General features: G+C 51.1%; 3 protein-coding genes across 7 annotated transcripts; 2 read left to right on the top strand and 1 right to left on the bottom strand.

Annotated features, from left to right (window-relative positions):
- Positions 1-1,603: 1,603 nt before the first annotated feature.
- On the bottom strand, positions 1,604-7,282 carry COMMD7 (COMM domain containing 7). Its single transcript, XM_057366006.1, has 9 exons — positions 7,138-7,282; positions 5,850-5,903; positions 5,662-5,764; positions 4,043-4,099; positions 3,925-3,962; positions 3,276-3,366; positions 3,103-3,152; positions 2,560-2,608; positions 1,604-2,019 (listed from the first exon to the last, which is right to left on the bottom strand). The coding sequence occupies exons 1-9, from the start codon at positions 7,219-7,221 to the stop codon at positions 1,943-1,945; spliced, it is 603 nt and encodes a 200-aa protein (XP_057221989.1). The 5' UTR covers positions 7,222-7,282; the 3' UTR covers positions 1,604-1,942.
- A 3,546-nt stretch (positions 7,283-10,828) lies between these two features.
- Positions 10,829-30,561, top strand: DNMT3B (DNA methyltransferase 3 beta). Of its 5 annotated transcripts, none has more exons than XM_057366001.1 (21): positions 10,829-11,461; positions 14,641-14,722; positions 15,100-15,363; positions 18,955-19,081; positions 19,785-19,888; positions 20,959-21,042; positions 21,524-21,715; positions 22,808-22,966; positions 23,717-23,824; positions 24,485-24,626; positions 24,945-25,073; positions 25,504-25,548; positions 25,881-25,960; positions 26,217-26,329; positions 26,702-26,885; positions 27,094-27,178; positions 27,620-27,858; positions 28,038-28,128; positions 28,343-28,491; positions 29,126-29,211; positions 30,294-30,561. In XM_057366001.1, the coding sequence occupies exons 3-21, from the start codon at positions 15,259-15,261 to the stop codon at positions 30,433-30,435; spliced, it is 2,364 nt and encodes a 787-aa protein (XP_057221984.1). In that variant the 5' UTR covers positions 10,829-11,461; positions 14,641-14,722; positions 15,100-15,258; the 3' UTR covers positions 30,436-30,561. The 5 variants fall into 5 exon arrangements, with proteins under 5 accessions (XP_057221984.1, XP_057221987.1, XP_057221986.1 ...); XM_057366004.1 differs by lacking the exon at positions 10,829-11,461 and adding an exon at positions 13,855-13,918 and having other exon boundaries at positions 15,100-15,267; XM_057366003.1 differs by lacking the exon at positions 10,829-11,461 and adding an exon at positions 13,855-13,918 and having other exon boundaries at positions 27,713-27,858.
- A 3,813-nt stretch (positions 30,562-34,374) lies between these two features.
- MAPRE1 (microtubule associated protein RP/EB family member 1) lies at positions 34,375-42,146 on the top strand. Its single transcript, XM_057366005.1, has 7 exons — positions 34,375-34,457; positions 35,095-35,218; positions 37,808-37,953; positions 39,262-39,466; positions 39,832-39,941; positions 40,625-40,777; positions 41,152-42,146. Exons 2-7 carry the CDS (start codon positions 35,098-35,100, stop codon positions 41,206-41,208), a joined length of 792 nt encoding a protein of 263 aa, XP_057221988.1. The 5' UTR covers positions 34,375-34,457; positions 35,095-35,097; the 3' UTR covers positions 41,209-42,146.
- The last annotated feature ends 19,496 nt before the right edge of the window (positions 42,147-61,642 follow it).

The following is a 61,642-nucleotide window of genomic DNA, read 5'->3' as shown; positions in this document are numbered from 1 at the left end:
CAAGCGCGGGGGATGAAAGGGCGCTGGCGGGTCCCCGGGAGCGCCGGTGGCAGCAGCGAGGTCACGGCGCCGCCGATCCGAGCTGCCCGTGGGGAGCGCGGAGCTCCATGGAGGTGACCCCTGCACTCGGGGTCAGCGGGCTCGGCGTGCGTCAGCCCCGAGCGGCTTAATCCCAACCGGGCAGGGGGAGGAGCGCGGGGGGACGGCGGATTCCTGACCCACAACCGAGCCTGGCATCTTCTCCGCAGCGCCGGGGCCACCTCCCGACGTAACCGGATAGGGCTGAGTGGTGCCGCCCTGGCACTGGGAGGGTGAGGAGGAATAATAGAAACAGGCAGCAGAAAATGTAAAGCCAAAAAAAAAAATTGCTTTTGTCTTGGGAAAGCAGCAGCCCTTTGGACGGCTTTGTCCTCCCTGAAATAGCTTTTCGTGTTACCCAAAAGCAGTATTATATATATTCTAATATTCTGTAGAACATTATTTCAGACGATCTTTTGTTGGTTTTTTTGTTTGTTTTTTAGTTGTTGTTGGTTTGTTTTTTTTTTTTTTATAGTTGGGTTTTTTAAAAATTTTTACAGTAATCATGTGGCAAAGCTTGAAATGCTTGTGACTGATCCGATATGTGGGAAAATAAATAAATCTGTCCCCAGGCTTGCCAGCAGGATTCCCCATTTCCCAAATATATGGCTCAGCCTGTGCCTGCTCTCATYCCCAGTCATTCCTGCAGCACCACAGGAAATGCAATGCAGGGACACTCAGGGTTTGCTGCAGCTGGAAACCCACGGGTGAAGCTGTGAATYGCAGGGAGCTTTGTGACACTTTTCTCACAGAAATGGTCTGTTTGGGATAGGCTTAACTGGAAGCAGCTGCTGCTGCAAGGAGCCTCACAGGGTGCCATGGGACAGTGAACCCCTTCAGGTGGAGACAGAAAACAGTGTCTCTTAATGGAATATTCCCTGGTAATGTGGTTTGTTCCCTTCACTGGAACTGCCAAGTGTGCCAGGGACACGCCCTGGAAGAGGAGCTTCCCTTCATCCCTGTGCTGTGGGAGAGGCTTCAGCCAGCTCAGGCTGCTGGAAACAGGATGAACTCTGGTGWCTGTAACATCACCCACCGCCCCAAGTTGGCTCAGAGCACCCCTCTGCTTCCTGATGAAGAGCTCATCCTCACCCTCCCACAACTGAAGAGTCGAGCTAATGGCACTTCACGGGGTTTGGACATATGTCCACCGGGAAACGGGCTGCATCTGACTGTGCCATGTCACACAGGCTGCAGATTAAAGAGCAGCACATCCAAATGAGATTTATCTACTCACCCCCCGAGATGTCCTCCCCCTGTGCACAGAGGCAGCTGTTTGGTTGTTTAAGATTTAAAATCATCTACCACTGAGATASTCTTCCACAATGAGGCACAATTGGGAAGAAGCTAATCAACACACTTCTTAAAACCAGAGAAGGGAAAGGCTTGAAGGGAGCTTYAAGTGATTCCCCAGGTTAGATGCTCTCCTTGCTTTCCTCGTCCTCTCTGCTTAATTCTTCCAACTTTCAAAATGATTCTTCACTCRTGTTTCTCTTTTTCTCACAAAATCAAATTCTAATGCAGATAGAGAAGGATAGGAATGCGTTTATTTCTTTGCTATTTTAGTACAGGTATCCACATTACTTCTGACCACAGTTCCTCATAATGGTATAGTAAAAGAAAAAAAAAAAAACAAAAAAAAAAGATGAGTGGACTTGTAGGTGCTTTGAAAAAGCTGAAACTTAGCCCAAGTTTCAGGTTCTGAAGGATTGATGGGTCCTGCTGGGCCATGACACCACTGCTCGTTGCACAGCTTGTCTTCTCTTATCAGGGTGTGAAGAGTCAGCTGGGAAAGAGCAGATCTGCAGGCCCATGAGGAGGAATTAAACATCCCGGACAGATGTCGGCTCAGGTCTGTGCAGTTTCAGCTGAAGCTTTCCAGGCTGGTTTTGACCCGTTCCATTTCATGCAGAAAACTGTAGAACTGGGGCAAAGTTAACTCTGCAGAAAAAAAAAAAAAAAGAGAGACATCAAGTCTTACATTTCAGGCTACACTTCCAACATTGGCAAAGCTGTTCTGGTGCTAACACAGAGCAACTCATGTTCACCTAAGCTGGGCAGGATTAGCCACCATGACTCCCAGCAGCTGGTTCCTTACGCTAGCCAGGCTGCCAGGAGAGGGCTGGGCTGGGATCTCCCCCGGGATGGCATCTCCCAACAGCACTCCATGATTGGGAATCATTTACTTTGCTCCTCTCCCATGCAGCTCTGCACAGCTCCATGGCAGAGCTGTGTTTACTGAGGCACAGATGTGAAGATGCCCGAAAGTCAGTGTTCCTGAACAGTTCCATAGTGTCTGTGGCAGGGAGAAACTGTGGCAGGAGCAGCCACAGCGATGGGAAGGAAAAGGCAGGAGTAGTCACAGCGATGTTTTTGCAGTGACCCCCCCAGTTCTGCCCCCAGATTCCCCCACCTCCAGCACCCTGAGCCCCAAACTGCAGCTTTCYCATCCCATCTTCTTGTCCAGAACTGTTAACTCACCAACATACACGTTTTCCAGTTGGCTCCCTTTTTTAATCACCAGCTTCAGCTTGGGAAAAGGAAAAGCAGAGATATTTTAGTTCAGAGATCTGTATCTGAGCACTAGGAGAGAACAGCAGAGCAGAAATCTGCTGTGAGTTTCAGACTGCTGCACAGCACACACATCTTTGACAGGCTTTTCAAGAAGTGTCACCGTAGGAACAGATTCCCTGGACATTGGGAGGATCTCTGGAAGTCCTTGATCCCACCTCCCCTCCCTCCCCAAGATAGTTGACCTTTGCTAAACTGAGCTTTTTGAACTCAGCTTTTCAGAGTGGGCCACATTTCTGTGATACCTCATGTCCCCAGAGGAGAAACAAACAGCAGCGTGTCTGCTCTCTGCTGGCAGCAGCATTTGGAGACTKAAGATGCAGTCACAGAGCCCGTTCCTCCCAGACCCAGCTTCCCTCTCCTTCCCCTCACAGCCAGTACATCCCACATGCCTGGCTGGAGCTTGTTCCTCAACTGCACTACAACCYGAACTCTGTGATGTGGGAGATTTACCTGTAAGAAGATACTTCCCACTTTTTCCAGCTCACTGCTCCCAGCAGTCACTGTGAGTCAGAAAGAAGAGAAGGCAGATAATCTGTTAGTTAAGCAGTGAAATAAAGCGTTATTTAGCCAAGGGCTGCTGCTGGGTTTCCCAACCCCTCCAGTTGATGTTGTATCTCCATTACCTCCAAACTTCCACTCCATATCTATCAGCTGGTTAATCATCAGTGTCTGACCCACAGCCAGGCGTGTTAAGGTGGGGGAATTCACCTTCCACTGCAAGAGCAAAAGACACCAGCAATTAATTCTGAGAGGCCTCTGTTTGTACCTGAAACTTCTCAAAACTCAGAACAAAGGCAGAGGACAGGAGAAGCCCAGAGTAAAGAGAGAACTAATGTGGTCAGGAGGGCTTTCAGAGGTGTTTGAGTCCTGCTAGGATTTCCATCTGCCCTGTCAGTCCTGTAAATGAAACTCACAGGTTTTGTTTTAGCACTGGTTCAGTGTAACAATATCTGTGCAAAAAGCCATGTGTTCRTGTAACTGCATGACCTCGGGGCTCAGAGCATGGGAAGCACAAAAACATCACATGAAAGCCACACAGCAGTGCAGGAACTGTGACACTGATGGGGGAGAGGCCCTGGCAAAGCAGAGGTATCATCAGACAAACTGCTCCTTATTAGTTCTCTGAGGATCTTCAGTTCAAAATCCCAAGCTGGTTTTGAAGAAAATACCCAAAGTGCCGACACGTCTCAGGAGCACAGTGGGGTTCTACGAGTTCCCACTCACAGAACTGACATTTTGTTAGCTTAGAAACAAGCAAAAATATATGAATACCTGTTCTGCAAAGTAACTGGCTTTCTCTTCACTGAGGCCTGTGAGGGGAAACCATATGAGATTAYTATATGTGATAAATATTAATTATCTTTTATTTAGTGAAAGTCACGTGACCTACCTAGAGCAATAAAATCTGCTCTGACTTGTTCAGAAGACAAATTCCTCTTCAGGGCACCTGAATAAACACCACAAAGAAAAATCACTTTTTACTGAGTCAAACCAATCTTTACTGAGTCAAACCAATCTTTACTGAGTCAAATACAGGCAGGGACGGGACCTGGCGATGGATGGAAAGCCTCTGCTTCTGAGCTGTGTTTTGAAGCAAACCACAGCTCCTGTGAGATCGGAAACCCAGTTGTGCCTGCCGGTATCTCTGCARATGCCCGGTGCTTTAAAAGTCCGGGCTCTGGGAGTGCCTGGGAGAGGGCGAGATCCCATTGCAGGTATCCATGGGAACAGCGGCAGCGGTTATGTTTTGAAGCTGCTGCTTTCTCTCCTGTAGCCGCTTTGCTTGTTAAAGGAGGACTGTTAAGGCTGGCGGGCTGCTAATTTGACCTACCTGCTGTGTTTGGGATGATGGGTGTGAACGTGTGCATATAACACTTTCCCCCGCTGCGCCTTCCCCCTTTGTTCTGGGGCCCAGCTAGYGCAGGGACCTTTACAAGGATTCTGCTCTCTGAAGCCAAGAGCAGGAATCTCATAAATTCAAGGAGACTGCCAGCCCCACGTGGTTTTCTGGCCGTGTAGCACAGAGGCAAAGTTATCTGCTGTGATCTGTTCTGATACCGTCCGTGGCATCCCAGAGCTAAGGAAAAGTTACAAAGGGATTGAAGCCAGAGCACACACACAGGAACGACAAGATGAGGGCACCAAGGCCTGAATCATGATGGGAGAAAACACAAGTTCTGCATTAAATCCCCACAGTGGCAGGAAAGAAAAATCTCTCTACTCCTGGATAGGAGAAGTGGCTTGAAGTAGTAGAACAAGTTTAGAACAAATTCAGAAAACAGTTGTGCTCAGCATAAGGGCTGTGAAGGAAGCTATGGGGAAGCCAGGRCTGAAGGGTAATAGCAAGGGACTATTAATAACAAGAAGGATCAATGGGATGAATGTGCCGTGGAGTGTTTGATGCATTACCATGTCAAACGGCAGCCACAGCATCACAGTAATCCTGTAAAGTGATGGAGTCTGGGGTATTCCAGTGGAATCACCCCCGAACCTCTTCCTCACAGTTTATGAACAAGAAAGAGCTGAACACATTAAGTGCTTCTCTAGAACATCACTGCAAGGTCAAATGTCTCCTTCACAGGGCCTAGAATTGCACCAGACCCCAGGCCACTCCAAACGGGTGTGTTGTCTTTATCTGTCCCCAATAGCTTGTCCTTGGAGGAATCACAGCATTGGGTCACTTGGGTGGAAGTTCCTGCAGAGACTCGGTGCCAACAGGAGGCTGCCCTGGTCAGGCAACAGGGATTTACAGGTACTGCTTAAACCAAGCACTGTCACGGGGTTGTGCTGCATTAAATGCACAGATATTTAAGGGAGTTTACCTAAGCCTGTGAAATGTGCATACAAGCAGGATATAAAGAATACGAAGTCACCAAACCGGGGAACTTTTGATTCTTAAGTGCTAAGCGCTGGATTAGCTACCATTAACACTTATTGTGCAAACCAAGCCCTGCAGGAATGGCTGGGATGGTTTGGCCTCAGGGCAGGATATGCAAATACATCACTTACCGTTGGGTACCAGAAGAATACTTTTGACAATGTTTTTCAGGGGGCCCAAGCTGATTTTATTCATGGTGGCAAAGTCTGAGAGCTGAGTCAGAAACCTTTCTACCTGCTCGAGAGAAAGAGCAGTGACACAATCTTTTCACTATTTCTGACCAGAGCTGCACTCACACATTTCTCCAGTTCTGCCTTACCTCTTTGGGCTCTGTCAGAAAGCGGAAAAGCACTTCAGTCAGCGCTGAGAATTGCTGTGAAGAAACAGGACAATGTTAGAGTCGGGCATCAGTACCTCACCATCCCACCAGCACGATTAGGAGGTGACGTACACCCCTGATCCAGCACACTGATCCCAGAGCTGGACYCCCTGTGCTGGTGCCCTGTCCTCGGCATTATGTGAGGCCTGTGGATGGGATTTGCTCAGGATGCTTTTCAGAGCCKCTCAAGGGGTCTGTGCAGCTGGTAGCTGGCACAGCACAGGGCTTTTGTGACTTGTGGCTAATCGGAAGCTGCTGTTCTGTCTTGTGCAATCCAAAAACTGCGAGTGGTAGAAGTTGTGAACATCCAGTCTCATGTTTCACAAACCTCATGGGGTAACCAGACTAACTCAGGAAAGGAAGAGAACTGGTTAAGGGTCTAGTTGGTGCTTTCAGCGTTCTGGGTGTGCAGCTGGCAGGCAGGGATGGATGGAGAGACGGCCTGAGTGGCAGAGCACTAGCAGCACCCTCCTCTGCTGGCAGCAACACCAATGCTGGCTGTGMCCTTCTGGGTATGGCCACAGTGGCTCATCCTGCCCTGCCCTCGTCCTCAGCCGTGTAACAGAGATGTCACCAGGCTGTTACTGGKCTGATCTCCTCAGTCCTGGCAAGCTGGGCTGGAAAAGCCTCAGCATTTCCACTGACATCAGCCCAATCTCCACATCCGGTGTGCCGGGTGACCTGGAGGCAAATGTACCAATGGCTGGGACCATCAGCTTGAGGCAGGAAGCACAGGGTGTGAATTTGGGATGGGAATCACAACCCAAACGTTCTGTGGTGCCACCAGAAACCCCAAGGCTTGACAGGACCCCACGGCCCACCGGGCACCATCTGAGCCCTYCACCAACAACTCTGCCAGTGTCCCTGCCCACGGCAGGCGGGGGGCACTAGATGGTGTTTWAAGTCCCTTGCAGCCCAAACCGGTGGGGGATTCCATGATTCTATAAACATCCATCAAACACCCCCGCCGTGCGCGGGGCTCGCCCCGCGGATCGGGACTGCACCGCCGGGAACGGGGCCGCGCTGCCCGCCCGACCTCGGGCACCGGGCCCAGCAGGGACCCGGCCACGTGTGCCTGGACACCCGGTGGGATCAGAACCCTGGGGCTGCGCTACCGGACCGATCCAGCCCCCGCTGCCGGCCCGTCCCGCCCGGCACCGCCGCCCCGCGGGTTCCGTGTCCGGGGCTGTCCCCGCCGCCCGTCCCGCCCGTCCCGGTCGCGGCGCACCTGGGCGCTCAGCTGGTTCAGGTTGTGCATGTCGCCGCTCACCGCCTCCGGTACCGGGTCGCGGGTGAAGTTGAGCAGCCCCATGGCGGCGGCAGCGACAGCAGCGGCTCCGCCCGCCCGGGCCCGGCCCCGCCGCCGCCTCAGCCTGAGCATTGGCGGCCGCACTTTCCGCATCGCCGCGGTCCCGCACCGGACCGGCCCGGGGAGCACCGGGGGTGTCCCGCACCCCGAGCTGGGGGCGCCCGGGATGGAGAGCTGGCTGGCAGCCGAGTACCTTAGGATTTTTTTGATGTGAAGGGAAAAAAACCTAAAAAAACCCTCCAAAACCCCCCGAAAAATCCTAAAAAAAAAAAAAAATCGTTAAAAACATCGTTTATAAGGTGAATATTGGGGTTCTGGCTTTATTTTTTTGTTTGTTTGGGGTTTTTTTTGTTTGGGTGTTTTTTTTTGTTTTTTTTTTTGCTTTCTTTTTTTCCTCCCCTGGAAATTCCACTTGGGAACTGAAACTTTGGTGTGCTTTTTTTTCTCTCTGACTGCTGTTCCCAGCACTGCTCGTTGCCCAACTCAGGGTGATGGGTGGCCCGGGGATGAGCAGCCCACGTCCCAGGACTGGGCTCCATGGAATGGAYGGATATTGGGCAAGGAAGCAGCAGCCCTGGGATGAGCCAGCCCACAGACAGAAAGTGCCCAGATGTCCACGGGGTCAGGGTTCCATAGGGAGATTTTAGCTCAATTCTTGCCATTCTACATATGCAGGAGGTCTCCTTGACTCAAAGATGTGTTGTAGGAAGGCAGAGGAATTGCCTTCTCACGCCATGTTACACAATCTCGTTTCTGTTTGGTCTTGGGAAGAAGGCCTTGGTCCAAGAATATTGAAACTGGATTTATTCCTGCAGAGGACAATGGAACAAATCCCATCCTGAAAGACTCCCTTGCCTTAGATTGCTGTTTCACAGCTTCCCTTGAGCGGGAGCAGGATGTCTCCAGGATTMTATCAGTGTGAATGTGTCTGATCCATTTTATCAGGGAAGGTGTTCCCTGTCTGTCGGGCCAGAGGACAGTGTGTAAAAACCTTTGTGGAAGGAAAAACCTCGACAGCCCACAAGGCTTGTGGTTTAYTACTGACACTTGCAATTGCAAATGAGAATATAGGAAATTTTACAGTGCTTTCATTGTGAAACTATCCCAGTGAAACTATCCCAGCAGTGGTTTATAAACAAGGAGATAAGCAGCTAAGTACCACTAATGATGGGGAGTTAAGAGATATTTACTGGTAGTCTGGATGGAAATAGCATCCAACTTCCTTTTCTTTCCTCTCTACTGCCCAGACCAGCTGGGAAAGTTCGTGTTTCATCGACCCAAGGTGAGACTGCGCACCTCGATTTTTGGGTGAAAATGTTGCATGTGGAGGTGCCTGCAGGGTTTGACCATAAATATTTAGGACACCTTTAAACAAGGTGCAGAGTTTTCATATTGAACAATTTCTCTGTTTCTGTGGTGAGCCATCCAAGCCAGCATGTTTTAAACTATGGGAAATCCTTGTGTCTAGAAATGAGTTAATCTGAACTAAAACTCCTTCAGGGAGAAGGATGCAGGGGGTAGTACAGCACACTGTGTGTGTGGAACACAGAATTCCCCTCTGGCTTTAAAATGCTGCATACAGCCTTATGCAATTTTTCCTAAGTGTAAGTTAGTAATTGCAGTTAAAAAATCACACATTTTCACAGACACCAGATTTTTTTTTTTCTTTTTTTTTGTGTGTGTGGCCGAAAACCCAAAACCAGGCAACAGTCAGCTTTCTGCCTGGTTTGCAGCCGGGGTCAGGCATACAGGAGCAGTCTGTGGCGGATCTTTCCTTCCCTGTGTCTTCACAGTGTGATGCTTTATGAGCTAATTAAGAGCAGTCTGGGTGCACGCGTGTGTGCGTGTGCRAGCACGCCGGAGGTACGGCAGGATGGTGACGCCAACGCTGTTAAACAATTTCTCAGGCAGCAAACCAAATTCTTGARGGAAGTTGAGTGACGGGATCCAAGAAGAAGAGTCTCGGCTGAGGTACGTGATCACAACATCCTGTTCCAACAATCACCAGGAAATTCGGTGGTCCTTCCTCCTGGCAGGAGCTGAGGGCAGTGAGGCATGCGAGTGCCACAAACCCCACTATGGCACAGGAGGCTCTGCTCTGCCAGGACTTATTCAGTTCTCAAATCAAGAAGGATTTACTYGAATTAAAGAGAAGGTTGCGGGGTGCTGGCCGTAGTTATGAGGGTGCCTGGAGGGGGATGGTGCCCAGCATCCCGGGCAGARCCCCAGGGCTGCCCTAGGGGTGCAGGCAGCTATCAGCCCATGGGTGCTCCTGCCAGGCCATTCTCATGCAGAACGTGTCGCTGATGGACTCATCAGAGCTGAGGACAGGCCAAGGGCATCAGTTTGGAGTTGCAGGTATGTGCCCTTGTTCACAAATACCAAAGTAAAAGCAGCAGCKGAAAAGCAATGGGGACACACACCAGCACAGGAAAATAGTCTGAAAATGGCGGGCTCCAAATTGAGCAGAGATTCATGTACCCTACTTGAGATGCATTTTTCAGCTTCATTTCACATGTCAAACTTGAACTTTCCTCAGCACTAGGAGACTGTTACTTGGGAAAGGTCCTTATTATGAATTCCCAAGAGATCGAACCTGGGGTGTGCCCATCCTATTCTCTGATGCCATTATCTATGCCAARCTCTTTGCAGTTGCTCCCAGGTCAGCCATGCAGCTGAAGTGGGGAACATTACCTGCATTTTGGAAAACATAAGAGTGTGTGAAGGAGCTGGGGGGGCTTTCACCCAGCTAGTTTGAGCTCACCCACTGTCTGGGTGCTTTGCCCACTTGAAGTGTCTGCTGTGGGCTGGAAACACTCAAAGAACATCTCTGGACACAGCCTGAGGGATGCTGGGACTCCTCCTGCCTGCCCAGCAGAAATTTCAAAGGAGTTATTTCTGTCGCCCTGGATAAATGAGAACTTTGAGACCACGATTTCAGTTCTCCTGCAGCTCAATGCCCCTTGCTCTTCCCCATCACACTCCTGATCCTGTCCCAGGCAGACCCTGCTGCAGGAGTAACTGGCTGCCAGCCTTGCGTGCAAAGGTGGAGCGGGGCTGGGAGCTCCACTGCTGGGCTCTGGCACGCTCCTGACTTGCAACCACAGGCAAAACTCTCCCTCTCTCCGCCAGCTCCTCTGCCCCTGAGCAGGGACCATAATCCCTGASCCAGGCAGGCAGGAGCAGCTCTGGACCTGGCATGGAGGGAGGGGGCTCTGCTGGCAGCCACCCCCTGGGAGCAGCGTTCCTCTCRATAAAAGTATATGAGCTTAGGAGGGTGGTTTGGGGAGGCCTCGTCACTTCAGATTAGGCTGTAGCAGGCGTATCCTGTTTTCTAGGAAAAAGAGGATTTTGTGGCCAGCTTTGTTAGAGAGGCATTGAAGATTTTTCTTTGTGTGCCTTGGCGTTTGAAGTTTGCAGGCGGGTAGCTGCAGACTTTCTAGATGTTCTGGTTACACGGATGACACTTATTTTTAACCTTATTTTTATTAGAGGTTTGTATCATGTGGGCCTGGCCAGCCCACAGGAAGGGCTAGAAACTTCTTGTAGGAGGGATAACATTTCCTATCTCTGTATAAACAGCAATTCCCCCCAGATGGGAAMAGCCAGCCCAGCTGTAAGGCAGGCTGGGGCTGTATTCCCACATGTGGCAGCAGGATGAGGCTCTCCCACAGCGGGAACAGACCTTGCTTCCAGCAGCCAGAGCCCTGCTGCTGACTGCCACAGCTCTCCCCGCACTCAGAAGAGGTGCCAGGGGTAGGAGACCTGCTCTGGGGAGCCGTGGTGAGGAGTGACTGGCCACTGGGAGCTGCGATGGAGCAGCACTGGTGGAGTTGGTGGAGAGGCAGGCGGCCAGCACAGGGCTGGGGTGAGGGCCCAGACCATGAAGATACTCATGGAAGAGGAGGAGACATCCTGTGCTCCGATGGGGTCTTGCAGTGAAGAAGGCTGGGCAGTGAAGATGATATTACTGTGGGCTGKGAAAGAGCCACTGAGCTGTGTGTGCCTGGACGTGGAAACCGCAAAACCTGAACGCTTTGGGAGCATCGCTGCTGACTTCGGTGAAAGGAGAAGTTCCTCCTGCTCCCAGCCCCAGCTTGCAACTGTCCAAGGTGATTTAATGGTGCTGGTGCTCCTCCCGACCTGCAAGAAGACTAAACAAGTGCTCAGCCGTTACTGGGACATGAGAATGTGGGAGCCACAGGATCCGGAGGTGACAAGGTTGCACTGCTGACAGCTGTAGGTAATGATGTGTATTTGCTCAATCGCTTTATTTGCAGAGGATCTCCAGGTATGCTGCTGTGACATATGSTGGAGTAGGTCCCAGCTCAAACCCTTGAGTGCAAAGCAAGAGATGGGAAGTGGTGGCAGCTGGAGGCAGAGCTCTGGGCAGGGAGTGGCATTGTTTTGCCTGGCCAGGGTGACAGAGGAGAATTTTAGGAAGAAATTTAAAGTGGGAGAACTGGCTGGACAGAGAGGAGCTGAGCGTGGTGCCATGCCCTTCAGAGAAGGCACTGGCTGAGCAGCTTTCAGTGAAGAGGAAGCTTCAGGGCTGGGATTGGGATATGTGGAAGAGCTGGCATGGTTGCTGGGAAGCATGTGAAAAAGGAGGAGTTGCTCCCGATGTGAACAGATGTTTCCAGTCCCGACTGTGTGACAGTGACAGGGAATGCCTCCTTCAGCCGGTCAGTCACTGGCAAACTCATTCACTCCGTGAATTTGAGGTGCCAGCCAGAGCACAGCCAGATGGGGGAATGGTTCTTGCTGGAATGACTTTTTGTAGAAGCTGGGCAGCCCAGCCTTGCTGCTGATGGGAATTCCTCCATCATGGGGAGGGATKTGTCCATGGCATGGTGTGCACAGAACATGCCACCCACACCCAGGGGTGGTGAGGGATCCCTCACTTCTCCCTCCCTGCTTGGAGCTGCTCAGAGCCTGGTGCAGGGTACCTGGAATGTCTGGTGGGAGCCTGGATATAAAATCCTCTGTAGATACCTCATTTGCCATGGAATGACATACAAATTCTCTTGATTGTTAAGAAATAATAAACTCTCAGCATCTCTCTGTGGTGTGTGTAGCAGACACAGGAAAAGGATCAGGCTTTGGCTTGTCTGCCAGAGCTGCTTTGTCTGGTMCCAGACCTTTCCCACAAGCAGTTTGCACAGCCTTGCTCTACTGAATTAAATGATAACTGAGGAATAGAGAGGGAAAGAGGGCGTTTCGGCTGGCGGGAGATTGATGGCAGGTCAGCGAGGCCAACAGCAGCAGGAAGGTTTCCGTGGAAMGGGAGAAGAACTGGTGGATGCTGGAAGGGCTGATTCCACCCTCACAGTGCCCTGGAAACTCTCATGAGCACWGTTCTCAAAAGCATTTCCCTTTCCTAAATCTGGAAAAACAAACGGGAGTAAAATCTATTTGCTTGTTTTAAACTATTCACCCGAGCTGCGAATTGGCTTTATGTGTATGTGGTGCATGTTTGTTTGAATGGTGATGTCCAGTATCCCCAGGGGTTATCCACAGAGGATTTCTCAGCTCCTCTTATTCACTTGCAGTGCATTTTTTGCATTTGCTGCCAAATTTTTCATGCTTGTGTTCTGCAGCGTTGGAGGAGTGGTTTGGGGGAACCTGCCGTACAGGCCTGGGGCTGGTCCTGCAGATTTCAGACACTTTGGCTAACTAAGTTTTCCTCCTGACCCTGAAAKCTCATTTCTATCACACCAGGATAATCATATTGCTTTTCTTACTGTTACACACTTTTCTGCTGAATCTAGAAGTAATAACAAGCGAGCAGGGAAGATTATACCCCACGTGGACTCCGGATGCTTTGTCTGGGGCAGGAGAGGCGCGGGCTGTGTCCCTGGCCCCGGCGCAGCCCTGCAAGTGTCTCGCCTCTGGACGGGGAAAGGGAAAGAACAAACAAGAACTGAGTGTAAAACTTGTGAGGCTTTGTCTGCTCACGCTGCTCTGCGCGGGGTTGTGCTGCACGGTGCTGTGCAGGGCATGGTGCCCCTGGAAACCGACGGGCAGAGTGCCGGCTYGGTGGGCGAAGGCTCTGCCCGGCCTCGGGGTGCCTCGGAGGTCTTTTCTGCCTCGGGGACTCAGCTGCGCGGGGCTCCGAGGGCCGAGCCCCGGAGAAATGATGAACTCYCGGGGATGCTGGGCAGTGGAGGCGACACCGGGACACCGGCGGGTACCAGGGCGTGGGGAGCCCGGGGAGGGTGTGAGACATCAGRGGAGTGTGGAGCCTCCGGAGGGGGATGCTGAGCCCCGCGGAGTTGATGCAGGGCACCGGGGAGGGTAYGCAGGGAGCCGAGGCAAGGGGGATGTGGGGCACTAGGCGGTGGTCCCGGGCGATGTGGGGCAGTGAATGGGACACACCGGGGCACCGGGGGTGCGGAGTCGCGCCGGGGGGGATGCGGCGCCCCGGGGSATGCGGGCCCCGAGGGAATGCTGGACCCCCGGGGCTGCGCCACCGATGGACTTGGGGGGCCTGGCGGGTGCGGTGGCGATGCGGGCCCCGCGCTCCCCTCCCCCGCCATGGGGCGGTGAAGGAGGAGGAGGAGGAGGAGGGGCTGCCCAGCACGGGCAGGGTTAAAGCGCCATGTAACCGGAGCGCGGSGCTGTCGGGGGCCGGCCGGGGCGCGAGTGGTGGCGAGCGGCAGCGCGGCCCCGCTGGACGGCGCGTCCCGCCGCGACACAGGTGAGCGCTGGACCGGGGGGACCGGAGGGTCCGAGCCGGAGCCGTGGCACATCCTCGTGAGCGGCTTTGTTGTCCCCGGCGGTGGCGGGGGACAATGAGGCGGGAGGGGAAGGCGGCACCGGGCGCACCGGAGCGCGGCGGCGGGAGCGCCCCGGCCGGTCTGGCGGTCCCGGTGCCCGGTAAGCGGGGACTCGCGGCTCCGCCCCGCGGGCTCGGCAGGGGACAGGGGGTGGCGGGCCCCGCCGCCACTTGTTGCGGGCGCTTGGCTCTGGGGCGTGTTGGGGGGATCGCTKCTCCCGCAGCCTCCGGCACGGTCCCATAAGTCCCCCTGGTCCCTCCCACTCCTCCGSTCCCGTCGCAACTTTCGGAGTTTCCCGCGGAGGCGCCGCGAGCCCCGGGGGCGCGTCCCGGGACTGTCACGGCGGGGCCGGTGCGGGACCCCCCGCCACCCGCGGGGCCGGGCCGGGGCTGAGCCGGAGCTGCGGCGGGGGGCTCCGCTTGCTCACACGGCGAGAGATGGCTGCGGGGCGGGGGGCGGTTCGGGGGGCCGGGGTTCCCCTGCCCGGCTCGGCCATCCCAGGCAGCGCGGCCTCCAGGCCGGGGGCACCGTGGGGAGCTGCCGGGGGTACCGGGACGCGGTGGCGCTGCTGCCCGGGCCGGACACCTTTGTGTTCGGTTCTCGGTCGGGGATCTGACAGCGCATCTTCCYTCTCTGTTGGCAGGAAAAGAGGCTCTCGGTGACGCCTTGGGTGCGAAGCTTCCCCGGGGCCGGGCCGGGCYGGAGGGACGAGGTGGCCGGAGCAGGTATTGACCGGAGGGCTCTGCTGGCATCTGCCTCTTGCCGACCCCGGAGGGAGCCTCTGGGGGAAGGAASATCATCGGAAAAGGAGGAATGAACTTCGCAGTGGCCCCAGCCTGGGGCACAAGTCCCGGGAAGCCAGGAGAGGGGAGCGGCGGGGGGACCCCTGGGGCGAGTGGTGGTCCTGCACCGACCTTCCTCAGGGCAAGGAAGGGGTGGCTGGAGCGTGCTGCCCTTAAGCAGAACTCACCTTTCCTGCCTCAGTTTCCTAATTTTTAGTGAACTGAGGAGGAGTGAGCCTGAGTGAGCCCCCCTGCCTCTGGACTGGGGGGGGCTGGAGGGCAGCGAGGTGTCATTGTCCCCTTTATGTCCTCTTGTGCAGGGAGAAGATGAAGTGGTGACAACTCCGGACAGAAGACCCATCACCGCTGAGCAGGACTCACCTGTGCACCAGAGCCCCCAGAGCCTCCAGCCCTTCCCACAGCCCTCATCTCCTGCCCACAGGCAGCCCCTGCCCCACGCCGGGCGGRATCCCACCGGGATGAACATGGTAAAGAGCCCGGAGCAGCTGGAGCAGCGGTTGGCAGGGATGGTGGCTGTCCGGGAGAAGTCTCCAGCCTGGTCTGCACTGGGAGAGGAGGGGCTGGTTTGTGTTTTGTTTCTTTTCTTTGCTTTGCTGCGAGGCAGTGGAGAGAGCCGGGGTGGGCGCCGAGGGCTGCGGGGGGAGCGGAGCGAGCGGAGCGGGGCAGGAGGAAACCGGGGGAAATGGAGGGAAGTGCTGGAGCGGGAGAGCGGAGAGGCCAGGCACAGGAAGCGGGCAGGGGGAGCCTGCCCTTCGCCCCCTGCCCTTCCCAACGAGCACATCTGCAAAATCGGCGCCTTTCTTACGGAACTGCCAACCCAGCAACTCCTTTCTTCCCAGGATTAGAGGGAAATGTTCGGTTTGGGGAGACTTAAAGGCCATTAGCGTGCACCACAGCCCAGAGCTAGATCGGCCATTAGGGTTCTTTATTTCTTTTTGTTATTCAAACAGGGCTTGGGCGATGGCTCCATCCCAGCCGTGGGTAAAGCTTCCCTCCAGCCTTTTGATATGCATGCCCCTGTCTGGAGGCAAAGTCCGCAACCTCCCCACCTCCTGGGGACATGCACCTGATAACAGGGCGGCCTGTTTTCTCCCAGCAAGGAAAACTGAAATCAGCCTGGGACAGGGTGGAGGAGCAGCCCTGGGAGCAGGGGTASGGGTCTAGTCCAGAGCATGGCCCCGCCAGGTGAGCCCTGCCCACCCTGCCCTCTCTGCCAGGTGAGCCCAGCCATCCTGTCCACTCTGCCTGCACTACCCGCTCCAGGGTGGCTGGCAAGCTTGGCCAGGCAGGGACCAGAATTCTCTCTAAGCAGTTAATACTGTGGCATGGTCTTTAACCAGTTTGGCAAATCTTAAAGAAGCTGGTATTGCAAAATGAGGGCGGGCTGTGGAGTCAGCGGGTTCATTGTCTCCTCGGTGGGATTTGGCTGCAGGGCACGTCCTGGTCACTAGGCAGTGCTGGGGCTGCCACTGGTGCCGGGCTCTTGGGGAGCTTTCGGCAGTGGAGCTGGAGCTCTGCATTATTTTCTTCCTCGTGGGTTCTTGTCTGTGGCACAGGACTGTGGAGCAGCCGGTGTGTTTGCAGGGCGCTGGGCAATGCAAACACTGCAGGGCTGGTCTCCCGTGAGACAGCACATGTGAGGGCAGTGCTCTGTTTCTTATTATTTTCGTAATGCCCTGAGTGCACATGTTGGTGTGTTTCTGTGAGGGGAGGCGAGGACAAAGAGCAGAGCCTTGCTCCCGAGCAGGAGCAGGGATGTGGCTCCTGCAGGGGACCCTGAGGCTCGGTGGGCAGCAGGATGGGCTCGTGTGCCTTCAGCACTTGTGTCTTCAGCAGAAGAGGAGATGGGAATTGCAATCCTGCTGCATAGGTGTGGGGTTTTGAAAATGCCAGAGTTTTAACGAGCAGTTTGGGCCGTGGTGTGCTGTTCCCTTTCCCGTCAAAGGATGGTGACGGGATGTCCTCGAGTGATCCTGGGCGGCGCAGCTGGAGAAGGGCACGGAGCAAGCAGGGAGCTGACGTGCCTGTGCTCACGGACCTGCAGAGCTCTGACCTGTGGGCYTCTGCTCTGCCAGGGGCAGTTCCTTCCAAAGGGATAACCCTCTTTTCCCACTTTATAGCTGGAGCAGAGACAACGTGGGAGCTCCCTGAGCACGTGGCTAAGCTGAGCTCAGCACATTGGGTTCTTGGTCAYGGCTGTGTCCCTGGGGACACCTTGTCACTGTGTCACCTTACCCCTCACCTCCCCAGTGCTGGGCTGGCAGGACACCCTCAGACATGAGGCAGTCCTGGGGCTGAGAAAGGAAAAGCCATTTTGAGGTGCAATTTTGACCATCCTGGACTCGGGTTCCTGATGAAGGACCCAATGCAGATGTTCTCAGAGGGTCCCTGTGGAGTTTTAGGGGTGCAAATRTTTGGGAAGGCTGGGAGATGGCCTTGCCTGCTCCTGTTCATTTTGAATTTTACCTGCCTCGTGCTGCTCCATCTGTGTCCCCTCTGGGTTAGAACACCCTCAAACAGGGAGAGCAGCGTGTCTCACATCTCCCTGTAGGGATTCCCAAGGGAGGTGCACTTTTTGGGTGAGTGTTGCTGTTTTTGGTGGCAGCATTGCTGCCAGTCRTGACTGCTGCTGCTCTGCAGCACTGTGGGTTGGGGAAGGGGAGCAGTCCAAGAGCTGCTGCCCCTGACCAGGCTGTGCTGCACCGTGGTGGATTGCTGCATCCCGGAGCATCYGGGGCYCTGTGGGACCGTCCTGGGCCGGGGRCAGGCGGCGAGTCTGGGCAGCTCCCAGGAATTGTTTGCCGGGTCTGGGAGCAGATGTGCTGCAGCAGTGCGATTTCTGCACACACAGCTGCGGGGGGTTATGCAGTGTCTGGTGCCGTTCCTCTCCTCCCTTTGTCGAGGAGGAGGCAGGACGTGCACCGGGGAGGGGGTCTCTGCCTGTGGAGGTGGGCGCCAGACACCTGYTTTCCTTTGTGTTCGAGTGTTACCAGGTTTTTAACTCTGCCCTGTGCATCCAAAACACCAAACTCCAACTGGTCTTTGTTTGCCAGAGGTGCTGACAGATGATTTCAAAGCAGAAATCTCAATTGTTAGGGCAGCGGTTGGAGGCGATGCAGAGCGAGAATGACACAGAAGGGGAGGTGGGCTGGAGCTGGGGTCTCTCTGGGGCTGAGGGGGGTGTCAGTGGGCTGGAGCTGGGGTCTCTCTGGGGCTGAGGGCTGAGTCAGTGGGCTGGGGCTGAGGGGGGTGTTGCTTTGGCTTCCTAACAGGGCTGTAGGTGGGCAACTACGACGAGCCCTGCGAGCTCCTCGTCTCTTGGTGGCGTGCTGCTAAAATGACTGTGCTGCTGAAGGGGCAAGTTGCAGCACAGACCCGTAGCCCAGCAATGAGGCAGCGGCGTTCATGGCGTCCGGGTGCCTCTGRGAGAGCCAGGAACTTCCACTTCAGAAATCAGGATCCAGGGAGGGCAGCAGGGAAAGCAAGCCCCAGCTCTGCAGGGGGCTTCCAGGGCAGGCGTGCTGCTGTGCCTGGACACAACCCCCTGCTCTGCCCCTTCCCCCTGGGGTGAGGGAGCTGAGGCCGGGAGCGGGGGGCAGGAGGAGTTTTCTCCCTCCGGGAGAGTTTAACGCAGGCTCCAGGACTTTGCCCCCCATGGCGGGCTGCCTGCCTGCCCTACTGCTGCAGGAACAGCCCACCCACCTTGGGCGTGCTGGGCAGCGGGAACACGGGGAGGCTGGTGCCCCAGGGGTGGGCTGTCCCCTGGGATGGGCTGTCTCTGGATTTTACAGGGTGGCCGGGAAGCKCAGCTCTCCTCCAGACAGGCTCTGTCAGAGTGAGCTGGGGCTGGGCAGTTCTGAGCCCCGGAGCGCTCTGCGGTGTACAGATGTTGTAGAAAAACCTGGTGTTCTCCAGGGACAAGGGGGGTGYGTTTGGGGCCTCTGTTAGGTGGAACTGATCGTTCTTTAAGGCTATCACGTTTGAGGGGAGGTTATGTGGTTATGTCCAAGTGCCCTTTATCTCCCAGGACCCTTAAGTGCATCTCCAGTCAGGCCCCTCTGCTGAGGGCATAAAGTTGAGGCTGGGTCGAAAAGCTCACTCTGCTTTGCCYTCCCTTGCACGGCTGAATTTCCTTTCCGCTCTGGCTTCTACAGGCAACCATGAAAAAGGACAAGAGCCACAGGCAGGATGCAKCAGACTGTAGGGCAAAGCTGATCCTCATCAACGGGGACAAGGCACCGGGCGTTGTCCTGGCGGCGAATGGGAAGCCCAGCACTCCAGGTGAGGGTCACCACACTGTGCCCAGGGTGCTCCCAGGATGGGTGAGGATGCACAGGGTTGGGATTTTACAGCCTCTGCCCCAGGGCCTTGCTGGGGGATTTAGCACTGTGGCTGCAGTCAGGGTCCCTCTGTGACTCTGCGGGGTCCCTGTGGTGTGGCTGCACATCCAGACCGTGGTGTGGGTGTGGAAGTGGGTGCCACGCTGGGATGCTGGCTCTGCCCCTTGATAATTTAACCCCTACAGAGTGAGGAAAGTAGGGGACCCCCCACCTGCCTGAGGGATACCACTGATCTGAGGGGCTTCATCACTGCTCTTGGGATGCTCTTGTTTGGCTTCCCAAATTCCTTCTCTTGGTTTYGAAGGTCCTGCTTGAAATGACCTGGTGACAAGCCCTGAATAGCTGATGTGGCTTCCTTGTGCCTCTGAGCTTTCAGGAACGAAGGAGTAGATAAGAATGTCCCCAYGCTTGCTGCTAATCCCTTCCAGTTTTGGGGACAGCTGGGTGATCTGGGGCTGTGGTGCCACAGTGGGGAGCCCCAGGGACACCACTCATCTCTGCTTCCAGCCACATTTCTCTGAGATGGGGTTTTGRTGTCTCTGAATCGTGGGGTGTTGCTGGGAGCAGAGGGAGGCTGGGGCATGCAGGGGCATGGCCAGGAGGGCTTGCAGAGCCTGAGGCTGCTCTGTCTTGTCCCTGCACAGGTCCCGGAGGCCTGGGACTGCCATCCCGGAAGAAGGAAAACAGCAATGGAGACCTCTCCAAGGAGGACCTGGCCTGGCCACTGGATCTGACGCCGGTGCAGAAGGTAAGTGAACACCYAGGGTGTTTTTTGGGGGCTGTCTGTGGGGGGCATCCTGTACCAGGATCCTCATCTTGCACTCAGTGCCAGAGGAACAGTCCAGTGGTATATTCAATACTTACCAGTGTAATATTTTAACTTAAATTCCTGCTTCTCAAGATACCACAGCAGTAGGAGAGGGTGGTGTGGGATGCAGTGATGCYCATTACATGTTGCAGCAGCCTAATAATTATTATGCTGATATTTTCTTTGAAAGTCTTGGCTGTATTGATGGACTGAAGCATCTCGTGCCTCCCACTCTGGGGGTGGGCTGGACCCCAGTTTCACCCACCCTCTTTTGTTGACTAGGTTGACAAACCTCCAGCGTCTGAAAGCATTTTTGTCTTCTGGCTTTATTGTTTTGAGTTAGAAATAAAACCCAAGGTTGGAGATCTGCCTGAGATGAGGCAGATTCCAAAAGAAAGAGCCATAAATCCRGCGGGTGAAAATTCAGCGTTCCTGCTAAGTTTGGTTTGGGGGCTTTTCACTGCAAAATCTCAATTAATTTTTGAACCTCTGTTGTGCTGGGTGCAGGAAACATGKCTGGGCTGGACTGTAACTCTGCCCACCAGGGAGAGCGCCCTGAGTGCTGCTGCAGGGCTGGCTGTGGGAAGGGGCACACATGGCAGTCTAAAAGCATCCAGGGTGTGTGTGTGGGTGGGTCCATGCCTGGGATGGGTGCTCTGCTGGGGTCAGTGGTTCTCCTGACATCCCAKCCCTCCCAGCTGTGGCTCCTGCTCTCTCTCTCATGCTGGGTGCAGTGGGGCTCCTGAACCCTGCAGAGAGCCTGTGGAGCAGAAAGCTGCCCAAAGAGGCTCAGCCCATGGTGCCTCTGGCACCCTCATGGCTCCTCACCTTCCTCAGGTCACTGCCCCTGGTGCTCAGCCCCATGAGGCACAGACTGTCCRTGTCCCTGCGTGGGGAGGGCACCCATGCCATGGCACCCCTCTGTTGTGGTGGCAGCTGCAGCCCCRGGGCAGCGCTGGGTGGGAGAGCAGCCTCAGGCAGAAGCCCACGGTGTCCATGTCATGTTCCAGGCAGGGCGGACCCGGCACGAGATGAGGATCAAGGAACCACCACGGAGTGTGGAGACCCTCAGGGAGCTGCCCACTCCCGTGCGGGTGAGTGTCGGGCAGTGCCAGAGCTTCCCTGGGGCTCCAGAGACCTGCACTGCAGCTGTGCCCTGTTCAGGCATCTTCAGACGCGGTACAGCCTCCCTGTGCCTCAGTTTCCCCATGAAGGGAACATGTGTTTGCTGTTCCTGCTATGAACTGGGTGCGTTGAACACCCTGGGTGGATTTGGGATGGGGAAATGGCAGAGGGCAGTGGTGCACCCTTTGCTCTGGGTCTGGTGAGTCAAAGCAGAGCAGCTCTCCTGCAGGCACCCCCATTAAGGGCTCTCTCCTCCCTCATTTCCTGGCTCCCTCTCTCTGATCCTGCTTGGGGGGTGGGGGATGATGCAGGCAGGGCTGGGGGGTGATGCAGGGCTGGGGGATGATGCAGGGCTGGGGGGTGATGTGGGGCTGGGAGCTGATGCAGTGCAGGTCTCTGCTCCCCCTTCCCCTCTCCCTGCTGCACTCACGCTCCTCTCCACTCCTGCAGAGCTCCAGGCGTCGCTCAGCCGTGTCCACACCAGTGACCATCGACCTTACGGAGGAGGACGACTCCCAGGACTCGTCCCGGAGCAGCAGCACGCTCTCGGGCAGCAGCTCCCAGGAGGGGCAGAATGGCTCTGCTGAGCTGGGGGCTGAAGAGGCAGAGAGCAGAGACATGGGCATGGCGCTGGAATATCAGGTACAGAGGAGCTGAACTCTGCTTCTGCTCCTGGGGTCCTTCAAGCATGAACCTCTGGCTTGTCCCAGAACAACCTGGAAACCTCAGTGCAGTTCCTGCTGCCCACCCTCTGTGGTGCCTGGGCTGTCTCCATCCCACMAGATTTGGGGTGCTTTGGGGACCAGCCCTGCCAAGCTGCCACTGGTGGCACGCGTGGGCCCCCCCAGACACGCATGCGTGTGCTGTGTGCCGTGCCCTGCTGAGACAGGCACTTGCATGTGCAGAAAACATTTCTGTCGGGGATGCTGGAGAGAAACGAAGCTGCTGGGGCTGCAGAGCGGGATTTGGCGCCTGCAGGCTGCAGGGCAGGGCCCCAGACTTTCAGGAATTGGGCAATTGGATCTTGCTGCATAATTAAGTACCTAATTGCAGAACAAAGCTGGGAAGGAGGGCTCTGCAGGCAGAGGTGACTTTTCTCTGTGTGAGGTGYCTTGCTGTGCACAGCACCCAGCGGTGGCCTGCGTCGGGTCGCACCAAAATTCTTGGYTCTTCTTTTTCTTCTGTTTTTGCTCTGCCCCATTTCCTGCTCTCTTCGGTGGGAACAAGAGGAGGGTGAGTGGGAGTCCTCACTCCACAGAGGCTGAGCTGTGAGCCCTGTGAAGGGGCTGCCCTGTGCTAGGGAGGATTCTCGTCTGCTCAGGGCACCCAGGGAGCAGCCTTGGGGCACCCAGGGAGCAGCCTTGGTGCGAGAGACCCTGGGAGGGCAGGCAGGAGTGGACACGCACGGGGCTGGGCGCCAGGAGGGCTGTGCAGGATGGAGCACGCACCACACCGTGCGCCAGGCACGGGCTCAGCGTGGGGCTGGCACACACAGCCTCCCCTCCGAGCGTCTGCATGGATCAGGGCTGGCATCCAGCATTGCTGGGGAGGGCTTGGCCCCGTGTTTGAGGGATGGTGTGCAGCTCTTGTAGATCACTGCACAGAGATCCACAGGTGTGACACACGTGGTGACACACCGAGTCTGCCCCCTCTGCTCCAGGGCTCTCTTGTGCAACTGCCCAGGTGAAATGGGGAGTTTGTGCTTTTGCTTGATCTGTTTTCTTTTGCTTTCAGGATGGGAAGGATTTTGGAATTGGGGAGCTTGTCTGGGGGAAGATCAAAGGATTTTCCTGGTGGCCTGCGATCGTWGTCTCCCACAAAGCCACGGCCAAGCGCCAGGCGGTCTCGGGCATGCGTTGGGTGCAGTGGTTTGGAGATGGGAAGTTCTCTGAGGTAAGCCTGCTGCCTGTGCCCAGCCCCAAATCCCYTCCCCTGCACGCTTCTGTCTCACTCCTGGGGTTGTCTGTGGGGTGTGTGAGCTCCTGCAGCGTCCCCAACCTCCCCTCCTGGTGTTCAGCATAGCCAGGCCCCGGCCAGGTTCTCATGGCTCTGGGGTCTGTGACTGATTGCTGTAGGTTCATGACAGCATCCMGAAATGGGGACATCTGCCTGGCCACTTCACAGGGGTTTGTCCATGCCCCAGACTGCCCCCATCACCACCTGCCTGGTGAGGGATGTCCCCTCAGAGCYCCATCACCCTCACAGAATCAGAGTATCCTGAGTTAGAAGGGACCCATGGGGATAACCGAGTCACATTCCATCCCTGCGCAGGAAAACCCCGAAATCTCACCATGTGCCCAAGAGTGTTGTCCAAACACTCCTCATCTCTGGCAGGCTGATGCCACAGCCACTTTCCTGGGAAGCCTGTTCCATTGCCTGACCGTGAGCCTTTCCCCACCATCCAACCAGGATATCCCAGCCCTCCCATGCTGCAGGCAGGAGGGAGGAAGGGCCGTGCTGGTGTCACCCCAGCAGTGCCGGCAGAGGGTGCAACCCASCCGTCCTTGTCACACTGCTGCTCCTGGCAGGGCTGCCACTGGGCTTCCTCCTGTGGCCACAGTGCTGGGGCCAGGGACCACAGTTCCGGGGGATATGGCCGAGCAGGGTATTCCCATCTCATCTTAAGGCTCTCTTCTTTCCCAGGTTTCTGCAGACAAACTGGTGGGACTGATGGCCTTTAGGCAGCATTTCAATTCCTCCACGTTCAACAAGCTGGTCTCCTACCGTCGTGCCATTTACCACGCCCTGGAGGTAACCACCAGGGGTGGGTGGATGGGTGAGGTGCCAGCTGAACCAGATGGGCTTGGTGGCCAGGGGGATGTGGTGCAGGAAACCCCTTCTTTCTCAGCTGAGATAATTTTTGAGTTCAGGTGTGGGGCCAAACTCTGTTTAATCCTGAGGGTTTAGGGGCAAACGCTGCTGCTCGAGGTTTTCACTGCTCCTGAACCCCAGGCCAGGCTCCTTGCCAGGGCAGTGCCAGGTTGGCTAGAGATGTCCTGGGTCAGTGCCAGGTGCCTTTTGGGGTGGGGGCTGGTACTGAGCACCCATGAATCCAATCCCCATCCAAGGGATGCATCACWTGTTGGCATATGGGGCTGCAGACCCACAGGCACCTCTTGTGCCTTTTCTTGCTGTTGCTTGCCAGGAAGCAGAATCTGGACAAGAGCTGGGGCTGGGCTGTCCCTGCTCCTGACTCCATTGCGGGTGGTGGAGGACAGGTGGGGTCCTTGCAGGAATGGAGGCACCAGAGCGGGAATCTGTCAGCTGCTGCTGTGCTGGGGCAGCCAAGCCCTGCACATGTGGGTGTGTTGGGTGGGGAGGGGATCTGGGGCTGTGGCCCTGGCAGGCTGTGGCTGCTCCCCAGACAGAGACCACCCTGCCACCCTGTCCCCTGCTGTCCATCCTCACCAGGTTGCCCGGAGCCGGTCAGGGAAGACGTTTACAACTGGTCCCAGGGAGTCGCTGGAGGAGCAGCTGAAGCCCATGATYGACTGGGCAATCACTGGCTTCAAACCCCTGGGGCTCAAGGGACTGCGGCCCCCCAAAGGCTCAGGTGAGGTGGGGGCATCGGCTGGGTGGGGGCTGGTGGGGGCAGTGGCCACTGTGGGCTGGCCCAGGCTGAGCCTGCTCATYCTGTGCCACGGCCATGCCAGTCCAGTCCCAAGGTGGTCCCCRGGTTCCTCACTGGGTCCACCACAGCAACATTGCAAAAAGTTGCAGCAAAGCACCCTCCAACCCCATTGAAATCAGACCTGCCTGAGCCTTGTGCCATGTTGGGGGAGCTGGGTAGCCAGAAAGGCTTCTGACCTGGCAGGAGATGTCCCTGTGTGTCCTGGAATCTTGTCCTTAGGGCACTGCCTTTTCCTTGCAGAGAATGGGGTGCTGAGGAACGGGACAGAGGAGGTGGTGTCTCTKGAACAGTGTCCCCCCACCAAGAGGCTGAAGACCTACCCCTGCAACAGCAGCAAGGAGCAGCGTGTGGAAGAGGACCAGACCCGAGGTAACCAGCAGAGAGCTGGGGAGTGGCTTGGCCTGAGCTGTGCACCCTGAGAGCACTGGGAGACCATTCTGGGATGAGGCTTGGCTCTTCCCAGGGACCGTGAGCTTGGTGCCTGAAGGCAAAAGCTTTTGTGGTTCTGTAGTGCTCACTTGTGCCTTAAAAGACACCAGCAAACACAATACCAGACATGGGGYTRGSCCCCACTSRTGGCTCAGCTTGRACCATGCYATGTGCTCCTACACTGAGCTCTTAYTATCTCCATCARTGAAAGGATGTGGGTTTTGCTCCAAAATCTCTCAGCAAAGCTGGAGCAGTTCTAATGCAGGAAATAAAGCACCTCTAAGCAGAGTGCATTTAGAGTTTGTTACATAAAGAATGATAAATATGATAAATATTTTTTTCTATGCTTTTTCTTTTCTATTTTATAAAGAGCAAATGGTTTCCGAAGTTACAAACAACAGCGGGAAGCTGGAAGGTAATTGCTGGCCCTGTCTCTCTTGGGAAGAGGTTTGGGGTGGGGGGGATGCTGGCTGGCAAGGGTCATAGATCCCTTTTCAACTGCACCATGTAGGAAGGAGGAAGCTGCAGTGGCTGCAGGGTGCTGAGGGGACAGGGTGCTCTTGGATCCCCCACAGGCAGCCACAGCCTCATCTGGACGTGGTTCCAAGAGCAGGCCCCATTTGGATGCAGTTCTGAGGGCAGGCTTTATCCAGACACAGTTCCCAGGRGAGGCTGCAGMCTCTGTGGGTTGTGCTGGGGTGTAYGGGGTCCCTGCCCTGGGTGARYRCAGCTCTCTCTGTCCCACAGACAGCTGCTTGTCCTGCGGGAGGAGGAACCCGGCCACCTTCCACCCTCTGTTCAAGGGGGGCCTCTGCCAGACATGCAGGGTAAGTGCTGCCATGCTGGGGCTGAGCAGGGGCCTGGGAATGGGGGATGGGGCTGGGGTCCAGCCAGTGCTGCTGGGACAGGGGGTGGCTGTCTCTACGGGAGACTGTCCCTCGGCATGTTCTCACTCCCTGAGACACCAAAGATGTGCATCTCTGAGCTCTGTGTGTACTGGGAACAGCCCAAAACTGTGTTTCCCACCCACTGAGCATGGCTCCTGATCCTCTGTCCTCTTCCTCGTGGATGTCCTTTTGCTAGGATAGATTCCTGGAGTACTTCTACATGTATGACGAAGACGGGTACCAGTCCTACTGCACCGTCTGCTGTGCGGGCAAGGAGTTGCTGCTGTGCAGCAATGCCAGCTGCTGCAGGTGAGYCCTGTGTTTCTGCTCCTGGGGCTGAGGCCCTGGCATCATTCCCAGGGTGCTGCAGGAAGCAGGATCCTCCATGAGTCTGGGCAGGGGCTGTGGTTCCCCCCAGCTGGCTGCCATGCAGCATGTCCCAGCCACTCTGTCCCTGCTGAGCCAGGCATCACTGGAATAAGCCCTGTGGAGGTTGGCAGGACGTTTACCCATGCCTTGGTCACCAGCTTATGTTAGCAGCCCTAAAAAGCAGGGTGCTGCCTGTAAAAATGCCCAGTTACGTGGTGGGGGCTCTGCATGGGGGRGGAGACTGCAGGAGAAGCTGGAGTGACCCAGAGGGGTTGCTGGAGTGATAAGCACGAACTGTTGTGGTTTGGGCAGGTGCTTCTGTGTGGAGTGTCTGGATGTGCTGGTGGGGCGAGGGACGTCGGCCAGAGTCAAACAGCAGGAGCCCTGGAACTGCTACATGTGCCAGTCACAGCAGAGCCACGGCGCGCTGCAGCGCCGGCAGGACTGGAACAGCCGCCTGCAGGACTTCTTCGCCAGTGACAAGGGACAGGAATTCGTAAGGGCTGTGGGCAGGTGGCCCAGTGTGCTGGGATGTGGGGGGAGAGGGTCACTGAGGGCAGGGAAAGTGGCTTAGAATCCCTCTTTCCTCTGCCTTGGTCTTGTTCATCGACGGTCTCTGAGGGTGCTGGACTCCTGGCCCTGCAGATGCTCTCCTGAAGTGCAGCATTGCCAGGGCTGAGGCTTCATGGCTGTCTCCATTGCAGGCTGCACCCAAAATCTACCCCACAGTTCCTCCAGCGAAGAGGAGACCAATTCGAGTGCTCTCRTTGTTCGATGGGGTGACAACAGGTRAGGCAGGAGGGCAGCACTGCCTGGCAGCTCTTGGCACTGGGCAGTGGGGATGAATCGTTCCATGGCCTCAAACCTGTCTGTAAAAGCTTGGTGGGGAGGAGGGGGGTGAAGTGAAAGCAGCAATATCCCCATCAGAACGGGGATTAGGGCAGGGTCTCTCTTTCCTGCTGGACAGAGCTGTGGAGGAGGGGAGGGATGGAGCAGAGGGCATGGGAGTTTTGCTTACAGAGGTGTTCTGCTGTGCCCAGTGTGATCTTGGGTGGCTGGTTCCCCTGARAAGCCAGAGCAGTGGGGACACCAGTAACCTGTACTCTGAAATGCCTGAGGACAACTGGTTCACTCAGCTCTGGCTTTCTGGTGTCTGGAAGCAAACCTGCCAGAATGGATCAAAAGAAAATTTTGCTCACCCTAAAATGCTGTTTGACTACACCCACCTAGGACATCCAGGAGCAGCCACATCCAACGGTGCTGATGAAGGAGACTTGGAGGCTAAAGAGAGCAGTGCCACCTCAGACCTCTGTCCGTTGGCAGGGTACACRGTGCTGAAGGATTTGGGCATCCAAGTGGAGAAGTACATTGCCTCAGAGATCTGYGAGAGCCCCATCGCAGCGGGCAGCGTGCGGCCCGAGGGCAACATCACCTATGTTCGTGATGTCAGGAACATAACCAAGAGACATGTGAGCTCTGCTTCTCTGGGGGCCTGAGGGATGTGGCACCGTGGGGACATGGGTCCCACCCCTCCAGCTCTGGGACAGATTTATCCCTTGCCCCATCTGGGAAGAGGATCAGGATGCCACCTGGATGCCGCCCGCTTCCATGGCATCTCCTGATGGTCGGGTTTGTCTGTCCTCTGTAGATTGAGGAGTGGGGTCCTTTTGACCTGGTGATCGGTGGAAGCCCCTGTGACGACCTCTCTGTTGTCAATCCCACCAGGAAGGCACTGTTTGGTAAGGCTGCTTTGCCCTGCTCTGGGCTGTGTGTCCTGGGGTGTTCCCGGGGCATGTAGCCACCTGACAGCCCAGGGAAGTGGTTCAGCCCCAGKCTGTGTGGGTGATGGGCTATCTCTGTACCCATCTTAGTGGGGACGGCAGCCAGGCCCCCCACCCCACACCTCCTGTGCCCCAGCTGGTCCCAACCTGCTGCTCGGCTTTTTCCATGCAGAAGGAACTGGGAGGCTGTTCTTCGAGTTCTACCACCTGCTCAACTACGCCCGTCCCAAGGCGGGCGAGGAGCGGCCCTTCTTCTGGATGTTTGAGAATGTGGTGGCCATGAGGATCAACGACAAGAGGGACATTTCCCGGTTTCTGGAGGTAGGGATTGCTGACAGCTGTGGGAAAGGCGTTGGAGCAGGTGACACTTGCTGGGCTGTGCAGGGTGTGAGGGTCTGGCTATGGTTTCCTGTGGCCCTGGTGCTGGAAAACCCCCTGCCTGGTGCACATGCCAAGGAATCAAGTTTAGTCTTGGCTCTGGATCCTCCCCTCTGGCTTTCATCAGGTCAAACCCRAGCACTAGTCCTCTGGGGGAGGGGTTTTGCCAGCCTTGCAAAATGCATCTGTTCCCAGCAATGTCTGTTATTTCTAGGGAGGGGGTGTCAGGGACTGGGAAGGGATTTTAACTCTGTGGTGGCCAGGATGAGTTGTGGGTCATCAGGGACCACTGGTGTAAAATCACCACTGAARRCTGCCAGTCCTGATCCTGGCCCAGRGGAACCAGCACTGAGCACCTTGTGRTGGTTGTTAGMTGTTGGCTGTGGCCATGAYCTGGGAGCCCATGTGGCCAYGCAGGCCRTGCTCTGGTGTGAAACAGGGTTTGTGAGGGCTACATCATATTGAGGATTCACTGAAGGCTATAAGTCYCTGCAGTGCTGTGGGAGGGCTGTCCAAGCAGGAAAGAACCGAGCCAACATTTCCTCTAACTCCTATCTTGCCTCTGTTTGGCCCTCAGTGTAATCCAGTTATGGTCAACGCAATCAAGATATCAGCTGCCCACCGAGCTCGTTACTTCTGGGGCAACCTCCCAGGGATGGACAGGTAAACAATCAGTCTGCTGTCCTCTTGGATCTCTCACTGTAGTTTTGGTTTGTTTTGTAGTGCTCGTGTGGGTTATTTTGTCWCCCTGGCTCCAAGCCCAGCTCCAGGCAGTGTGGAGCCACAGCTTCCGCACGGGGCAGCTTCCCTGCGTTCATGCACACATGATAATTAATGCACTTACTAATGAGCAGGGATGAGACTGCAGGGAACAAGTGTAGCAGCATCCCCTGTCCCTGAAGTTTGTGGAGGGATGAGTGATGGGGCTTGCTCAGGATGGTGTGTGGTGGGTCTGGCTGGGGTGCACACATGGACGGGCTTTGGGGTAAGGCCMAGGCTGATGTGGGGTGCCCTATGGCAGCCCCGTGCCCTGCTCAGTGCCATGGTTGTGGGTTTCTGGAGTGGAACTGAGTGGCCACTGTGGCTGTGGTGCTGTGGGGGAAGCTCACACTACAGCCAGCAGCTGCTGTGGCAAGGCAGGAGTGCTCCCTGCTCCAAACTTCACACCCYGAATTCATGGCAAAACACAACAGAAGGATTGGGAGTAGATAAATCCAATTACAAAAGCCTGAAGTTTTTGCACAGTGGATGCTTYTGGCCACTAAACCCAAGACTGGGGTTAAATAGTTTTGCTTGTTTGTATTTAAATTGCCAGTATTTGTTGGAATTAACACCCAGCTAAAGGCATTTGAAAGTAAAATAACAATTCCAAGCCTTTGTCATGTGAAATGGCTCTTAGACTTTCATCTGATTGTGAGGGAAGTGCTCAGCCCATGACTCAGAGCTACCCAGAACTACTCAGTCCTATCTCCATGGAGTAGCCTGGGGCAATGCTTGCAGAGGGATCTTCCAGGAGCCTTGCCAGAAAAAGCCACGAGGTGGGGGGCACTGGGGGTGGTGGGCAGGCACATCCGGGGTGGTGATGATGCTGAGGCTCAGTGGGGCTCTGTTGTGCTGGAGAGCTGAATCCCCTTCCATAGGAGCCTCTGGATGCTCACTGTCTTTGGGTGGCCTGGGAGCGGTGCTGCCCAGGAAACAGGGCTCCCGCTGCCTCATTCACCCTCTCCTCCCTCTGCCCCACACAGGATCTTTGGCTTCCCCCTCTCCTACTCTGATGTCTCCAACATCAGCCGTGGGACTCGCCAGAAGCTGCTGGGGGGATCATGGAGTGCCCCTGTCATCCGGCACCTCTTCTCCCCGCTCAAGGATTACTTTGCCTGTGAATAGCAAGAGGAGCGTCCCTCGTCTCTCCGGTAAAGATGCACAGCGCCGCTGCTGTGGCGGGAGAGGGACGGGCACGGCCACCGGACTGTCACAGCCCCGTCCCTCCCCGGCCACGTGCCGCGGGACGGCGGCCCGCGCCGGGAGAGCCGAGCAATGTCTGTAACCAAAGAACCTGGCAGGGTAACTTCTTTAAAGGGACTAACAGTGATACGTAGGAAATGATGGACAAAGCTTTAATTACCCAGCACACGAAGCTCTATGCATCACTGATGAGATGGGGAGTCTCCTCCACAGCATTAATTATTCYGGTTTAGCCTGGAGCTGGGAAGTCACCACTTGCTGAGCAGCCAGTGTGTGGGCAGCTGCTGGGGAGCTGCAGGCAAACCTGAACTACAGTGAATTAATGCTTTTCCTAAACAAACAAAACCTCTTGAAGCAACTGCCAAAAACCCCCAAACCGTAGCAGCAGGTGTAAGGGACCCTGCTCAGGTTACACAGTGAACACAGGATCATACAAACCAAATCTTGTTTTTATTTTTTTTTATAAAACTTAATTTTGTTTTAATGTCTGTTGCTGCTTTAAGGCATTACATAAGAATGTGGAGATTCCTAGACCTGAATGTAGCTGAAACTGAACTGTGAGGTGATAGAATTACTTTTCTAGCTAGAACTAAAGAAATATTGTTTTATATGTTTGGTTGTAGTTTACAAATATTCACTACTTGCTTTTTAAAGCATCTAAAACGTTTCCTTATGTTTTAAAATCCTGCTGAGTGGTTTGAAAGCTTACACAGTAACTGAAGCAGGGAGGGTTCGGGCTCCAGTGTCTGTAAAGGAAAATGTTTTTGGAGCATYCATTTCCCAAATGAATGTGGTATGTCAGCAGGAAGGACAGCATGGTGGTCAATGGCACCCTCAAATCTGAGCCTCCCAAATGTCATTAGGATTTGAGCAGTGGTGGCAGGATGTTCTTTCCAGGGATAATCGCTCCTAATGCCCATGAGGTGCAGGGACCAGGAGTTCAGAACTGCTCCTGCCTGTGCCTGTCCCATCCTGAGCACCCGGGGAATGGGACAGTGAGGCAGGAAAGCACTGCCACTGCTGGGGGATTTTGGGGGTCTGCAGGCAGGGGCTGTACCTCTCCTCCCTGRCATCCCTGTGCACAGAGCTGGGATGCTGCTGGTGCTTGTGTGCCCAGCTCGGCCTGGCAGTGCCCTGGGGGCTCCTGGGGCTGTACCTGAAACCGGGAATTCCTGTGACTGCCACTGTGCTCACTTTTGATTGCCCTCCYCCCCAGCTTTGCCAGAGTGATTATCCCACTGTCCATGAAGTCCTGGGCACACTGAGCCTGTGGCCACTGGGAAGATGTGGGTGCCTGTGTCCACTTCCTCCAGGTTTTCTGTAGCCACTGGGCTTCTGTCCCAGCAGGCAACTCTGGGGATTCTGAATTCCAATGCACATTTCAATGCACTGAAACAACTCCTTCCTTGGTCCCTGTGTCCTCCCCTACCTCTGCTGATCACCTGTCACCCGGCTCTGGAAGAGCCCTTGGGCRCCTTTTCAAAATTATTTGAGCTTAAACCATGGGCTACCCCTCCACCCAATTAATGCCAGGCTGCCTTGCTGTCTTGCGAGGTGCTGTACAGTATCACTGGGAAGAGCTTCTCTCCCAGCTCCTTCTACCTCTCTGGCACCCCAGTCCCAGTGCTGGAGGACAGCAGCTTCCCATTTTCCACCCTTGTGTGCTGTTTTCTATCCCAGCTCCAAGGACCATCTTCTCTTGGTCTCCAATCCCATCCCAGGGAATGGACAGCAAGAGAAGCCCAGGTAGTTCAAAGCTTTTTTTTTCCTGTTTTGACCTGGAGGCTACTCTTTAGAGAGAACTCCTTGTGSGTTCATTCTTGGTGACTTGTTAAAGCCATATGTCTTAGTTAAGAAAATACTGGAGAAAGCCAGGCAGGCTTGTCCACATCACTGCTCCAATGCTTGACAAGTGCTCGGGGACATGAAGTGCCCTCTTGTCACCAGCCCTTTGACTGGAGAGATGGCAGAGTGGGTTCTGTGTGTGCTGGAGAAAGCCTTGGCATTGCCAGCACTGCACCAGCTGGTTTTGGACCCCTTGCCAATCTGTGATCCTTGTGTCTAGCTGGACCCCAGCCACAACACTAATTCCTCATCCCAGTTCCTTGCAATCCCTGTTTGGAGCCCAGCACGGGGCCTGAGGGTGAACAACCATCCAGTGCAGGGGCTCAGGGTGACAGCTGTCCCCTGGTCAGGTGGCTTTGATTTTTCCAAACTGGGCGAACAYGTGCCCTCCACTCCATGGCATCCCTGATCTTATACTCCAGATCTCACATCCTTTCCTATCTGATCAAAAGGAAAACAAATGGATGAGGGAAAAAAAGGACTTGGAGAAAGTAAACAAAGATAAAAGAGGAATGAGAATTGTCTTGGCATTAAGCTCACTTGATGAGAATTGTAGTAGACAAGTCTTCCTTGAAATGTTTTTCCCTGTAAGAGCTGCCTTTTATTATGAGTTTATAAATTGTTAAGGGAGGGGGTTCTCAGAAATTCCTTTTAAATACTTCTTAAAGGTTTCTACTCTCCCTGGTGCTATTTTTTTTAGGTTAAGGATTTTTAATGTTGAACATATTGCGGGTTTTTATACAATCTTTAAAAAATAAGAGAAATGTATCATTTTTAACACATTTCATATTTTTTGTATCTGGAGTGTGAAAATTCACAACTGTACCTTGTCCACATGATTTCACTGGTTTCCATGTGGGAAAAAAATATCGATGGTTTACCATTTATGATGTCTGATTAAAAATGAGTATTTCTGTATGGCTGGACAGTTTTATTGGGTCAATAAACTGAATTCACAGTGGGAGGAGGGGCATAGCCAGGAACCTGAGCTGCCCCTTCTCTGCTGCTGCTGAGGTGACACCAGTGACACCAAGGTGGCTGGTGTTGGTGTGCCAGGAGGGCTGGAGCCGTGCTGGGGGTTCGGGGTCAGGCTATGCCCGGGGGTTAAGGAACTCTGTGCCGTGCTGCGGATTCAGGGTCACGCTGTGCCAGCCTTCAGAGCCGGGTTGTGCCGGGGTTCAGAGCCGGGCTGTGCCGGGGTTCAGAGCCGGGCTGTGCAGGGTTCGGGGCCGGGCTGTGCCGGGTTCAGAGCCGGGCTGTGCCGGGGGTTCGGGGCCGGGCTGTGCCGGGGGTTCGGGGCCGGGCTGTGCCGGGTGTCGGGGCCGGTTTGTGCCGGGTCTCAAGGCCGGGCTGTGCCGGGGTTCGGGGTCGGGCTGTGCCGGGGTTCGGGGCCGGGCTGTGCCGGGTGTCGGGGCCGGGCTGTGCCGGGGTTCGGGGCCGGGCTGTACCGGGTGTCGGGGCCGGGCTGTGCCGGGGATCAGGGCCGGGCTGTGCCGGGGTTCGAGGGCGGTCTGTGCCGGGTTCGGGGCCGGGATGTGCCGGGGTTCGGGGCCGCTCTGTGCCGGGTGTCGGGCCGGTCTGTGCCGGGGTTCGGGGCCGGGTTGTGCCGGGTGTCGGGGCCGGGCTGTACCGGGTGTCGGGGCCGGGCTGTACCGGGTGTCGGGGCCGGGCTGTACCGGGTTCGGGGCTGCTCTGTGCCGGGGATCAGGGCCGGGTTGTGCCGGGGATCAGGGCCGGGCTGTACCGGGTCTCAAGGCCGGGCCGTCCCGTTGGCGGCTGTCGGAGCAGCCCCGTCGCACCCTCGGGCCCGATCCCGGCGCGATCCTGTGGGCACGCGGGACCCCCGGTGTGGGCGGGGCCAGCGGATCGGCCAATGGCAGGCGAGCCCTCGGGCGGAGTGGGCGTGGCATCTCCATAGCAACGCGGCGGGTCGCCCCGCCCCCTAGCGACACCTCCCCTCACGGTGCCGGCGCGCGGCGCTCCCCGCGCGTGCCGTGACGTGCGCGTGACGCAGGCGCGCAGCGAGCGCGTGACGCGGTCCCGGTCAGGGCGGGCGGGGCCGGTTTGAACGTGGGGCCGACGGGGCGAGCGCGGCGCAGGTACCGGGCCGGGGCCGCGGCGGGGCCGCCGGGCGGGAGCGGGGAGGGCCCGGGGCTCAGAGAGCTGCCCGGCGGGGCACCGCCGCCGTGAGGGGACCGGCGCGAGGCCTGCAGGGTCGGGCCGCGCCCCTCGGCGGGCGGGGGTGCGGCGGAGACCGGGRATGGCGGGGTGGAGGGTCCGGCGGGGCGTTGTGAGGAGCAGGAGTAGGGGGAGCGCGGGCTGTGCCCCGCCCGCGGCGCGGGAGGCCCTGCCCGGCGGCAGCTGCACCGGCGGCTCTGCTTTGTGCTGGCGGGGCTGGGCGGGGACCGGCCGCTCGGTATTGATCCCCGGGGAGATACCGTGGCCGGGCAGGAAGTGCTTCAGCCGTTCCCGGTGGCGCGGGGGAGAGGGATGAGTAACTTGCCGCAGCCGTGATTCCTTTCAGCGGTTCCCACGTGAACGCCTCGGTGATAATTTTTCGTCAAAAATCCCGGAGCCGAGCCCTTTGCAGTGGTGGTGCGGGAGGGTCCTCCCAGCTGTTGGCAGCCCGCAGTTCCATCGCGATTCGCTCGCTGATGGGTCGGGAAGGCTCAAAAGGAAGCGGCTCCACCACAGCCCAGCATCTGTGGCGCTCATACCTCTGATTCCATCTTTCAGAAAATGGCAGTGAATGTGTATTCTACTTCAGTGACCAGCGATAACTTGAGCCGACATGACATGCTGGCGTGGATCAATGAGTCTCTGCAGCTGACGCTGACCAAGATTGAACAGCTGTGCTCAGGTAAGGGGGTTCACCCCGAGGGCAGTTCCGAGTGGGATGTGCATCCTGGTTCTGTAGAGATGCAGCTKCACCCTCGGTGCTGCCCTGCTGTAGCCATGCTCCCGGCTTGGCTCCTGGTGTGAACAGATTCGTGGTCAGTGTTATGATCCAGTACTGAGTTATTATGGTCAGAGTGTTATTGAAGTGGTTCTTTATAATGTCAGTGTAATGAAAAGGCACGTTCTCGTGACTCACTACAGCATAGATGCTATAAGGAATGGGGGTTARTGTGAAAGAAAGACTGAGGAAGAAGGTGTTTTCCCATGAGGAATTAAGCATTTAGYCTGCATGGATAGAGTAAGTGTTACACATGTAACTAGTAAAACCAATTGTGATTTGTTTTGGAAGAGTACTGGAGTGTGAGGAAGGCACAGTAGTGACTCGTGGGGTCATCTGTGAGACTTTACACCTCCTCCTGGTGCATGTCTAGCCTGTGTCAGCCCAACTTACCTGGGCTTGAACTGGCTTCTGAATCTCATGTACAGTCGTAGGCAGAAAAGGGGAAGTGATTGTGKTACAGAAATGGAGTCAAGTGTCATCGTAGGGAGGAGTGTGTGGGAGGAGGAGGCTTGTAAGAACGAATAAAAGATAATAGTCTGTGGAACAAGAGCTGAAGAAAACCCAAGGCTAAAAATGCAGCCGAGGTACAAGATAATTTGGATAACTACAACAAGCACTCGGTGAAAAGTGGAAGTGTGGCTCATAYAGTGCCTTTGAGATAAGGTGTTGCTCATGGGAAGAAGAGATGTGGAAATTAGAGGTGGAGTAAAAGGAGGAATAAATTAAAAGTGAGTTCTGGACTGTCAGTGCAGACTGTGTTTGAGTCCATGGAAGAAACAATCCTCAAGTTTACAGAGAAGCAAGGGACTCACAATTATCATTTGACAGGTATTGTAATGGCTTTTGTCTAGTGAGATGATGGAGAAAAACTGTAAGGGTGAGGGAACTAAAGGTCTGTGACCACAGGAGGGAGGGAGGTGATAAGCACTGTCTGCTTCAGATAGGCAGGTTAAACCCTGTTGTGTGCAGAGCTGATTTGCATGGGATTGGTGTGAGTCTTGAATGCTGTGAGAGCTCTGTGTTAAAGTGAGGATAATTAGTACTGGTYTGCTGAATTCCAGCTCACCTGTTTTTGGGAAAAGATTGAGAACTGTTGATGTGGTATGTGCTGAGTAACTTCCCTTTTCTGTGTCTGCARTAATGCTTTGTGCCTCAGCAGGGATGAAGTGGCTTTTGCTGTCATAGTCCTGTGGAAGCAGGAGTTCCCAAGCTTGTTTTGCTGTCTTTGGCAAGGGCAGCAGTGACAGCAGCAGTTTGAGGTTGCATAAATGCACAATAGCTGACCTTTGACTTACGCTSTGATCCCTCTGTTTTTATCACGCTTATCTCTCTGACTGCCAATAATGAACAAACCCCTGTTTTCTGGCAAGTGCTTTGTGTTTGAATTGGGATTGCAGTTTTGCAGCAAATTAACTGAGACACTGTGGAGAACAAACAGCAAGAGCTGGTTTGTTGTTTTTTTATTCATTTGCACCAGTGGATGACATCAGTCTTCTGGTAGCAGGTGAAAGTGGGAGCCCCTGCAAAACATCTTGATTGAGAGTGAGCAGTTATAGGATGTGGTTGAGATGAATGGAGTAGTTTATGGCACTGCTGTTCCCWATTACTTTTTGGCCTTCAGATAGCTCCCAAAACCTGTTGAATGGTTTAGGTCAGGGTTCCTATTACTCCTTAATTCGTTCATGTTGGATTTGGGTATAATGCTCTGAATGTTGTGATTGTGTTTTCAGTGGCACACAATTGTGTGTCATCACTGCAGAGTGAGGATCTAGTTTAAAAATACTTATTTTTTTACTCTGTGTGTGCATTCTACAAATATCGAGGTGGTTGTCCTCTGTGGCTGAACTGAATCTCTTTTCCTCTTACTACAGCAAGTGCTGAATTGGAGGACATGAAGGATTTAAAATTAATAGAAAGAAATACCTAATTTTGGTTCCTTGATTAAGGCCTGCTTTAAATATAATCCATCTTAATTGGCCTCTTATCTTGGAGAGCACCTTGAATTGTGTATAGGTTCTGTTTGCAAGAGGTAAATTTATTACTATTTCAGTAACAGTTAAATATAATTGTTAGAATTATGCTTTTTCTGGTTTATTCTATTAGTATTGTTAAGAACAGATTACATGCCTGTTAGACACATGTAACATCTCAGATATGTACTAATATCTATGAAGAAAGGAAAGTGAAATTATCCATTAGATTTTTTTCCCCCTTGGAATTACGGAGGCAGGATTGTTCTTATTCATAAGAGTTCAAGTCATGAGYCCAGAAATTTGGTTCTCCAGCTCCTTTGAGCTTATTTACAGCCATGCTGCATAAAAAAGGAGACTGAAGGTTCCTGGTTTTTTGCCTTTGTTGGTTTTAAAGGGCTTGTGTGACTGAGGAGTGAGTCAGGTCAGTTTGCTGACCTGACTGGAAAGTAACTCACAAAGGTTAGTGAGCTGAGCTGRCTTAATTCATCCCAGGATTTTGTTTTTTTCCTTTTGGCAGGTGCTGCATACTGTCAGTTCATGGACATGCTCTTCCCAGGTTCTGTAGCACTCAAGAAAGTGAAGTTTCAAGCAAAATTGGAACATGAGTACATTCARAACTTCAAGGTTCTACAAGCAGGTTTTAAGCGAATGGGTGTCGACAAAGTAAGCTGTGCTGTAACTGACTCTAATGTTAACATAGATGGAATGAACTTTCAAATTTAGAACTGAGTAAATCTGGGAACAGAGTTTGCTTTTTGTTTATAAACCTCAAAACTTTTGGTTTCAGTTTTGTTTTGGGGTCCTCACTTCAGTTAGGACATGTTTTGCTTTACTTCATCCAAGGTCAGGTTTCTAGTTTTTAATGATGAGATGAATGTTTTCCTTTTAATTCTGTGCAACTTATGTGGCACAAACTAATACTGAAACTTCTATGAGATAAGGTTTGCTTGAGCTTCCTTTTTGGACCATCTTCGTATGAAGCATGTTCCCATAGCCTACTGCTATGATAGTCCTCAGGATTCCAAATTCCTCTTTCCAAGTGTATAGAATTATATAAWTTTTAAGGTTGGAAAATCCTTCTGAGAYCRTCAAGTCCAAATGTTCCCTCAGTACTGCCAAGCCCACCMCTAACCCATGTTCCCAAGTGCCACATCTACATGGCTTTTAAATAGCTCCACTTACTAAAAGATGTGATTTTTAGCTAGTGAAAAYGAGATTGTGAAAAAGCTTGTTCAGATGGAATGACAGTTCTGCTGATGGAAGGGGGATTTATCCAGGTGATAGTTACAGGCAGTGTGTTTGGTGGGATGCAGAACATAGTGTTGAAGCTTTTTCCTTCTTTAGGAAGACATCTCATTCCATGTCTGGCAGCTCCAACACAGAGTCAGTCTCTGCTTGGGGACAGTGSCTTGTGCAATCTGTCCACATAACCTGTCTGGACAGCCAGTCTGGCTTCCAAATGCCAAATGGTCATTTACAAAACAGTCGTTATGCAAAAAATTTCCCTACAAATAAAACTTCATTATTTGCTGCATCTTTTAAATAATCTTTAGTTGTACAGCTCATTTCAGAGAAGCTGTATCTGCTRTGTAGGTGATGTTTAGCTCTTGTAGCAGTTCTGGTGTTGGCAGGCTGTGGAGTTGGTCATCAGATTCATCAGAGCCAGCTTCACATGGACAGGAAGTTTTGTCTGCAAACTTGGTCTAGCAGAAACTTTGGTGCTGGATAATTTAAAATTATTTGGACCTTCACAGTGAAAGCATGATTTGTTTTTCATTCCAATAATTAGCAAAAATCCTGTTATTTGACATAGTTGTGGTCAAGGGGCATGTTCCCTAGACTGGACAAGAATTAAATTTCCATATCTTTGGAGTGCATTAACTTTAAAACTTTATGTAAAAACACAGAGAGGTTTTTTACCCTTAGTATCTGTCTGACTTTTTTTTTTTTTCTTTTTTTCCCCCGCTTCAGATAATTCCCGTGGACAAACTAGTGAAAGGAAAATTTCAGGACAACTTTGAATTTGTTCAGTGGTTCAAAAAATTTTTTGATGCAAACTATGACGGGAAGGAGTATGATCCTGTTGCTGCTCGACAAGGCCAAGACACAATAGCACCAAACCTCGTTACTCCAGTTGTGAACAAAACCAGGAAATCTCTTGGTACTGGCAGTGCAGGTAGAGAAAATAGTTCACAGATTATCTAGATCATGAAAAACTCTGGGGAAATGAAGACTGGGTTKCTATTTAAAATGAGTGTATGGGATTATAGTATTTTGCATCTTGTTTCAGAGATGCCAGGCTCAAACACTGAGGCTGCTATAGTACCCAGGTGTCTAAAGGCTATAGTAAGAACAGTCTTCTCTAAAAGAGAAAATGGCAAGAATTGGTGCCAAGTGTGCCAAAAAGAAAGGACATGTTACATGGAGTAAAGGAAGGAACATATCTTCAAACTCTTTCATGCCTAAGCATGTTTGGAGGGGGGACAGTACCTTTGTAGGAGGGAGAATGAATTTGAATTACTTGGTGAATTCATCTTGCAGCCCCGCAGAGGCCCATCGTTGCACAGAGGACCCCAGCAGGTCCCAAAGCTGGGCCTGGAATGGGCAAAAAGGGTGGAGGAGACGATGAATCGGCGGGATTGATCGAGCAGGTGTGTACAGGACARCCCTGGGACTGACCTCTGCTTGATAGAGTTATGTGCAGGTTTGTTTTTCCAGTAGCATGAAATGTCTGGGTCAGGCAGATGGAAGAAGATATTCTGAATCAGTCATTTAAAATCACTTAATTGGAATCCTTCATTATAATGCTCTTGCTCTCCTGATGGAATCAAAACCCCTCCTGTAGCACACGAGTGCCCAGACATTTCACCCCAGTGTGGGCTGTGTCACACATAGCRGAGTTTGTAAGTATTCCCACAGCTGTGTTGCAGCTCTCACAGCATTCCAATGGAGCTATGAGCAGCTGCTCCTTCACTGAAATCCAGAGTGCAGCACAACTGAACCTGCTGTCAGCAGGAGAGTTGTGAAAGAATGTGTGAGCAGAGCRGACTGCAGACAGTCAGTGCTTTACCTATTTTGTGGAATCAGCCATTTATCTTTCCAAATTTGTGGTTTGTGTGTGTTGGACTGGATGTTTCTTGTGGCAGTAGTATTAAAATTTGAGGAATGGCCCTCTTCCTCCTCTCAGAGTCACTCCTCCCCCTATTATCTTGGTTACTGCTGARGTGCTTTGCATATCAACACCCTTCTGAGAACTTTTGGAATGCCCCTTTTTGCATAGATCCTGCTGAATTCTATATCTGGTGGATAAATTATTATTGATSCCCCTTGGCAGATCAATGTATTGAAACTTACTGTTGAAGATCTGGAGAAGGAGAGAGACTTCTACTTTGGCAAACTGAGGAACATTGAATTGATCTGCCAGGAGAATGAAGGGGAGAATGATCCAGTGTTGCAGAGGATTGTGGAAATTCTTTATGCCACAGATGTAAGTAATCTGTTATAAACTGGGTTRCACATTTCCTCCCTGCCCTTGAAATTGGAAACTGGTTTGCTTTCCAGGGCTCCCTCTAGTTCTACTTTTTTTTCCCCCCCAAGAGGTTTATGGCCTAGCTTTTTCCTGTATTAAAGGAGCAGATAACTTAATTATAGTCAGACAGCAAACAAGGTAGACCTTTCATGAGAAGTATGTAACAAATAGATCAAAGATGAGGAAAATACTTCCGGTAATRCATCTTGACACTGTAAATAGAGACTTAAGGGTGTCTTACCTATAGTTAAAAAACAAAAGAGCCTACAGAGTAGCCAGAAACTGGTTTGACATCARATTTTCATTAAAGTACTTGTTTTCTTCCCCTTCAGGAAGGCTTTGTGATACCTGACGAAGGAGCGCCGCAGGAAGAGCAAGAAGAGTATTAACAGACCACATACTGTACCAGCAGAGCAGCAACATCAGAATTCTTTGCCCCAGATCATGTGCTTAACTGTAAAATACTCCACTTTATTCTTAGAGGACTCACTGGTTTCTTTTCATAAGCAAAAAGTACCTCTTCTTAAAGTGCACTTTGCAGAAGTTTCACTTTTACAGTGGGTTTGAGTTAGGAGCTCTTTCTCACACTGTAGCAGAGCAGTATTCACATCGAGGTGGTATATTTAGGGAGCAAGAGGCTGAATATTTGGAACTCGTTGCAGAGTAAACTCGATTGCTGGTAAAACACTGGTTTGTTGGAAGACTCTTTTTTTTATCTGAGGTGGTGTGCAGTAGAGAAGTTAAAGACTCTGACTCRCAGAAAGATTGAGTTAATGTGAAATTGCAGAACAGAAATTATAATAAATGCCTTAAGAGTATTTAAAATATGCTTCCATATGCCAAATTGAAGTAATGTGATGGGAGATTTTATGTGCTTCATATTGGGGTAGACGTTTGTTTAACTCCATTCACTGCTGTCCGAGAGGCCTTGCGTGGCAGTCTCACTGTGTCAGCAAGTGCTCAAAAGGGGCTATTAAAACAAAACTCCATTCCTATGTAAAGCTGCTTACTAAGTGATTAGTTCTCGATGAAATGGGCCTTAACGTTGCCTGTCACAAGATTAGAGGGAGTATGAACAGCTGAGACACATAAATTACCTTCAAGAGTGCTGAAGCCTTTTTCTGTGGCATTGTGGCTTTGCCAAAACGTACTGTGTTTTCTGTAAAGAATAACAAAGCAAAGGGCACACTTTGTCTTGCTGCCTAAAATGTCCTTCAGAAGTTATTTTTCTTCCTGGCTCTTGTTTTTATTTGTTCTGTTYATTTTCATTTCTGTTGGAATCCCTTCTGGTCTCTCACTTGTCGCTTTCCCATCCTGAGGGAATGCTGATCACCAACTACCAATAGTTGTAACAGGACTTGCACTGTGCAACTGGCTCTGAGTGAAAGTGAATTGATCACATGACAATATTTTTCTGTCTGCTTTCTTTTTTTCCTCCCTCCTTCAAACCAGGGCATATTAGTAATAACACTTGCCAGTTCAGTAGTCTTCTGGGGTAAAAGCTGAAAGATGCTGGCTAACAGAGCTAATGTTATTGCAGAAAATACAGTACTGAGACTAACTTAAATATTAATATTTAAAATACTTTCCTTAACTGTCCTTTTTTGCTATCATGCCCCTCATTACTGTTGTGTTTGGCAAGATCCTGCAAGACTTCTGACCCCCCTTCACTACTGAGATTGATCAGTCCTGTTGTGCTTGTATTCATTTGTTTCTGGTGGTAGCTTGTCCTAAAATGTGTGTAGGAGAGCATTTTATGGTAATTGTGTAGTGCATGAATCTTTGTGAAGTTCAGAGAAAAACCCAAATTCAGTGAATGCCAAAAATGCAAGTATCTAGCCATTGTTTAAAATTGCAGTGGTGCTATTTCTCTTGTGGCCTTTTAGACTTTCGTTGCCCTAAAACTCCATTTTACTGAGAAACCATATTTGACTTGGATTTTTCTTGACAGGGTTTTTCTATTTTAAGCAGTTTTTAAATAAAGTTCTGTATTTCAAGAGTGTCATGTCTGCTGGAGTCTCTCATGCTTTCAGATACGATTAGGCAGAGCTGAAGCCCGTGGTAGTCCATGGTGAAGCTTGCACGACTTGGAATTTCAGCTTCCATTCTCCAGCCCCAGGCATTGCTAACCTCARTAGCAGTAGTCTTGGAACTTTTTTTGGAGTGTGCTGGGGCAAATGGTTGTTTTATTTTTTTGGGTTTTTTTTACCCTTTATTTTCCCTCCCACAAATCAGTGGGGTGTGAGTGTGGTGTTGACTTCCTCCTCCTCCTCTTGSTGTGGGAATAGGGATGTGTTGCAGGAATGCTGTTGCATGACTTTACATGTGTTCAAGGTGTTTTGAAACTGCTGAAACACTGGTTATGAGTTACAAACGAGATGTTAATTGTTTCTGTCACCAGGCTCTGTGAGCAGACTGACTGTAAACTGAGTTGATCTCTTTGATTTGAAGTGTGTTTCTTAGGTGAGTTTAAATGTTCCTGTCACAGCTGTGTGCACAGACCAGCATCTGCAGAGAAGTGCTCATGGGATGTKTCTGACCTTGGAATGGGAAGTGATCCCTGCAGGGCTGCTCCCATGCTGAGGAGCACCCTTCCTGCCCCTGAGGGCTCTGTGGGTGCCTTCCTGTGGAGAACAGGCACTGCTGGCACTGCCTGCTGGTGTGGCACAGCTGGGGCTGGACTGAAACAAGCGTGATGTAGACCCAGGGTTTGATGCACATAAAATCTTCTTTCCCATTACTTCCTTGCTTTGAAGTCGGAAGCATATTTTTTTTTCGACTCTAAATACACCATTATTCCAGCAACTCGAAGCAAAAGGTGGCAGTGGGATGTGGCTGAAGGTGAAGATGACTTTTGGGAGGTCGAAGTTGTGCACTGGGACCTGGTTGCTTCAAGTCTCTTTCCAAGAGGATTGCATGTGTGGAACTGGGAAGCACCCAGGTCATCAGATGGGTTGATTTTGGTCAAAGCAAGTAAAGAGCCTTTCCTGCTGAGAGAAGGCTGAGTCAGAATTCCTGCTGGTGTGCCTTGGGAGGCTGATGGATGTGTGGACATATTGGACGTGCATTATAAAGCTGAATTGCAGTGGCAATCTGGTCAGTCACACGCTGCTCAGATTTCCAGTTACTTACATCACTTCTTTGCTACCAAGATGAGTTTTAAATAGAATGGGGACAAACTCATTAGCCAATTTATGGCTCCATTATAATATCTTGGCATAATCTGGTTTTTAATGTCCCTTTTGGGGAGCAAATTACAGTAAGCTCAACTCAAACCCATAGACTTAACATAGCTACTCTGTTACCCTGGTACAGTATATGCTGTTAAATGCTCACCTGCTGGAATGATTCTGAAAGCATCCAACCTTTCCTAGTATCTTAGTTCTGTCAGTTCTTTGAAAAACAAACAGAATGGAAGAAGCAAAAGCTCATGTCTCCTTTCTGTACCAACATGTCTTACTTGCAGGTGGACTCGTGGATGTTTTTTTTAACTTTTATTATTCATTTTTTAAAGAATTCCTGGTTTGCATTGACAATTCTTACTGTAACTGGTAAAAGCCTTCAAATAAAGGCCAGAAACTTTCTTGTTGTCATATCATATCACTGTTTAATGTGGCTGCTTGAGCACTCAGTCATTTCCTAGGTTGTCTGGTTGTACRTCCTTTCACAGGAACAGGCTCGGGGGTAGGAGTTGAGAGCATCTTGTTTAGGATAAGGCTGGAATCTGCTGCTCACAAAGGAAAGGTATTTTTTTGCAAGTCGWTGTGTAAACTCAGAGGGCTGTGCCATAGATTTCAGGCCAGTCTGGTGGTGCACACCCTGTGCCWGTATTCCTGTACTAGAACAACAAAAAGGGCATCATGGCATGGGCTATCATTGCAGGGCTGTGACCAGCCCAGGGTACTGACAGAGGAGAGGGGATTTGTGTCGGGACAGCTGGGGAAAACTGATCTTTTAATTGAGAGAAAGTGAGGTGAGATAGAGCTGTTGCATATTCATAACAACCACTTCTGGTTAATTGGAATGTGAAATAGTGGATGGGAGGGAATGCGGCAGTGCTCTCAGAAAGCAGAGAGCAAATCCAAAGGAGCTTCTGCAGAAAGGAGACCTGAATGACCTGGTAAGTGAGATCACTTGGGGTGAGATGTGTCTGGCTGTTGGTTCCTCACAAACATCCTGTGTGGAGAGTTAATGAGCCTGGCAGGTCATTGAAAGGAGGGATGTTAAATGTGTGACCAGRGAGTATGGTGGGGGTGCATGGGTGTAGAAATTAGAGAAAGTTGCACTGATAMAGGAAGAGGATAAATGCATAAGAACAAAATCATGCTGTGGAACGGCCCAGGCAAAAGTGGAGAGGTGTYTGACATGGGAGAACAGCCCTAAGGACAGGAAGGAAAAGTGCACTGTTTTATGGCTAAAGGGGAGGGATGGGTGCACAAGCACTGGGCAGGGTGGTGTGCTCAGGGAGCTGTGCTGCACGAAARGAGCTGGCTTTGATAAGGGCAAAGTCCAGACAAAGAAAGGGAAAACAAATGGGATTTCCTTTTTGAGTAACACCTGTTAAGCAGAAGAATCTGACCCTCTGGAAAAAAATGGTCTTTTTGAGAGTGCATAGACTTAAACTTTTAAGACTATCTTCCAAGAAAATATTTTCCTTTTTAATAGAGAAGGAACAAAAACTAAACTGAAACTTCTAAGACCAAAAAGGAAGTTTCCAGAAGGCAACCCCAGCTTTGCAGAGGCAAAAGCCACTCTCTGTAAAAGCGACTCTTTTTTAACACAGCTGGATGGCTTTGTGAACTGTGGCCTTTAAATAAATATATTTAACTTTGATATATATTATTATATGTATAAATATTTATTTAAACAATATATAAATATTGAAACAGTATGACAACATACAAYAATATTAAATATTATATATAGCTATGTTATACACATGTTATTTATACATAGACATATATATACATTTACATATAAAAAATGGTTTTGTCTGACCTATCGGAACTGTAGGGCACAGGAACTGGAGTAATTTTTGTTTTCAAGTCCAACAGATGTTTTGCGGACATTTTCCTCTYGAAAATATTTCATAAAATGGTTGCCTGTCAATCTTCTCTGACTCTGATTTTGTCCCCAGGGGATGCATAAGGATGAATGGACATTCAGGAAGCATTAAATCTCAGAGGACAGCATGGATATAAATCTCAACGTGTCCAAAGCTCTGCAGGTTGATATTTATGGGGTGATGAGCAGATGAGGTTAAAATGAGGGATGGTGGAGGTGGGTCTGTTTTCAAGACCTGAATATAAACCTGTGTTTAATCTTGGCTTTTCTYTCAAGGAAGGGCTTTCTGGGAGAGTGGGGAGGGAAATGGCCAGAGAGGTTTGTRACAGTGGCTGTGGGGATGAGGGTGAAGCCCCACCCTGGAGCTGTCTCCTGTGTGCTGTGGGTGCACGGGGAGGTGGGAACAGATGGAATGTGCTGCTGCAAGGGTGAATGGCATCAAAAGTGACAACCATCTCCCTCTGACACAGTGCTGYGAGGTGGGACACGAAGAGCTGTGCTAACTGGTTTCCTTCTGTTTCAGGTGAGGCTGATTTGTGTAAGGCATCTTCACACTAGCAGGAGCTGTGAGGGGTTAGTGTGGGTGGAAAAGCTGTGCAAGCAGAGGCCATTCCTTAAAGAGAGCGTTGGAAAGAGTGACCTTGTAAAAATCACTGAATTGTTTGGGTGGGAAAAACCCTCCAGGATCATTGAGTCCCATCCTCCCCCAGCACTGCCAAGGCCACCATGAACTGTGTCCCCAAGTGCCACATCCACATGGCCATGGCCACATTCACATCCCCTCTGGGCATGGGGACTCCGCTGCTGTCCTGGGCCACCTGTGCCATGGTCTGACCATCCCATCAGGGAAGAAATTTCCCCTAATATCCAACCTAAACCTCCCCTGGCACAACTAGAAGCCATTTCCAGCACGTTTACTGTACTGCATCTGGCCCTTCCTTTCTGCAGGATACAGTGATGAGATTCTCTGTGCTGTCAGAGCTCCTTGTGRTCCATTCAGGAATCAGAATGTTTTTCAGCCAAGGAAACTCTCAGAGAGAGGTCAGTGACTGTTTCTCACAGGTACGTCTCCTGCCGAACAAGAGGAAGATACTATTTCTGATCACTTACAGTAAACAACAAACTGGCTGGGAAACATCTCTGGAAATACTTGATGAAATGGATTTCGTCTCCTCGTAACTTATGATATACTTCTTTTGAAAAATGTTCCTTTGCTTCCTCCTTCAAACATTCAATATTTAACAGCAACAGCATTCATGCTCGAGGCTTCCAGTYCTAAGGCAAGGTAACAGCTGCAACCTGTGATTCCCTTTTGACCAATTTAGAAAAGTTTTGATTAGTGAGTGGTAATCAAAATGCAATTTTAATACTTCAGAGTTACATAGTGGTTTGTTCTATGTGCAAAATCACTGCAGATATGTCTGCAAACTGGAAAGCAGCATGGCCRAATAGCCAATTTAAAAATAACTGTTTGTCATACCTGTCTAGGTGTGTAATGGCCATGAACTGCACCATTCAGGCTCTAACAAATGGTTTGGAAACTCTGGAAGTGTGCTGCAGGGTTCTTTTGGGGTTCACTTTGGATATATCTATTACAATCTGCCATGTTTATGATCTTTTTTTCTCAGTTATGAATTACCTGGTTAAGTTTAGGTCTGAATTTGCAATGCTTGTTTTCACAGGTTTGAATGAGTTCTTCAGGCAATGAAAGAAATCTTAGACAGTATTAACAATAGAGATGTCGATGACACTTTCTGAAGGCTGACATTGACTGTGATGCTTCACAACCTGGGTAATGACACTGTCCTCTGGGATGAAAGATGAAGCTGAAGGAGTAGCAGTTGCAAAAGTAATTTCCTGATGCGTTAAAAAAAAAGAAAAAAAAAAGAAGTAAGAAAAGGAGCACCATTTGTTACCGGTGATAGGCAGTGTTTATTTTTGTAGCCATGTTCCATAGTTCCTCCTGTCAGCACCGCAGATCCTCCATAATTAATTCTGCTCCCTTTGGTGCTGTGCACATGACATCAYTGTCTGTCCTGCAGGAAGGGTCTGGACTATGTGAAACCCAAATTTGGAAGCAGGGATCCCATGCTGGAAAGCCAATCTGACTCCAGGGTATTTCAGAGGCCCAGCTCTGTGTCCAGAGCTGTTGGATTTGTCTCCTACTTTAACTGGTTCTGTGCTGCCAAGAAATGTGTCTGCTCTTTGAGCACTCATTTTTCCATCAAATGGAAAACATCAAATGGGAGCATCCTCCCTGATGAAATTGTCTTAATAAACCAGTTCCTCATTTAAGAATGTCTCTTATRAAGTAATAGATTTGGTGATAAATGACTCCTTAAAATGGGTTCTCTTTTGGGTTTAACCAGTCTGGTTGGCTATTGTGTGTTAGACCATGAATGTASAAGATTGTGCCTGTTACAAAGGCAAATCAGGATATAAGTTATGACAGCTATTTTSCTTCATGGGGTCTGGATTTAGAGGTAAAATGGCCTATTCAGGAAGATTGAAAGAACTGAGGTTAATCCAACCTGGAAAGAGACTGCACCGGGGCTGGAGGAGGAGACTAAAGTGTCATAAGAAGCCTCTTTGCAAAAAAAAAAAAAAAAAGTCTGGCTATGTCCTTGGTGAAACAAACCCATGGAATTAAATTCCATATTAAACATTTTTTTTTTCCTTTCTAATCCTAAACACAGGGCAGGAGTAGAGCATTAATTTCTAGGGAAAGTGCAAAAGTTTGATAGACATTTAGCAGAAGGATGAAGATTCCAACTCCACCATAAGTAGGTGTTGGATTGCATCACCCCTCTGCTGTGAGGTCCCTCTGCTTCCATTCTTGGTTCTGTACCTCAAAAACCAAACATTTCTGATTCTTTAGGGATTATAGAGATMTTCAGTGAGGTGAAATGTGATGATATGAGATGTCTGAGATGTCCCCTTTCCTACTTCATCCCACTCCCAGCTTTTTCCTTGGCCTTGCACCTCTCTCTTCTTCATCCAGAGTGGAACCCTTCCTGGAGGCTTCAGGGTTTTCACACCTGGGTGCTGAGATAGCAGGGACAGGGCAGGGTCACAAGACTGTGGGAATGTGCATGGATTGATGGTTGAARACATCTGAGACATATATTTAATAAWATATCCTTTGTACTGGTGCCTTCTAGGAGCTGAGATACAAACGAACAATTTGTTATTAATTTCCTAGGAGGGTCTGCTCAAATACRATTGTCTCATGCTCCTGCTGGCTGAGTGAAGCGTTCTAGGCTGAGCACAAAGTCACCAGGTTGGATTCTAGAGAGGTGCAATTCCTGTSTCTCTCCATTTTGGCATTGGTGAGCTTCAAGCTAACATTGTTTCTGGAGTTTTCTTGAACTTTSAGTTTGTCTCTAAAGGTTATTGTAGCTGAAGGATGCTTGACTTGCAGCTCTTTTGGGACAGAGCTCATCCAAGAGCAGAGGCACGAGGAAGCCTGTTTGTCACTTCAGGTGACAGTGGAGTCTAGAGAGGCAGATGGTGGCAGCCTGTGCCCCAATTCTGCAAACAACCTGTTTCTTCTCTGCAGCCTGGGGACATTAATCAAAGGCTGCATCAAAGAATGTGGGTCTGAACAATGTCAGTTTGCTTCTCTGGAACTTTGCCCGGAGGARCTGTGGCTGCCCCGTTCCTGTGTTCAAGGCCAGGCTGGATGGGGCTTGGAGCAATCTGGGATAGTGGGAGGTGTCCCTGCCCATGGCAGCGGGGTTGAAACTCAGTGAGGTTAAAGATCCCTTCCAACCYAARGCAATCTGTGATTCTGTGATATTTACAAAATTTTCTGCCTGTTCTGGGGCTCTGCCCAGTGTGCTTTTCTTGGAAGCCAAAGGAATTTTGCCTTTGTCAGTTGATTTGTGATTTGGGGATATTACCAGAATATCTAATACCCTGCACGCTTGGTGATGTGGCTGTGGGTGCCTGAGGTTAGAAGTGTGTGAAGCCACTGTGGTGTTACTCTTKTGTCACAGGATGTCCCTCCACAGACCTGGCACCAAATTCTTTTATATTGGTGACAACAAATRTGTCAGGATCTCTTCCCTCGCTGCAGGGACAGCTGTGCCATGGCCTTGGATTGCGGGTGGGATGCTGCTCCCAAGAGGTAAATGCCTCCTTTACACCAGGATTGCATCTCCCTTCTGCAGAGGGAGTAATCCAGTGCCTTGAGCATTCCCTGGTGTAAAACAATGCCAGCAGCTCCTGGGCACTCTGCTCCCAGCACTCAGGGAAGATTCTGCTCCGTGCTGTGGGTGGGTTCTGCCTGTGGCACTGAGCTCCCCACTGAGCTGCGATGTCTGGGTGCCTGCCGTGACAAATTCCAACTAATCACTTATTTCTTACTCATGGATTATTTCAGGTCTGCACTCATTTCTTATCTGTGCCTTGCTGCTTATAAAGCTATTTAATTTTTTACTATTTGCTGCTAAATGATATGTGGAGACAATTAAATATATGTAAAATGGCAGAAATTATGTTTATCAACCATTTGTAGCTTTCTTCCAGGCTTCCAGCTATGAATTTGTGTCTGGSCAGGAGACAATCTCTCTGAGTTTCTCTCCAAGAATTCTGGACTTTGAAGGCCTCCTGCAAGACAATGTAGCTATTTGTAATTGTGGCTGGGTCTCAAACAGGCTGTGAATCTGGTCTATAAAAATGTCCTTGGATATTTTTATTGCTCATAAGCCACTGGCATAATATAAATATGGATAACAGTGGATCAATGGCACTCCTACTGCTCTCCTGGCCCTGCACCTTCCCGTACCAAATTAGGAATTGTGCTTTGCTGCTGATGCTCCTGCACCTTCCATGTCCCTGGGAAATGGTGGCTACACCCCAGGGCAGTTCTCCAGAGAGCAGGGGTTTGGTTGTGATCCCTCTGTAGCTCTGGGTTCTACAACTCCTGGCACTGCCCTGGGGGGCTCGTGGACCCTCACACCATCTTTGCTCTCTGGGGTGTAGGGGGGACTCTTGGTAGAATGTTGCTGCTCTTGTGACCTTTTCTCAGTGCCAGGGATGCACCTCCAGCCTTCTCTGTCCCAAACCTCTGCATGCCCAAAAGGCTGTAGCTCCTCTGCTCCCTTTGGCTTTTTGTTCTGTTTTTCCTTTCTCCAGAGGTCAGTCCCCTCCATTCCCTCCTGTTTTCCACTTCCCCTCAGATTCACCCTGTACTGTCCAGGTCCCACTGGGCTCTCCTGAGGAAGCAGAAGCCGTGGATTAAACCAAATGCTACCCCCTCCCACGCTCTCCCCCAAAAGCAAGGCGTTCACAGTAACACAAATTGAGCCTCCAACCACAACATCATTCAGTGAGATCCTTCCTCTTTTGCGGGCGTTCCTTGGGAACTGGTGCCACCAGATAAAGTTCATTCCTCGCCTTGGCCTTGTTGCCTCCTGCTCAGCCACTGATAAGATCCGTGGTGCTTCCTTTGCTCCCATTAAAATCCCACAGGCAGGCTCTGGCAGGACAGGTCTGTGCCTCAGATCTGGGRTTTCTCCATTGCTCGATGGAATCAGGCCATGCTGCTGGGATTTTAACATTATCTTCCATCCAAGCAGAATATCCTTGTACCAAACTTTCCCACCATTTGAATTTCCCTTTTCTTTTTCTTCCCACCTCTTTGGGTTTTTTCAGTTCACACTCCTTGATTGTGGCTCTTTATTTGCATCTCATTCCTGTTTCTCACTTTTCCCCTCTCTGGCTCTGCATTCTCCCATCCCCCTTCTGTGCTGTTTTCAGCCATCCACCAGCTCCCAAWTGCTGATGAGATCCATGAGAGAGCCCCATGGTTGCTGTTCAGGATGCTGGAAACTGCCCAAACAGGGTTCTGGATCTGGGCTGCCATAAAGCTGGGTGATATCTGACCTTTTTTATTCATCTACAGCTGTGTTGTTTGTGCTGCTTTCCTCGCTGTTTCCTCCCTGTTTTCCCTCTTTGGGGCTGTGTTCTGCTGCTCAGCAGCACAGGCTGAACAATGTGTGCCTGAAAATTGGGGGTTTCTGAGACAGGGGGTTCACCTCTCCAAACAATTTGGCAATAACAAAAGGTGTGAATGTTAAATCACTGCTTCCAAGAGTCCAAATTGCTGGCMCCTGGGCTCCTAAATGGCTGGGTTTGATGCTGGTGGACAGGGTAGCATTGAGTCTTCTGTCCTGATTTATCTATCTGTAAATTCTGCCTTTGACTAAAAAAAAAATCCTTCTTGTGCATCTTCTCTGGCATCTGTATAGATGGGCTCAAGGGAAATGATTTGGGCTCAGGGAGGCTGCTCTGAAGGGCTTGCTGCCTTACTCTCCGAAAATCTAATTTTTTTTGTGCTGCCAAACTTGTGGTTTTCAAACCCACAGCCCCTGGTGGTCCCTTGGTGTGCAGGGCTGAGCTCGATGTTTGTGTAACACTCTGTCACTGYCTAAACCCGGCTTCTTTTACTCTGCTGAGTGAATTTAATAATTTTTTCTGCTTCTGGCTGTAGCAGAAGAGGATTTCCACCAGGTGGTAATGTTGGGCTTTGGTTTGTGCTATAGCCAGCCTAGGGTTTGTGCAAGGCTTTCAGGGAAGGAGCTGGGAAATGGGATTATATGGTGGGATTAACCCGGGTCATCTCTGCGGAATTTTTTTGGGATCGTTTTGTTATTTGCGCATAAGCTTTGCATATGGGGGAATTTCAGCCCGTGAGCAGCTTGCAAATTCTTGACTACTCACAAATATTCAGAATTTGGTTGTTTAAATTGCTTCTTTGGGGCAACGTTGCTGCTGTTAATCTGCGCTCCTGGATCCTTTCAAATCACGTTTGTTTGGGGTATTTTTAAGGAACCAAGCAAACCTGGGAGGGTGCTGCAGGGCTGGAGCTGCTCCTCAGCCATCCCTCCTTTGTGTTCCATGGCAAGGGAATGGAGAGAAGGTCAAAAGAGGCTCCTTTTAGAAATGCTTTTTCTGTTTGCAATGCAGTTTTCTCTAGCACAGAGAGATGCKATTTTCCAGGCATTTTGGGACGCGGCTAAAGTGTGAGTCTCTTGTCTGGGCCCCTTTTCAAAGCCAGAATTTGATCTTGGTTGTTAATCAGTTGGCCCCGTGCTTTCTCCTCCACCTGTGCTTACAGCACACACCTCATTTTTCACTGATTTTCTCATTTTTAATGGAAACGGTATTTCTTCTCTCAAAAGCACAGCTGGGTATCTGAGCCTCCTGCTCAGGGGGTTGTCCAGCACCTGTAAACCAGAGAAACCCCCCATCTCTCCTGGCAGAAAAGCCTGTTTTCTCCTGGTCACTCCCATTCCTTGGCAGGTCGTGGTGAGCAGCTGCTCGGGGAGGCTGCAGGTCTGTGCAAGCGCCATCACTTACACTGACAGGCTGTTATTTTTCTATTAGGACTCTCTGATTTTAGGCTGTAAATCACTGGCTTGCCAGAGCCCAGTCCTGCCTGCTGTACTGTCCAAGGGATTGTATGAGAGCAGCTGCATTTGACTTCTGCTCCCTGGTTTTTCCTGCTGGCAGGAAGAGCACACGGTGCATCCTCCTCCTGAGCTGCCCTTTCCAAATCTTGTTTCTCTGCAGCCTTTTCTGTATGGATGATATCACACATCTTTATTTTTCCTTCTCCTCGCAGTTTTTAACAGTCCCAAAATTCTACTGCCTCCCACTGCAAAAGGAGGTTTCCCCATCCTCCCTTATTCCTCAGAAAGGAGCAAAGGGACCAACCTGTGCCAGGTTTCTCTGATTTTCCTTCTGAAAGCACAGTGAAGAATTTGCACTGGATTTGCATGGAAAGAAGGCCAGGAATGGCCCCTGCCCTTCTGAAATCTTGTTTTACCTGGGTGTGGATCTAATCAATTGAGCTTCCCTGTCTAAATCTGTTTAGGTGAAGAATTGGTCTGTGACCACTTCAGAGGTTCAAAGTTCGGATATTTTCATGAGTTCTTCTCCTCCTTTCCTTCCTTTCTTTGCCTTGCCTTCTTTTTTTAATCCAATCTCTCCTCTTAAATATTCTCTGATTTTCTATAACTTTCTCAGTTATAGAAATTCCTCTCCTCTGTCCCACAGGCTTGGCTGAGGATCTGCTCCATGGCTCGTGCCCTGCTGTCATTGTCATGCAGAGCTGGATWTTCTCCCTGCTCATAGGCCATCAGTGATTGCTTTACAGAAAGGCATCCTCTGTTTKGATGGCTCCCCAGAGACGAATTTATTGGCAAGACACCATAAAAGTTCTTTTTTTCTCCATTCTGCAGCTGAAAATGTACATGCTCACAGTGCCTATTATTTCTGGCACTTGCTGTTTTATTAGCAATATTGAGATTTGTGTCTTAATCAGTCAGTTGATGCTGGTCAGCATTCARAGTTATACTGCTCTAGTAGGAGGGCAGAACCGTGATAAGATTGATAGAAATTTCTGCAATGTCTGCTATACTGAGCCTGTATTCTGTCAGGTTTCTCTTGTAACCTTAAAAATAATTAAGCAGCCTTCGTTCAATTAGTTTTTCTGCCTCCTGATTCCTTGTCTTTTTGGCCTCATGATGTTTGCTGCATGTTAATGTGATTTTTCCTGGGCTGTACTTGATGGATCACTTTTGTCTGCTCATCATAATTCCTGGCAGGAATTTGTTGGTGGATCACTGTCCTGTGGCTGGTGCTGGTTCCAGATCAGTCACCAGCCTCATGTGCCCCACCTGAAGGAGAGGGGCATGGGTGAGAGGAGAAATCCTTCTTAGTATTCCTGCAGGGAGATGATTCAGACTCTGCATGAGCAGAGTTTCAGTGTGTGCTGAGCTTTCGTGGCCTCTCCCTCCTCACAGGCACCACGGATGGCCTTGAGCCATTGTTCCCTTTCTCCTTTAAAATTGTTACAGGGCCTCCAATCCCAAAAAGCTGACTTTRTGGGTCTCCTAATCCAGTTATCGTGCCCCTGCACCTGTCTGATGGCTATCACAGCCTGTCTCCAGCGAGAGCCAGTAATGGGTTTGCTCTTTTTGCACATTTGTGGATGTCTCTAATGAATAGTTCTGAAGCTGTACCTTATAAAAGGTTGATGTGTAGCTGATGGGATCTGAATCCTCCTGGGGACAGCTCACCTGAGCCCCAGGATCAGTCAGGGATGCCAAGGCATCCTTTGCCAGTGCTGGATGAGCTGTGCAAGGTGCAGTTTCCAGTCCTGGAAGCGAGAGCTGATCTCCTGATGGGATCAGGTCTGTGGTGACATCACCCCAGTTCTGATGGTACAGGGAGCTGCTCCCTCCTTCACTGGGCTGTGACATCCCCACTTCTGATTGATTCAGACTCTCCACTCACACACTGTCCAGCCCATCAAATTATGCTTAAGAGATTTGAAAAAAAAGTTAAATTTGTTTTTCATCAGTTCTAATTAACACATGAAGATGATCTTTGCTGCATTATGCTTTATCACTGTTTTGCAGTCCAGGCTCTCTCTGGCCTTCTCTGGGCTGGGACCACAGAGRATATTTGTAGAGGTATTACAGAAWCAGAGAATCACAGAATATTTGGACCCACAAGGTTCATGGAGCCCAGCTCTTAAGYRAATTGCCCGCATGGGGGATTATGGTTTTGGGGAAATGCCCACTAGAAATGAGTTGAAGAGTGATAGGAAGGCATCCAAATAAAAGCAGCATGCATGTTAATAGTGTTCCAGCAGCAAAGAACAAGCAGAATTAAATGGGCCATGTTTCTAAGAAATATTTTGACTTCCAGAAGACTGAAACATGAGCTAAATGTACTCACTTGAACATTGAAACGTAAACAGCTTGGTGTGGAACAAATCTCCTGCCACATCAATGGAACAAATTTAGATTAAAGCTCTGATCATGACTCAGAGCTCTGATGTACATGTTCAGAATCTCTTCCAGCTTCCAGAGGCGCTGCCAGCACCTGAGTGGGGCTGTTGTTTGCGTGCTGTTGGCCATACATTTCCCCAAACTGTTGATTTTGAGGGAAGTAGGGGGGGATTTCATTTTCCTGGTGTTTTAATGAATATTGCTTGGATGTGGAGCTTATCCTGTGCTGAGCTGATGGCTCTGCTCTGTTCCCTGTGGAGCCATTAGAAGCTGACTCCAATGGAAATGCTGCAGCCATCCTGCCATGCATGTCCCTGAACATTTGACTTTTTTAAGTGCTTCTGGTAGTGGATGCTGTTTCTTGTAGTGCTCTTGGAGCCAATGGGTGGTATWAAATGCAGCAGGCTGAAAGAGAGTAGGAAAAAAAACAACAATAGAGGCTTTCATGATGAAACATGGCTTGTTTCCAGCAGTCAGACAGTTACTGAGAATCCAGAGGAATCCATGAGAAGTATGCAAAAGAAACAGAAAGTTTTTGTGTGAGCTGCAAGTGCTGGGGAGGAACGTGTGCTGGGTGGGCTCTCACAGCCAGACTCCCATTTCCTGTTTTCCTKCTGCAGGGACTTGGCATCTGCTTTCCTTGCCATGAAACAGCCCAAAGGAGAAGACACTGCCCAGGCCAGAAGGCATTGCCCAGTGTGGTTCTGGGCTTTGGGTAAGAACTGGAGCAAAGTCAGGCTCAATCCAAACTCTGCTCACTGCTCACTATCACTGCTTCTCCATGAATCCTGCTCCAAAGCAACAAATTCTTCCAGAAGTGAGGAAGCATCACCTCCTGGTGTCCTTGCTTCTCTCCCTGCCTTGTCTTGGACAGCAGCAGAACTTTCTGATTCTGGTTATTTTATATCTCARTAAAGTTGCTGCAGAATCTGTCTTTGCATGACATTCTCTTGTGCTTCATCTTGAAAAGAAGTAATGCCCCTCAAGAAGYGCTGTCAGACTTCAAACATGTTGAATGTACTTCAGATAAAAGCAGGACTGTGATGGTCCATGGGGTGTGATTTGAAGTGTAGGAGCTTTAGGAATGTGATGATGCTTCTGACATTTGCAGACAACCTCACCAGCAGAAGGTGAAAATGTCAAGATAAGAGCTGATTCTCTCAAGACCCAGAGAGCTGCTGCAAAAATTTTAAGTTGTAACAAAAACAAAATGAGCAAAACTGGCAGAAAAGCCTGAGGAGCGAAGCAGCAGCTGTACAAAAGGTGGGCAGTGTTGGTCCTGTGCTTCAGCCCACCYGCTGGGCACAGAGGAAGGAGAGCAGACAGTCCGTGAGTCACTGTGTCCTCCCTTCCAGGTGCTTTTACAAAGGACRTGTGAGCAAAATCCTGGCATGACCATCCTCATCATCAGTTCCATCTAACATTTTCAGTCTAATATTTGCTGTGAACTGCAATCATTTGATATTGCTGTCCATTGCTGAAGTGATCAAAGTCCCCCTTTTTCTTTCTTTTAAWTTTTTTTCCCCCCAGATCACTTTCTTGCTGTTTCTTAAATTCACAAAGTGTAAATTGACAAGAGCCCCCATAAAATGAGGTTGAGCTTGTCCTTAGAGAAAATCTTAATGAATTAATTTTATTTTATCTGCTCAGCCAATTGCCAGTGGTTGGATCTCATTCCTTCAGAGCTCTTGAGCTCCTGGAGGGTCATTTGAAGAACATAACTCACATTTTGGATATAAAAGTCTCAGGCTTATCATGACTTCAGCAGYAGCTGTGATGTCAGGGGGTGGAAGCTCCTGGGAAGAGAGGCAGGTACAACCCCATGGAACACTCACCTGTTAATTTGAGCTGGCCTCTTGTGGAGCAGGACATTGGTTCTGTGGCAGAATTATCTCACCTCAGCAGATATTTGCCTTCCAGTGTTTTCTTAGCTGCTCTGACCGGGTTTATAATTAACTTGTGATTTGTTTGTGCTCTGTATATTCTTTGAAAGTGTGGGAGGACGCCTGGCTCCAATCAAAATAGTTTAATTCTTAAGCACTGGCAGTCTTTGGGCAGTTGTGGGAGTTCAGGAGAAGGATTTGAGTCCAGCTGAGGCAGCCCCAGGTCCAGGGCTTGTGCAGAAACTGAAATGGCTGAAGCAAGGCAGGGGCAGGAGCTGCCCATGACTCTTAAGGGYCCCTCACAGACCTTACAGTAGGTTTTAAAAAGAAAACAAGCACATAAATATTTGCCACGTTTATTTTTAATTGCCTTGTCCCTAAAGATTTAGTTMTTTTGGTCTCTAGCTTTTGATCTCCTACGATGTTGCAAGATCTGTTCTCAGGAACAAACAAACCTGGAATCAGCCTCAATTTAGGGGCAGAAACTTTTTGGAGTTATAGCAAATAAAAATTCACTTCAGCTTGGCCAAAACACAATTGAAATCAATGTGAAAATGCTGCATTTCTTGTCAGCTCATGCTATAGTTTTTGACCAGGAATATTTACAATAATTGCAGCTGGTGGTGAATGTCCCCTGACCTGGCTCCTGGGGCAGAGTCCTGGAGCCTCCATCACCAGCAGACAATTCCCAGATGTGCCTCTAGCAGGATTCCAGCACCAATGTGCAGGAGCCACTGCAGCCTTGCTCTCTCTTGGCAGGGATTTTGGGTGCCTGGGGTGGGTGTTCCGTCCTCCCACTGAAAGAGGAGACATTTCTCAAAATAGACAATTTAAAAACAAAACTCTCTGAGAACTGGCTGAGCAGGTTGCTCAGAGCTGGCGAGCTGTGCAGACATGTCACCGCCTCTTGTCCAAGCAGGAAMTGTGTGGAGCTCAGCTGCAGGATTGCTGGAAAGAGCAGGGATGTGGGAGCAAGGACAGCACACACCAGCTTTGTTATTTTTATCAGGGTTAAAACACCTCCTTCGCAGTCCTCTCTGGCATTGTGCCCTTCTTCATTTTGGTTCTGTGGGTGYTGAGGGTGGTTGTCTGCCACAGCTCCATCTCGTGTCACTGGCTCTGGAGCAGGATTTGAGGGATGAGACCCACAGGTGAAATCTGGGGCAGTGGGGAACAGACCTGGCCAGACACATTTGTACAGGGGAGTAGCTGGCGTGAAGTGCAAATAAACCATTTGTACAGGCTCATCATCCTTCCTCTGAGCACTTCATCCCTAGAATGCTGGCAGTTTGTTATTTTTATTGCCTAAAACCCTGGGCAGCMGCTCTGCTTAGAGGAAGGTGGAGTGCTGGGTGCTGTTCTGCTGATCCTATGGGATGCTGAGGCTTTGGGGTGGCCAGGGACCTGCAGCAGGAGAGGCTGGGGAGGGCTGGTGGCCCTTCTGTGCCATCACCCTAATTGCCAAGGATGCAGTCGTGTTCACAGGCATTATTTGGTAATTATACTTAGTAGACYGTAGGGGACAATTAGGAAAGCTTAAACATGTGTCAGCTTCCACTTCATCATTTCTGTGAGCACCAGCAAGGCTTGGGGTGAGCTTTAAAAGGGGCAGTGCAAGGGAAGGGGGAGCAGCTCCCTCAGCCATGCACTGAGGGGCAGCTTTTGGGGGGCAGGTGCCATCTGTATGGTTGGAAGGAAAGAAGGGGATGCCTGTAAATGTTTTTAACAAGAAATTAATGGGTTTTTTTCTAATCTAAACCTGAGTTTTATTGAGCTTTACTTGTGTTGAACACAAAGGTAAACAGCAGCGGTGGAACAATACTGTGTACTGTGCCTCGGTGTTTTATGAATTTGTGTTTATTGGCTCATTTTAGTGGGAGAGGGCAGGACTTTGGCTTGGTGGTGCAGCTGGAGAGGTCTGCAGGTGACCTTGGCMTTTTCCTGGAGGAAGAGGGGCCCAAGAGGTGCCTCTGGGGAGGTGCATTAATTTGTGGGCTTTGCCTTCTACCTTTCCTAACATTTTAGGGCATTTTTTCCTTATTTTTTACGTTCCTCAGCTTTTGTGCTSTGGGGCTGTTTGTCTCCAGATCTCACCACTCATCTTCCCAGCACTCAACACGTTTTCCTCATCATTAGTGGCAGGAGTAAAGCAGCAGGGTGAGGTCTGTAATCTCCTGTAATGGTAACTACGTTATTAGCAATGTTTTGTACATAATGATCTTTCCTTCATGGTTTGGGGAGTTGAGAATCACAACAGCCCATGATGTAACACCTGCACAGAGCAGCGTGGTGGGCTGGGTTTTACGAGGCACACCCGGAATGTCTCTCGGGTGGCTGCTCTGTGAGCAGCTCCTGCCAGGGCTGGATTTTGGAGCTGCTGTCTCAGGGAAGGACCTCTGGCTCCCACCCTCCATGAAGGAGTGTTCCCTGTACAGACTGGAGTGTGCTAAATAAAAACAGAGACTCGTGATATTTAAACTTGGTGCTTCAAACAGCAACTCAGAGCGGCTTGTGAACTTTTTCAGTCCCTAAGGTTGTGAGTGGTGGGTGGGTTGTTCCAGAAGAAAGCTGGGATCCAGCTGTGGCACAGGGACTTTAGGGGACACACAGTGGCGTTGCTGGCAGCTGGGACCTCCCTGGGTTGTGACCCTTTGGCTGTGACCTTGGCTGTCCAGGAGAGCCCTGAAACAGAGCTTTGTGTGCTCCCTGCTTGGGGAGAGCATCAGGGTCCCTCTGCAGCACTAAAAACACTGAGTTGGGTTCCAATCGTCTCCTGATGATTAGCCGTCTCATTTCTCTAATTGCTCTTGTCTGCTAATGGTTTGTTTTGTTGCGCAGAAGTTTCGTTTTGTCTGCAGCAGTGTTGATGCCAGTGTGGCAGAATGTTAAGCATCAACATCCTGTTTGAGCTGCAAACCCAGGCGCAGCTCGCTCCTGATGACATTCCCCGGAGCTGTGAGGAGGAGAAAGGCGATTTTTCTCACTCAGCTCCCTGATGCTGACACGGAGCTTGTTGCTCCTGAGACACCTTTGWCAAAGCCTCCACCGCAGCGGGGCAGGACCCCGGTGTGTCCCCCTGGCTGTGAGAATGTCACCTGCCCGGGGCTGCCTCAGGAGGATCCCGTGGGAGCTGTAGGAGTGTCACACCCCGAGCTCTGCCTGTGTTTGAGCAGAGTGTCACCCCCCGTGTCCCCGCTCTGCAGCAGGAGCAGATCTCTGCTCTGCCYGCACTGCTAATGAATAACAGCCTCTCTGAAACCGTGTGTGACAGCACGGGCGAGACCCTGCCACCTCCAAAAGGAAAACAATTAGGCCCGGCTTTTTCCCTGACTGAAGCTTAAATCTCCGAGCCTGGAATGCAATAACATTCTCGCGTTTCCAGCTGCTTCTCCACTGGACACAGGAGCTGCTGTACCATACAAATTGCAAATAATGCTTTTTTCAGTGTCCTTTTGCCCCTGATGATGCTGGTGGGGAGGTGCCCTGGTGCTTTCCTGATCTGTGGGGTGTTTGTTATGGGCTGCAGCGCTGTGGGCACCCCATTTGCAATGTTCCCGTTCCAGCTGTGTGCACATCTGTCAGCAGCTTCAGGACAGAGCTTACTGTGGTGGGAGCGTTCACTGAGAGTTCAGACAATTTACTGTGTTTTGAATTGCTGCCCTAAACCTATGGGARGTGAAAAACTTATGGAAAAGGGAAAGGAGTAAGGAAAGACTAAGTTCTTTATATATTTACTCATATATACATATATAAATAAAATACCTTCTGAAGTGGCTGTCACCATCCAGATATGTGAACAGCTAATTGTGGCAGTACTGGAGCTTTGGCATGCATAGGTTACCTTTCATCCTCAACTGCCTCCTTGTTTTCTCTTGAAKCACTTGTTGGCTGATATTTCTGTTTTTATTTTGTCTRTAAATTGCCAAATYCCTGTTATCTAAATATAATTTTGAGACGAGCTGTAAAATGTCTGTGTCTCATGGTACATGCAGTTTTTAAAAGCAGATCAGAGGAGCTGTGTTGATTGAGAGTCAAGCATACTTTTTTAACTGGACTGAGGATTTTTTAAA

This window comes from Malurus melanocephalus, unplaced genomic scaffold (assembly GCF_030028575.1).
Source record: "Malurus melanocephalus ecotype Western Australia unplaced genomic scaffold, MMel_1.1 scaffold_59, whole genome shotgun sequence".
In the NCBI taxonomy this organism is placed as follows: Eukaryota; Metazoa; Chordata; class Aves; order Passeriformes; family Maluridae; genus Malurus; species Malurus melanocephalus.
The sequence above is the reverse complement of the archived record's forward strand: the minus strand, read 5'-3'. Positions and strand labels throughout refer to the sequence as shown.

Excerpts from the sequence above, each read along its gene's own strand:
- COMMD7 (XM_057366006.1), bottom strand. The coding sequence starts at position 7,221 with ATGGGGCTGCTCAACTTCACCCGCGACCCGGTACCGGAGGCGGTGAGC. Across the intron at positions 4,100-5,661 it reads TATTCTTCTGGTACCCAACG|GTGCCCTGAAGAGGAATTTG; the intron begins GTAAGTGATGTA and ends GTGTTTATTCAG. Across the intron at positions 2,020-2,559 it reads ACTGGAAAACGTGTATGTTG|AGTTAACTTTGCCCCAGTTC; the intron begins GTGAGTTAACAG and ends TTTTTTCTGCAG.